The sequence below is a fragment of the Mirounga leonina genome, unplaced genomic scaffold (genome assembly GCF_011800145.1).
Source record: "Mirounga leonina isolate KUSES-001 unplaced genomic scaffold, KU_Mleo_1.0 Mir_126, whole genome shotgun sequence".
In the NCBI taxonomy this organism is placed as follows: Eukaryota; Metazoa; Chordata; class Mammalia; order Carnivora; family Phocidae; genus Mirounga; species Mirounga leonina.
This window is the reverse complement of record NW_023270314.1, coordinates 21,963,660-22,031,824: the sequence shown is the minus strand read 5'-3', so window position 1 is coordinate 22,031,824 and position 68,165 is coordinate 21,963,660. Positions and strand designations below refer to the sequence as shown.

Sequence of the window (68,165 nt, the reverse complement as noted above, 5' to 3'; positions counted from 1 at the left end):
GGCCCCCTTTGGGGGAGGGAGGAGCCACAGCTGAGGCAGTGGGGGTCCCTTTGGGAGACTGAGTAGCTGGGGCTCTTCTGGGGGCTGGGGCTGCTTGCGACTTTTTGGGGGATGAGATTGCTGGGCCTCCTTTGGTGGAGGAAGGAACCACAGCTGGAGTGAAGGGAGTGAAGGCCTCTTTGGGCGATGGGGTATCTGGGGTCTCTTTGGGGGATGGAGTGGGAGAATGCTTCTTGGCCAGTGACCCTTTAGGGACTTGAAAAGAAAGACTGGCCTCTGGAAGAAAGGAAGCTTCAATTGGAGAAATAGGGGATGAGTGATTTCCAGCAGGAATATCAGGGATAGCAGGAACACTTTTTGAAAGAGGAGAAAGAGTTAAAGTCATAGAAGGAGTTGAACCCTTCTTGGTTGGACATCTTTTAGTTTGAGGAGACACACTAGTCCCTAAAGGAGATGGAGAGTCAGCTAAGTAAGCTCCTTCAGAAGATGCATTAACTGAAGTACCAGAGTCCTTGGTTGGGTGCCCTTCAGGAGAGGCAGCTACAGGTGCCAATGCAGAGGTATGAGAAATACCGTGAGCTTTCTTTGCACCTTGAGGAGGAAGAGAGGGAAACGGCTCAGACTTGGGAATATCAGGGGCTAGTGCCATGGCAACTGGAAAAGCGGAAGCATTCTCGGGGGATAAAGTCACAGTTGGAGCCACAGGGCAACTTTCAGAGGCTGGAGGAACCAAAGGTAAAATAGCAAGAGTGGAACTACTCTTCTTATCTGGGTGGCTTTTATGAGCTAGAGAGACATCTCCTAGGAAAGGGCTGGCTGTAGTGGCAGGAGAGGAGGTACCCGTGGTAGTTGTAGGAGCCACGCCTGCAGTAGCAGCATGTTCCAGAGGAAATGCAGCTATGTTTGGTGTAGTGAGAGAACTTTTGAGAAGCTGACTAGTGGGGTATGGACTTGCACAAGGATCTGTCTTGATTATAGAGGTTGGGGAGTTAACACCCAGAGGAGAGGGAGCAGTACTGGCTGGCGTAACTACAGAGAGAGGCTCTACAAGGCTTTTCTTTGCTAAAGTGGCTTCAGGAGAAAGAGCTATCTCCAGAGATGATGATATACTTTGGGGAGAGGGGGGATTTTTAGGGGTTGCCAGGGCCAGTGGTATTAGAGTAGAGTCTTTCTTGGTAGGGAGTCCTGCCTGTGCTGGGGAAACAGGGGCTCCAGTAGGAGAGGGAGGTTCAATTTGGGTATCTTTTTGTGTTGGTAACTTTACCAATGCTGATGCAGGGAGACTTTTGGGGTTCTCAGAGGCTGACAGAGGAGGAGGGACTGGTATTCCCAGAGGGGTTACTTGAGGAGTAGAAAGCACTCTGGGAGCCACAGGAGCCATAACCAAGGCAGTATGGGAAGCTGAGTCCTTACTACTTACGGGGCCTGAAGAAACCGGAGGTGACCTACAAGTAGCTACCTCAAAGGTAGTAGGTGCCGCAGAAACTGTAGAGGGGTTAGTCATAACAAATGGGATGGTTCCAACAGAACAAACAGGAGCTTCTTTCAAGCTTGGACTCCCTGGAGGAGAAGGAATTTGGGCCACCAAAGGCTGATGATGAGTGGCATTAGGAGAGCCTTTCGGAATGAGAGAGGCTGTGGGAGATAATGGAGAAGAGGTAGCTACATTTGATGAGCCAGAAGGGCTGAAGGAAGGTACGCCAGTGATGGCAGAGGGGTCTTTCTCAACAGAAAGAGCCAGAGGGGTAGCTGGAGCCCCCACTGGAAAAGCAGCCACAGCAGCAGGAGCCACCTCATTTCTGGAAGGAAGGGGAGGAATCTGAGAGGGGTAAGAGGCCCCTACGGGAGAATGATCTGCAGAAACGGCATCTACTTTAGGATTTGACAGAACATTAGGGCCTGTCTGACCTAAGGGCCGAATAGGAGAACCAAGAGAACTCTGATGTAAAGGTGCAAGATGAGAGCCTAGAGAAGTGAGGAAAACTGGAGGGACGCTGGGAGCCATAGATACAGACTGGGTGGAAAGAGATAACGCAGCAGGTGAACTAAGGGGTCCCTTTAGGCTGAGACCTTCAGGGTTTTGTGAGCAAACAGGGATGTCTTTGAACTGAGGGGGAGTGATGGGTGGCATTTGAGGACATGAGGCTACTCCACACTGAACAGAGGCCAAGGGAGTTCCAAGATGGGAAGGAACAGCACTGACTATACCTGGAGGGATGGGGATGCCTTTTGAGTTAGGGCCTACTTGCACAGGAGCTTGGATAGGAGAGGTCTTTGGTTCTGAGGAAACAATGGGAGCAGACAGAGATGTCACTGACCCTGACTCAGTCATAGCAATCAAAGGAGGTGAACTAAGAGGGTTAAGTGGATAAGCAGAGCTCTTCTGAACTGAGTGGGGAGCCAAAGCCACTAGAGCCAAGGGAGCTGAAGAGGAATGGGCACCTTTCACAGTTGGAGTTATCATGGGAGAGGCCAGAGCTAAGGCAGCTGGGGAGATGGGAGGCCCTATCAGGTTTGGTAGGAAAGTTGGGGTATCACTGGGGGAAGGGGAAACTCCCAAAGGCAGGGCTGTTCCAGAGGATGACTGGGGAAAAGGAGCTTCAAAAGGGGTTGAGACAACACTAGAGGGAGAAAGGAATGGGGAAGGCTGGTTAGGGGTTGCCAGAGGGCATTGTTGGGGGGCCAGGGAGCAAGGAGGGGGAAGGGTAGATTCAGGCTGCCCTAAGGCAGCAGTGACACTCAAGGCTGAAGACACAGGAAGCACAGCTGGAGGAGGAAAGCAAAAAAGGGGATAAAGAAGGAAAGGGAAGGAAAAAAACAAAGGTGAGTTATGAAGCCCAACTTGGTACAACATGCCTCACAGGAAACAAGGAATTTTTAATCCGAGAATGAAAGTCACCACACAGGATTAGACAAAGGTGACAGGCAACAGCAACCTTCCCCAAACATACTTCGGTGGTCGAGTAAGAATACATCCCTCTCCCCATCTCCCACATTTCCCATGTTCTACCCCCCGCAAAAAGCAAACTATTTTAAAGTGGAGATAACAGTCTAAGCAGCCTATTAGTCTCTAAATGGGGAGCACAGGCCTAGGAGTGGGTTGGGAACAGCATGCTTTGATGTGCCCTCCCTTCCCTCCTTGAATGAACCCAAAGGCTTTCTTACAGGCCATAGAATACCAATAGAATAGCTGTTCTACTGTCAACGATCATGAACTAACTGAAACAGATACTGAAAACTGGAACAAGGAAGGCAGTGAGTGGTGATAATTATGGGGAGTCGGAACTGAATGAAAAAAAGAACTCCCCCCCCACCAAAACAAACCAAGTCTTTATATGCTCAGGCTTTCACTAGGTCAAGAAAAATCTGACTCTTAGAATAAAGTTTTAGGAAGGTGGTGTCGACATACAATTTTATGTGAAGTATTAAATACTAAGTCACTTTGCCTCCCTATGCCTCAGTTTACCTACTCACCCAAAACAAACAAGCAAAAAACCAACCACAAATGAGTTGTACTTCATAATGTCTACACACCTTCCTAGGTATTGTTAGCTCTTCAGACATCAATTTAAGATGAATTAGACTGCCAGGGCGAGAGCTTAGTCACAGGGTAGGGGTTGTATTATGAAACTGTAGCCCAACTTGTTAAACCAGACTGTGGTTCTATTTTGGAAGTAGGGAACTGGAGTGGAGAATACACTGGCTCTCCACCCCTTAATCTGGATAAGTATGTCATTCTGCCAAAATAGACCAATGTTCAGCACTAGAGTAAAGCTCAGTAAAAGATTTTCTGAATGATACAAATTCGCAATTTATTCAACCAGTAATTCTAAAATTGTTACAGTATCCTACTACAGAAAGGACAGGTGGCTCAACCAGTTTTTCCTGGAGAGTTGGTAGGTCAAAGTCTTACGACTACAGTGCAAATGCCTCCAAACATATGAATCAGAATTTGAAATTTAGAATGTTTTCCTCTGACTGGACTTCAAGATGGAATAAGGCCCAATTTACTTGCTTTAGACACCATAACCAATTCCTTGGGCTAGTTTCTGCATTCGTTATAATAATTACTTACATACAGTTATAGAAAAAATTCAGAGTTTTACCACTGGCACTCCCTTAGTATTACTAAACCTATGTGCAAGCTCAAACTATTCAGAAATAAGCTTAACAGCACTCCAGGATGACTTCAGAAGCAAATGGCATGAGGCTCGAAACCAGATTATTCTAAATTCATCTTTATTTCAGTCTCCACATTTGTAAAATCAAATTGTTCAATAAGGTTTTGGTTAGCACTGGATCTTTAGAGACCAGTCCTTTATTTTTGCTTCCATTAAGTCCCTTGTACTTCAAGGATTTCATATAGCTTGTTCACTAGCTTAGAGGCCCCCTCCTTTTTCTTTTCTAGCAGCTGTATTAATCCCTTCAGCTGCTAAAATCAGACAGGTGGGGAGAGAGAACCTCAATGCTTTCAACTATAAACAACTCTATTTTAATTCCAGAAGGGGAAAAGAATTGCCCTTAAGTGACAGGTGGAGTTAAAAAAAATAATTTATAATAAGAAAAAGTGATGATGGAAGTTAGTCTGAAGATTCCCTTCATTTATTTCAGCACGACTAATGCAGCAAGAAGCACATCATTAAATATTTTTTTTCACTACCCCCTCTCAAGTTTTCTAGAGATATTTTAACCAGAATTCAAAACTTGCCTTTACACTATGTTTATATCCATCAATTTCAAAGCTGAAGAACAGTCAAAGGAAAGCTTTATTTCAATCTTGGGTTCCAGGCAAGCTGTTGATGCAGGCACTATTCCAGCACACTAGAAACATCTTAGCACCAACCCATAAAATAAGTTAACCAACCTAGGAGGGCCCTGGGGCCCAGCAGGACACATTTACCACCAGCACACATCTCATCCAGACATGTGATGAAGGCACAATGCCAAGCTCTGCCATCTAAAACCTTGATGCAACTTGCTGGCTGGAACTTCACAAAAGCTCAGGTCTCCTTGGCCTGCAAGTGTGTCATCCAGTTCCAAGAGGTAAGAATCACCAAGCCCCTTCCCTGCTCAGTTTTTGTGTGTGAGGTGAGGGCTCCACAGAATGCCCTGTGAGGCAGTTGCCATAGCCTACAAAGCAGGCCGGGAGCTTTTTATGCTCCTGGATCTTAAATAGACTGTTTATATTCCATCCTCCAATGAAGTCCCTCCAGGACGGCAGTTAATATCATGGATTCTCCTCCCTGGTAAAGCTACAGCCATCTTTATAATGAGTTAACTCTGAAAAACCGGAGTGTATCCCCTTTGCCATTTTAACCCACCAAATGGTCTTAGGGTCAGTCTTACAATCTTAATGAACAGTAAGGGCGCTAGGGGAACCTACCTGTCTCAGCCTGGGGCTGTGGCAACTCCTGCTCTGTAGCAGGGACGGTTTCTGTGGCTTCACCAGGCATTTCTGAAGGGAATAAAAAGGAGGCCTGAATTGACTGGGATCCGTTCTGCTGCCCAACCCAGAGTCAAATATTCTTAAAAACTCTGCTGGTAAGAAAAAAAAAAAAAAAATCGTGAGGGTGTCTCGGGACAATCCTCCCCAAAGCAGCTGGGAATAGGTAAGAAATAAGACGTGACCCTCAGATCTCTGATCAAGCGAATCACCTTCTACCTCTTTACTCCGCAGAGGAACAGACTTCTAGTGCCCAGGGGTTCCTTTTACTCTACACTCCAAATCCCACAAAGGCAACAATCACCACTGCGTTCTCAACCCGGGGGAGAGGATTCCGGTCTGGCTCCCGACCACGGGCGACTTCGGACGCTACCTTGCACCACCTCCCCACCACCTCCTCTCCTACACAGACGCCGCCTGGGCCGGGACCACCAGGTCTCCCGTTTGCCGACTTTCGGGAACCAGGAGAGGGGAGACGGTGCCTTAAGTCCCAACGCTCGCTTGTCACAATTAAGAACAGCGTGTGTGTGTGTGGGGGGGGCTGTTCCAAGGCTGTGACCCTCTTAACCTCCTTTGGGTTCTCGTGAAGCCGTTCCCAACAGTAGACGCACTCCGCTTCCGCCCCCCGCGCCGCAACGGCTCTATCTCCCCAGCCCTGGCCTCCAGGCCCCGCACGCGGCCCTTCTGCCCCGCTTTTGCCAGGACATCCACCGCAGACCCCATTTTGTCCGGAGGCCCCAAGGCCACCCTTCTCAGGGCCGAGTGGGAACCCGGTAGCCCCATAAAGCCTCCAACTTCCCTTAGCTCTCAGTCTCCGGGGCGGCTTAGTCCGCAAGAAAGGCGGATGGCTGCGGATAGAGAGTGGCGGCGAAGACAAGACTTACTGTGAGGGGAACGCGGAACCAAGATGGCGGCAGAAGGAGAGCGAGCGAGAGCGTGACCCACGCCTGTTGCAGAAAGAAGCCTGGCGGAGGGGGCGGGACCAGGATCCGATTCCGGGTCAGGAGCTGCCGGCAGTCACTTCCTTTAACAAGTGACCCGTCCTACTGTTCCCAGATGGGGTTGGTGAGGAGGTCTAAATAAGGGTAAGAATTCAGAACAGGACGCGCTGGCCTGGCAGGAACCTCAGCTCGCTCCCTAGATAGCCGACCCTTTCCCGTCCCCTAAGTCGAGGCATTTCTTTTTTTAAAGATTTTATTTATTTGACAGAGAGAGACAAAGCGAGAGAAGGAACACAAGCAGGGGGAGTGGGAGAGGGAGAAGCAGGCTTCCAGCTGAGCAGGGAGCCCGATTCGGGACTCGATCCCAGAACCCAGAGATCCTGACCTGAGCCGAAGGCAGACGCTTAACGACTGAGCCACCCAGGCCCCTAAGCCAAGGCATTTTTGATACCCGAAGGGAAATTGTAATGAGAGAAGCAACCTCTGCCCTCTTGGTCAGTAAAGTAGCCACAGCGGTATTAGGGTGACTTTTAGATTTCCCCTTTTCAACTAATGCAGGGAAATAGAAACGAAATAATATCGAACGCCACAGATTGTAGTCACATCATTGTAAGGTAGCAGTGGCTTAGGTTAACTCTCAATTATTTTATTTTTGGAATACACATTTTTGACATGTTGAAACTATTAGATTACACTCCTCAGAAAAAAGAACATAGGCACATATACAATTCTTTTTGCCTGCTGTTTTGGGCAAATAGATATCCTGAAACTCATACATTCTAGTAGTCCCAGCCCCCACGTTAAGAACTCATGCTTTACACAGTTAAGATTCCTGAAAGTAGAATGTAAATTCACTGTTTTGTTAATGAAAAGCCATGGGTCCTGATCCCCATGCCCTCTCTCAGCCCTATAAAAGGACTCAACAAATACATTACCTAAGTCAGCTAGCACTACTTGAGCTAAAGGATTTACGACAATTGTGGCTGCCTTTTAAGGGAAGCAGTGACGTTATGCTCTGAAAACTACTTGTGAAGTGAGGATTAATAAATTAGGATTCAATGAAATAGTGGAGTTTACCAGCAATGAGAAATTCTGAAAATTTTTTCAGATAGGGGTGGCAATATTGTCGAATGAACTCTGTAGCGGCGCCTGGCTGGCTCAGTTGGAAGACCATACACCTCTTGATCTCAGGTTCATGAGTTCAAGCCCCATGCTGGGTATAGAGATTACTGAAATAAATAAACTTAAATATATGTGTATATATATATATATATATGAAGAATATGGACTCTGTAGCTGTACTCCGTCTGAATTACAGCTTAGTCACCTCATAGTGACCTTGGGCAATTTAATTAACCTGTTTGTGCCTCAGTTTCCTCATCTAAAAACTGGAGATATAGTAGCTACTTCATAGGATTGTTAGGAAAATTAGGTACTATATGTACATTACTTAAAAAGTGCTTACTATTTTTTCTAAGTAAATATGTGATCTGGAAGATTTGTCAGCACAGTCCATTTACCTTCAGAAGAAAGGGCCAGCAATAGCCAATCATCTTCTTAGACAAGTAAAGCTATTTTGACCATTTCACTTTCTTTTCCATCAAGCCACTGACTCTTCTCTCTGTTGTTAATGACTAAGGAAGGATGTATTTTCTTTCTTTGGATTTCTTTATAAATTGGGCAAATTTAGAGATGGAAGTCAGTTCTGTGCCCTTTGTTTCTACAATTCTCATATATGGATGACTTGGTAAAATCAGAGAATAGGGAAGTCAATAGTTTTTTAGCATGTTTTTGCTATCTTCAAGAACCAAACATTTATTTTGGGAAAAAAAAAAAAAAAACCTTAAATTTTTTTTTTTTTAAAGGTTTTATTTATTTATTTGACAGAGAGAGACACAGTGAGAGAGGGAACACAAGCAGGGGGAGTGGGAAAGGGAGAAGCAGGCTTCCCACAGAGCAGGGAGCCCGATGTGGGGCTCGATCCCAGGATGCTGGGATCATGACCTGAGCCGAAGGCAGACGCTTAATGACTGAGCACCCAGGCGCCCCTTAAATATTTTTTTAATTCTTTAAATTTTTATTTAAACTCCAGTTAGCACACAGTGCAAAAACATTTCTTTTACATGAGTACAATATGTTCAGCTTTATCCAAGAGCTTTAATAATAAAGCATTAAGATACTTTAATGGTAGACATTATTGGAATCTTGAAACATCTCTTGTTGAAAGCATAATACCAGTCTTTATACTCTCGTTCTGAGTTCTTAAGATGGACTGAGTCTTTAGTAATTTTGTATTCAGGAATTTTAACTGGCCCACTGTTTTCCTGACCTAAAAACTGAACAATACACAGTAAATAGAAGCTCAAATGAGGAGTTTTGCACAATGGTCTTTAATGTTTTTTCTTAAAAAATTAGAAAAGAGAAGGAAATGCAAGGCATTGCAGTGTGTTGACTGCATTGTGAAGTGTTTTATATATATATAAACCAAAAGATTAAAAAAGCAAACTCTGTGGCTATAGAGAAAGCAATGTTAAAGGAAATGCAAAGGAAGGAAAATTTTCATAAATCATAGAAAGCACCAGCCTGATAGCTTGACTTCTCAGTGTTTCTCTGAAGATGGACTGTAATCCAGAATGACTATTTTGTTTAGACTGGTGGTAAAACTAGGCAAAAGAAATCTGACACTTTCAGAAAAAACAAAACAAAACAAACAACTATGGAAGAAACAAAACCTTTAAAATTAAGTATCTGGATATGTAGAAAGGGAAGTGTTTTGACAACTAAAATAGATTTTATGTTGGTGAAATTTGTTATTCTAAGTTGTTTCTTTATGGTGCAGACTAATCCAATTTTTTTCCGAGGAAAGAAGCCAGGAGCTACAAATGCAACAGTTGCAAAAAACACTTTACCAATCCCTATTGTAATCTAGTAACTCATATCTTTTGAACTGAAGCTTTGGTATGTTTAGATGCCCAGTTTAAAATGATTTTTAAGAGATAGGCAGTGGGGTGTGGCCTGACCAATAAAAATATCAGTAAGCAAAATTAGAAGTGACAGAATACATATTCCAGGTATAATTGTCTAAGACTTAAGGATAAAGCTCTCATGCACTTAAAATATTCAGTCCAGAAATAAGGAGGCTATATCTAGTGAGCTGAGATGAAAGTCTTGGGCATATTACTGCTCACTTGCCTCTACATATGGCAACTGGTAGAAGTATATAAAAATACATATGGCAACTGGTAAAAGGTATATCAAAAATCTTAGTATAATATTAACTTTTACAATATGTATCTACAATTCACTTGTTCCTCCCATTATTGCTCCTTCCAGAAACCTGGACACTATCTTTTGGTGGCCTCAGGAATCTTTTCAACATAATTTTTCAAGAAAAGGAAATTTTGCTTTGAGCATTAAGACACATTATGGTTCTATAATATTTATTAAATGGCTCTTGAGGTATTTGATTTTTTCTTTTTTAAGATGTTATTTATTTATTTGAGACAGAGAGAATGAGAGACAGAGAGCATGAGAGGGAGGAGGGTCAGAGGGAGAAGCAGACTCCCTGCCGAGCAGGGAGCCCGATGTGGGACTCGATCCCGGGACTCCAGGATCATGACCTGAGCCGAAGGCAGTCGCTTAACCAACTGAGCCACCCAGGCGCCCGGTATTTGATTTTTTTAAAGAATTTTTATTTATTTATTTATTGAGAGAGAGAGAGAGCATGAGCAGGGGGGAGGGGCAGAGGGAGAGGGAGAAGCCGACTCCCTGCTGAGCAGGGAGCCTGCTATGGGACTTGATCTCAGGACCCTGGGATCATGACCCAAGTGGAAGGCAGACACCCAACCGATTGAGCCACCCAGGCACCTGAAGTATTTGATTCTTGAAGCTAGAAGACATCTACATTGGTTTGAGGAGAGTTGTTATCTTCAAAAGTCTTTCTGTAAATCTGGAATAGAACAGATTCTTATCAAAGGGATAGTAAAGGAAAACAAGACAAATCCCATTTATTTTCACATTCTGATTTGCTTAATGCTTCTATTAAATTCACATCATGCATAAAGATTTGCTTTCACATTTGCTGAAGCCCGCATTATAGGCTGAGCTACTACAGAACAAGAATACAAAGGACTTAATATAGCCAGTTGGAATGGCAGGTTCATTGAGGCTTTCCAAGTTCAGAGTCATCATTGTTCATTCAATAAGCACATATCTGAATGTCTACTATGAGTTCAGCATTATCCTGGGCACTACTCTTTAACCATCATGCATATTATTAAAAAATAAAGTGGAAAGGAAGTTTGTATTTCTGTAACACTACTACAGTTTTCTATGGTATCCATCAATCTCCTGAATAATATTAACTGCTGATTTCTTTCATTTTGGTTTACACATAGGTTCGGGTCTCTCCTATTCAAAGAACTTTTCCTTTGACACTGTTGTCCTCTTAGTATCTCCCTTTAGTTCCAATATCCAACAGGATTTTATCAGTTCTCTACTGCATTTGACACTTGATAATCTCCTTGAAAGTTTCCTTTCCCTTGGCTTCTGTGACACTTTTAATTTTCCTCTTTCATCTCTCCACTTCCAAATCATTATGAACTCTCAAGGATGGTTCTAGTATTTGCACCTTTTGGAGATATCCAGTACTAATGTCCTAATGGTAATAGCCCAACTGGCCTCTTGGGCTCTATTTTATCTCCTACCTCTCCCCAGATACATTGTTGCTAGTTTTATTTTGCTAGATAAAACTATAAATCATGGTACTCTCTTCCTCAAAAACCTTTAATAGATTCCCTGTCCCTACTGAATTAAGCCCAACTCTCAAGACTAGAATTCAAGGCCATTTATACTCTGGCTTCAGTCTGCTTCTTCAGATTTCTATCCCATCACTTCCTGACACATCTTTTTCCAGATAAACTGTATTACTTGATGACCTCCAGAGTGACCTGATGCTTTCCTGTCTAATGCCTTTGCCGTTCCTTCAAGAATGAACAATCTGTCCCCTTTTTCCATTCCTGTACCCTATCAAATCTCTGCTTGTGGAAATCCTACGCATACCTCAAGATATGGTATATTGGCACTGGGAATTAGAATCTGTATAGAGCTCACTGTAAAGAGTTCAAATACCACTCTTTTCATAAGAAATCTTCTTAGGTTCTCTCAATCAGATGAACTCTCTTTCTTAGCATTTTATACTTCTTTGTTTTGTATCAGTTAGTACTTCCTAAGGGCAGGGGGGCATGGTGTCGAATTCATCTTTGTATAATTAATCTTTGTTTCCTCACGGTACCTGATACACAGAAGGTGTTTAATGAGTATCTGTTGAATTGAATTAAGGGAGCTCAATTTTTAAAATACTAAGGATAGTAAGCTAAATCAATAGTTGTTTTGGTAGGGCAAAGGCTAGAGTTCTAAAATTACTCACTTGCTAGATGCTTTAAACTTCCCACACTAAGATCTAAATAGCTAAAAGGGAAAGGTATAGAGTCTTACCACTCTTCTTGAGAAGTTCTCCTTTTCGGGATTTATCCAGGTTTTCAAGAAACTGTTCAAAAACTTTTACATAAGGAGCTAGACTGGTCTTCTTATAATCTAAATTATGAAGGCCATGCATTAGAATTAGCATTTTGGAAGCAAAAATAACATGACAGTATAATTTTAAGTTTCTTTAAAGAATTCTCTAGAACAACACCAACAAGAAAAAGAATTATCTAGAACAGTGCTGTCCAATATAATGAGAAATGTGTGGTTTAAATACTCTAGTAGCAGGGCACCTGCGTGGCTCAGTCGGTTAAACATCTGCCTTCCACTCAGGTCGTGATCCCAGCGTCCTGGGATTGAGCCCCACATCGGGTTTCCTGTTCAGCAGGAAGCCTGCTTCTCCCTCTGCCTCTGCCTGCCGCTCCCCCTGCTTGTGCTCTCTCTCTTTCTCTCCGTCAAATAAATAAATAAAATCTTAAAATAAATAAATAATAGCCACATTAAAAAGGTAAAATTAATTTTAGTATTTAATCCAGTACATCTAAAATATTATCATTAACACATAATAAAAATTGAAATATTTTACATTCTCTTTCATACTAAGTCTTTAAAATCTAACATTTTGTACTTAAAATACATTTCCAACTCTCAAGGATGGCTCCTAGTATTTGCACCTTTTGGAGATAGCCAGTACTAGTGTCCTGATGGTGATTTAGATGATACATTATCATGAAAAATACTTGATCTATATTTAGATTTGAATTATAAAATAGACAGTGTAAAGGTAGGCTCATATACCCAAATTTCCCAAACATATTTAAAGTTCTCCAATAATTGAATCAAATATCAGTTTTAAAATTAAAAAAATTTTTTTTAAAAAACCAATCTTTTTTTTTCTTTAAAGATTTTATTTATTTATTTGACAGAGAGAGACACAGCGAGAGGGAACACAAGCAGGGGGAGTGGGAGAGGGAGAAGCAGGCTTCCCGCTGAGCAGGGAGCCTGATGCGGGGCTTGATCCCAGGACCCTGGGATCATGACTTGAGCCGAAGGCAGACGCTTAATGACTGGGTCACCCAGGTGCCCCTATTTAAAAAAATTTTTTTAATATTTTAAAAGAGATTTATTTATTTATTTTAGAGAGACACCCCTTAAGATTTTATTTTTAAGTAATCTCTATACCCAACATGGGACTTGAACTCACAACCCTGAGGTCAAGAGTTGCATGTTCCACCGACTGAGCCAGCCAGGCACCCGTATCAGTTTTAAAATTTAAATTAATTAAAATTAAATAAAAAAAAATCAGTTCCTTGTTTATACTAGCCACATTTCAAGTGCTTAATAGCCATATGTGGCTAGTGTATTAAGGCAGTGCTGCTTGAAAATATCCAAACCACATGTACATATCTACTTTAGTAGTCAGCCTTTCTAGTATTAGACCAACAAAATCTATTGCTCTTTGTTAAGTCCCATACAATATTCTTTTCTTTAGAAATTGTGGCTTCAGTAACAAATAGTTTTACCAACACAGCAAACATTAAAAATGTGAAGTTAGGGCCATTCTACCTGGAGACAATCAGAAGTTTATAGTCATAGCGCCTTAAGTATAGGTATTCTTTGCCTTATATAAAAATTTTAAAATGTACACAACAAAATTTTAAATACAGAATCTTAATCATCTATTTAATTATACAATCTATAATACCCAATAGGGGAGAAAACCTGAGAACAAGATGAGATTTGGATTTCGGTAGTGTGCTATATCTGCATGGAATAGTCCTCGTAATAGTTCGTTCAAAAGAATAAAAAAAGAAATTATACTTAAAAAATTTTTTAAGGGGTGCCTGGGTATCTAAGTCGGTTAAGTGTCTGCCTTCGGCTCAGGTCACGATCCTGAGGTCCTGGGATGGAGCCCCGCATCAGGCTCCCTGCTCAGCGGGGAGCCTGCTTCTCCTTCTCCCTCTGCCACTTCCCCTGCTTATGCTCTCTCTCTCAATAAATACATAAAACCTTTAAAAAAATTTTTTTAATAAACATTATCTGATGATCTTGGGACTAGAAAAGGAATTTTGATGAGGATATTAAGGATGAATATCTGAACTGTGGCAATTATGAAAGTACATTATATTTTGCCCTAAACTTTTATATATGAATTTTCTTACAATAATATAAAATGTATACCAAGGAAATAGTTTAGTTTGGGATCAGCCACATAATACTTTGAACCTTTAATTCAAGATTCTAAGCTCCTTGCATAAAGGTCTATATGTTTACTTCACCATTGTGGAATATGTAATAGGCATTCAATAATTACTTAAATATTTACTAACTACCTATTATATATTAAGTACTCTGCTAAATTCTAAAAAAGTATAAGCCAAACTCTTTGGTTTTAAGAAGTTGTTAAATGAACTGGAAAAACAAGTCCTAAATGCAGTAATAGAAAACAATATATAATTAAAAGACCAAAGAGGCATATGGATAATTATAAGGCCAAAGAATCCACCAGTCAATGTTGACCGAGGTGGCTGTGAAGTCAGTCTTAGAAAAAAGATATAATTAGGGGAGCCTGGGTGGCTCAGTTGGTTAAGCATCCAACTCTTGGTTTCCACTCAGGTCATGATCTCAGGGTCATGAGATCGAGCCCCGCGTCGGGCTCCACACTCTGTGCGGAGTCTGCTTCAGATTCTCTGCCTCTCCCTCTGCCCACACTCCCCCTGCTCGTGCTCACACTCTCTCAAATAAGTAAATAAATAAAATCTTTAAAAAAGAAAAAGAAAAAAGATACAATTAGACAGGAGAGAACATTCCAGGATTTGTGAAGAAGGGCAGGAATAAATGGTACTAGTGTGAAAAAGGACAAAGGCTTAAAATCAAGAAGCTAACGCGATAGTAAGGAACTTACACATCACTTATTCCAATCCCCCACCATCTCTAAAGCACCCCTGACTGATGGCTATTAGGCTATTTATGAATACTTGAAATGATAGGCAGTTTAGTTTATTTTTGAATAGTTATATTATAAAATTTCTCTATTTTTAAATTTTATTTTTTTAAAAGATTTTATTTATTTATTTGTCAGACAGTGAGCAAGAGCAAGAGAGAGCGAGCAGCAGGCAGAGGGAGAAGCAGGCTTCCCGCTGAGCAAGGAGCCCGATGTGGGACTCGATCCCAGGACCCTGGGATCATGACCTCAGCTGAAGGCAGATGCTTAACCAACTGAGCCACCCAGTCATCCCAGAAAATTTCTCTTTAAAATCTTTGAACAGGGGCACCTGAGTCCTGGGATCCAGCCCTGTGTCAGGCTCCCTGCTCTGCAGGGAGCCTGCTTCTCCCTCTCCCGCTCCCCCAGCTTGTGCTCTCTCTGTCAAATAAATAAATAAAATCTTTAAAAAATAAAATCTCTGAACAAAAGAAAAAGATGTCCATCAAGAGACAATATTGTTAAAAAAATTGTGTTGAAGTAATTATGCATGTTGTTAAAAAAATAAAATAGTACTAACAGGTTGGAAAAAATAGCAGCTTCCTGCTCTAATTCTGACCTCTCCATCCTCTTGAATGGCAACCACTCTTTCTTTTCTAGCACCTACTTCTAACAGATGAACACTTCCCATGATTAAAAATCCAAGGCCATTCTTCCTAGGTCTGTGGCTTTTGGGGGGAGGAGAAGTAGGCAGGGGTCAGAAAGCTAAGATCTTTTCTTAATTCTCAGTGTTTTGAAATTTCAAAATGATGTGCCTTGGTGCCAGTCTGTTTTCTTATTATGCTGACCCTTTTCTTTCTTTCTTTTTTTTTAAGATTTTATTTATTTATTTGACAGAGAGAGAGACACAGCGAGAGAGGGAACACAAGCAGGGGGAGTGGGAGAGGGAGAAGCAGGCTTCCCGCCAAGCAGGGTGCCTGATGCGGGGCTTGATCCCAGGACCCTGGGATCATGACCTGAGCTGAAGGCAGCCGCTTAACACTGAGCCACCCAGGTGCCCCAATGCTGACCCTTTTCAATAAAGGGCTCATTTCTGCAATGGTTTCCTATATAATTTGGATTTTTTTTCCCTCCCTGTTTGTTGTTTTTCTAAAACTCCCATAGTCACTTTTTAGACCTCCTGAACCATTCTTTTTTTTTTTTTTTTTTAAGATTTTATTTATTTGTCAGAGAGAAATAGAAAGAGAGCACAAGTAGGGGGAGTGGCAGGCAGAGGGAGAAGCAGGCTCCCTGCTGAGCAAAGAGCCGATGCAGGACTTGATCCCAGGACCCTGGGATCATGACCTGAGCTGAAGGCAGACGCTTAACCGACTGAGTCACCGAGGCTCCCCTGAACCATTCTTCTAATTTTATCTTTTTCCTCCTTAAAATAACAACAACAAATTTATCTTTTTTTGTAGTACTTTCTGGAAAATCTTAACTTTCCTTTTCTAACCCTTCCCCTGAATTTTGTTTTCTAATGATTATGTTTCTGATTTCTAAGACCTCTTTCTTGTTCTCTGAATGTTTCTTTTCATAGCATTCTGATCTTGCTTCATGGATGCACTATCTTCTCTTATTCTCTGAGGATATTACTTTTTTAAAAAAAGGTTTTCAGGGTGCCTGGCTCGCCCAATTAGTAGAACATGTGACTCTTGATCTCTGGGTTGTGAGTTTGAGCCCCATGTTGGGCATAGGGATTACTTAAAAAAAAAAAGGGGTTTTCTTTGTTCCTTGCATTATCTGTTTTCTCTGAGTTCCTTTTTCCAGTTTATTCTGATTTTTCATGTTGGAGATGTTTTTCAAATACTTTATTTTTTTAAAAGATTTCATTTACTCATTTATTTGAGAGACGGGGGAGGGGCAGAGGGAGAGAGACAAGCAGACTCCACGATGAGCACAGAGCCAGACGTGGGGCTCGATCCCATGACCCTGAGATCATGACCCGAGCCAAGACCAAGAATCAGATGCCCAACTGACTGAGCGACCCAGGTGCCCCTCGAATACTTTAGACAGAATGCTTGTAATCATTCTACAAACATTAAAAGTGGAATGTACTATGTTTAGGTATTATGTTAGAGCTGGAATAGATGAAGTGATATTTGTTTGTTTGTTTTGTTTTTGTTTTATGTAGTGATATCTGAGCTTGGGTTTTGAAAGAAGGTAGCAACATTTGACCAAGAAAAGTCAATCAGAGATCACAGATCTGCACTGTGTTACAACAGTCACTAGCCACATGTGGCTATTTAAAATTAAATGAAATTGAAAATCAGGTTTCTCACAATTCAAGTGGAATGTGCCACACGTGGCTAATGAGTACCACACTGGGCAGTGCATTACATTTCTATCATCATAGGAAGTTCTATTGGCTCTGTAGCTATAGAGTGTCTCTTGGGTATTGGCCTATGAAGATTTGGCTTCTTCTTTTTTTTTTTTTGGAAGATTTGGCTTCTATTAGCAGGAAGATTTATAAATTCCCCAGCTCCTTCAAATTCTTGAATATACAATTCAACCACAGTTTAGATATATATTTACCCTAACACTCATCTGGATACATCAAGAACAAAGAACAAAAGTACTGCATACATAGTAGTTGTTAAATAAGTTACTGTTGAACCTAAGATTGTGAGAGTCAACTATCAACACAAATTGACTATTTAATCTTATAGTATAGATCCTGGCATTTAAACGTTGCTTAGTAATTATCTGTTGACTCAAATTGGATTCAACAACACCATTTGGGCAATTGATGAAGAAAGGACAGAAACATTGCTATGATATTATTTGTAACTGAGCTGGTTTCAGGATAGACATTGTATCCATTCTGGGCTGAATCCAAGGAGAATTAATTACCAGACTGACAGAAGGATGTCTTTATAAGAAAATTATGTTAAAGTGAGACTTCAATATATTAACATACCTCTGGTTCTATGTTTGATATCAGATTCGGCTTCGTTTCCCTCCTTTCCCTCATCATTAATGGAAATGGCATCCAATTCATGGCAGATGGAGCTACAAATAATAGAATAAGAGAATTTTTTTTTTTTTTTTTTTTTACTTTTTCACTCCATACTCAATGTGAGGCTCGAACTCATGACCCCAAGATCAAGAATCATATATCCTACCAACTAAGCCAGCTAGGTGCCCCAGAATAAGAGAATTTTAATTTTTTTTTTTTTTTTTTAAGTAAGCTCCATGCCCAGTGTGGAGCCCAACTCAGGGCCTAAACTCATGACCCAGTGATCAAGACCTGAGCTGAGATTAAGAGTTGTACGCTTAACCAATTGAGCCACACAGCACCCTAGAATAAGAATTGTAAAGTTGGTTCTTGGTCAATATTACTCAGTGTATGATAGCACAAGAATCCCACAAGATTTTCTGTGAAAAAATTGTGTGACCACCTATATTTGGGATATTCTAAAAATCACAATCTCTTCTTGGAGTTTTCCATGCATAACAGCATAATAAAAACTGGGAAATTTTGCAGTAAAGAACATTTTGTCTGTTTAAGTCGTTATTTCCCAAACTTACTTGAACTTACAATCTTTTTATTAGAGAACAGCAGCCTGTGTTATGTAGAACTCACTAGGAAATGTTGCTCTACTACGGCATCATCATATAGCCTCAGAGTAGCTGCATCTCTGAAAGGGATCTAATTCAATCTACTTCAAATTCCGAGTAATAATCACAAACAAAAACGGAATGATCAATGATCTGGAACATACCTTATGGTTGGAACAGTAAATGGATCAAACTGGTCCACTTTCTGTAAATCAATAGGCACAGAAATACGACCTGTAAGAACCAAAAGTTATAAACTGATGATTGTAAAATATAATCCTATGTGTTATTTTGGCTAAATTTTAATCTAAGCCTTAGAAAAAAGGGTTAGACTGGGGTGCCTGGGTGGCTCAGTCGTTAAGCATCTGCCTTCGGCTCAGGTCATGGTCCCAGGGTCCTGGGATCGAGCCCCACATCGGGCTCCCTGCTTGGCGGGAAGCCTGCTTCTTCCTCTCCCACTCCCCCTGCTTGTGTTCCCTTGCTCGCTGTGTCTCTCTGTCAAATAAATAAATAAAATCTTTAAAAAAAAAAAAAGAAAAAGGGTTAGACTTATCTGTTAAAAACAATAGCTAGAAATTACTTCCACATTAGCTGTGCTTTTAATTTCTCTTAAAAATCCAAAAAAATAAGGGTGCCTGGGTGGCTCAGTTGGCTAAGGGTCTGCCTTCGGCTCAGCCCATGATCCCAGGGTCCTGGGATGGAGCCCCACATCGGGCTCCCTGCTCAGCAGGGAGTCTGCTTCTCCCCCTCCCTCTGCTTGCTGCTCCCCCTGCTTGTACTCTCATTCTCTCTGACAAATAAATAAGTAAAATCTTGAAAAGAAGACAAGTTAAAAAAACAAACAACCAAAAAAATAGGTATGAAAGAATGTTGGGCTATTATCTAGTGCTCTTATCTCTACTTTTATTTCTATTTTCTTCTTCCTAATATCCTTTTATATGTAAGTACAGAATGATATCAAATTTAGTGAGTCCTGAAAATGAAATAACATAGATATAGTTCATTTCATTAACTTGGTTTATTTGCTGAGATCAGAACAGACACCTATATGTTGGGCATCTTTTTAAAAGATTTTATTTATTTATTTGACAGAGAGAGAGCACAAGCATGGGGGAGCAGCAGGCAGAGGGAGAGGGAGAAGGAGGTTTCCCGCTGAGCAGGGAGCCTGATGCGGGGCTTGATCCCAGGATCCTGGGATCATGACCTGAGCCGAAGGCAGACCCTTAACGACTAAGCCACCCAGGCGTGTTGGGCATCTTTAGAAAGCATTTTGGAAATAAAATAGATAGCATTATACTACCCTTTCACAATATCCACACCTGGGATACCTCATAACATTCATTACATCTCAGAAATGAGATAATGAATCTAAAGAATGCCAGGTAAATAACAAGTAGAATAATTAAGAGAACTGGGAGTTGCTGTTTGAAGAGTAAAAAGACTGCAGCTACTTAATGGGGAAAAGGATATAATCAAAATGCATATACTTATGAATATATTTATTTACCCAAACCCTGAATTTTAGAATAAGGGCATACCCACTATAGCTTTAGAGTCAGGTTTAAAAAAATATTAAGAAATATATAATAAGCATTGGGTGCTATATGGAACTGATAAATCACTGAACTCTACCTCTGAAACTAATACACTATATGTTAATTAATTGAATTTAAATAAATTAAAAAAAAAAGAAATATTAAGCTTATTACCCAAAGAAGCTGAAAACATATAGTTGATAGGTTCGGAAAGAGGCGATTCAAATATATGGACTAGAGAATCACTACAGATTATTAAAGGAAACTAGGCAACTTAGGAGAACTGAATGTGTGACAGACACTTTTCTAAGCACTTTACATTTTATTATCATTATTTTTTTATTAATTTTTTAAGGATTTATTCATTTGAGAGAGAGAGCACAAGCAGGGGGAGAGGCAGAAGGAGAGGGAGAAGAAGACACCCTGCTGAGCTGGGAGCTCGACATGGGGCTCGATTCCAGGATCCGGAGAACACGACTCAAGCCGAAGGCAGATGCCCAACCATCTGGGCCACCCAGGCGCCCCAGCACTTTACATTTTAGATTTTCACAATAACCCACTGAGGTAGGTACTATATTATCTCCATTTATAGATGAGAAAACCAAGGCACAGAGAGTAATTAGCTTAACATCCGACAGCGAGTGGCAGAGTTAGATTATAAATGCTAAAAAGGACAACTATATACAACTGTATAGGTCTCCTGGTTGGATGAAGCAAAGTTTATGTCAATATAGCAGCTGTTATATTTATTTTAAAGTCAGTTTCAGTCCATCAAAACATATCTAAGAGAAATGTGAAGGAGGAAAGCTAAAACTATGGAAAAAGAACTGAGGGAGGAGACATAGTGGGAAAAGCACAGAACTTTGAGGGGTTTTTTTTTGTTTGTTCATTTCATTTTTTAGATTTTATTTATTTATTTATTTGTCAGAGAGAGAGAGGGAAAGCACAAGCAGGGGGAGCAGCAGACAGAGGGAGAAGCAGGATCCCCGCTAAGCAAGGAGCCCAATGTGGGACTCGATCCCAGGACCCTGGGATCATGACCTGAGCCAAAGGCAGACGCTTAACCAACTGAGCCACCCAGGCGTCCCAGAACTTTTAAGAACTGAATTCTGTTCTTAGCTCTGACACAATTTGTTTTAAGACTGTGAACAAGTCACGTTAACCTCTTGGACCACTGTTTTCTCATCTGTACGAGGAGAGCTGTTGTCCTGTGATTTCTAAGTTCCTCTATAGTTCCAACACTAAACCTCAGAAACCCAGAGGAAAATTATTTATGTAGTGGAAACTCATTTGGTAGCTACTAATTGACAATTAAAAAATAACTTAGGTATTAGCTGATAGTCTTTCAACCTTTAATATCTCAGACATCATACGTATTCACACCCAGTGACATGTTTACTAAGATAAAAAATAACTCATTTTTCTTCTAGTTTTCTTTACTTTCTATATATTGTACCTGTTTTAGGATGAACACTAAAAGGGCTCTTCAGTAAATGATTGATTCCTTTGCTAACATTGATATCCAGCCGTGGAAAACAGTACTGGAGCATGATCTCCCATTCAAGCAAGGGTCCACATTTGTCATTTTTAGTATTATCCTAAAAGCAGATGCAAGTCTAGCATGAGGATCAGTAGGAACTTTTGAGGATTTCTTTAAGAGGTTAAAAAAATGGCTTTCAATGATCTTTAACTTACTAAGCAAAACAATTAGAATTTAATTAAGAATTACATTATTACATTTATAACAGAGATTTCAATGGAATATACCTGACAGCTGATGGCTTTCTTCAAATATTCCCAACGCTGAAGTGAATTGTGATGCTTCTGGAAGTTTTGCTGAAGATTCTCATGAATTGGTGATGAATCATTAAGGAACACACTCATTTAGAGCACACTGATGAACAACTTATTTTCAGTATGTATTACCACAAGGATATCAAAAGTTTCTAGAAAGTAATTATCGTTTTCTAAAAAGCAAATATTAATTAAACACATATCCTTAAGAAATTCCCCTGTAAAAATATATAGCAATATGACAGAAAGAATGCCAAAATAACTATATGGTTTAATGTAAAACCTTTCCCTGGTCTGTACGTATTTTGACTTAATGATCCAGCATTCTTTAAGTATCCATTAATTCTATGAGGATCAACTTCCAAAATGAGGAAATTTATTTCCAAAAAGGTGTCATTTCTTTTTTAAAGATTTTATTTATTTGACAGAGAGAGAGACAGCCAGAGAGGGAACACAAGCAGGGGGAGTAGGAGAGGGAGAAGCAGGCTTCCCGCAGAGCAGGGAGGCCGACACGGGGCTCGATCCCAGGGCCCCGGGATCATGACCTGAGCCAAAGGCAGACGCTCAACAACTGAGCCACCCAGGCACCCCCAAAAAGGTCTCATTTCTTACTGTATTCCAGATAAGACATAATAAAATGCAGAAAAACAGGAGATGTTTTGTGTAAAAAGATTAAACTTATAAAAGTATATGAGAATATGTAGGCAGAACACATTTATAATACCATAGATCAATACATGTAGCTCATATAGAAATGGCCTTGGGAAAGGATATTTTCAGGAACAAGGGCTAAAATCTTATCCCAGCTTTCTTTATTTTCAAGAATATCTTGATCAACTAAGGCATATTCTTCAAAGTATTTTTTTATTATGTTTATAGATTTGCTGTAGGAATAACAATAGCACAGTCCTAATACTATTAGTAACACATACACCACATAGTTTTTCTTGCCATTTGGGAGGCTAGTGCTTGCTTCTATTAATTTTTTTTTTAATGAGCATATATTAGTCTAATAAGAAGACAAACAGAATTAGCTAACAAACAGAAATCAGCTATGTAAAATGGGAATAATGTGCCTTCAAAGAGTTATGAGAGTTAATTAAGGCATTCTAAGGGGGAAGAACTTAGCAGGTTAATACCATCATAAATATGTAACAAGGGTAGAAAGCAATGAGGCTAGGACAACATAATAATACATCAGTAGAAGTGTGGGGGATAGAGTCTACAGTTCCTACTCTGAATTACTTGCTTTAACATCTCAACAATTATGTAGTGCTTAGCAGTTTGCAAACAGATTTCACATCTATTGTTTCATTTATCTTTGCCACAACTCTGAGAGAGATGGAGCAGATGTTGTTTTCCCCATGATACATTTAAGGAAATAGAGGCTCTAATATTTTGTCAGGGTCTTAGGAAGCCACAGAATAGAGATTCTTACTCATTGCAATGCTCTTTTCACCTAGAGAAGTAGTGAATTTAGTGGAAAGAGTATGGGTTTTGAATTTAGGCAGATTAGGACAAGAATCTTAAAAATTTAACAATTGTGTGGTACCAAAGAAATTATACAATCTTTCTAAATCCTACTTCAACTATAAATGGAGGTACCATCATGTCCCTCATGAAGTTGTTAAGACCAATGAGAGCATTTGTAAAGCACCTATCATGAATACTGCAGCATGAAAGAGCCATTCAATTAACTTTAGCTATTATTATCTGTAAAATGTTACCCCAAGAGAGAAAATTGGTAACAATGTAATTCTAAAAGCACAAGTAGGTAAATCAGACACAACTTAAACTGCATGGAGTCTTTTCCAACAGACCTGATAAAAGGGTGAATTTTTTCACTTAGGTGGACTTTCTTTTTAACATCTTGACCACCCTGAAAAAGAAACCATCAAAAAAGAACTTCATATGACACAAATGAAATAAATTTTTTTATGTTCTAAAGATATTGATTAAATTCTGTCAAAATATAGAAATTTAGATGGTATTTTATATAGTCTCAATACCTGTAACTTTCTGGGTTAACTTTGCTTGACATAATTGAACCAGAAAAGTAATTTTCCTTTTGCTACAAAGGAGGATACTTACAGCAAAATATGAAAGATTTTTAAAAAATGTAGCTACTATGATTATTTGATCTGCTAAGATCATCTACTCTGGAATGTGGATGCTATAAAAGATAGTTTCATTTTTTTCACTGAACATTTCAGGCTTGATAACATCTAGCAAACAAAGAAATGTAAAGTATTATTGAGATCTTACCTTTACAAGACTCAAATACTCAACTATCCCAGAACGTACTGCAGAGGACAATTTTCTAACTGATTCATCACAGACCCAACAATGAACACCTCTCCTTCCAGAATAGACCCAGAGACGATGCTTAAATCCAAAGTCCTCTGAGGAGAGGAGAAATAATAGGTTTTAAAATCTATAAATAAATTTACAAACTCCTGGTTCTTGCTTACTTCCTTGGCTTCATTTTTACCTCTTATCCACATGTACTCACCTTAACTATACTAAATTATGTGTAGTTTCCTGTGTCTCCCATGGTCTTGCCTTCATGTCTATACCTATCCTATTCTCTCTGCCAAGAATTTCTTCACGCCCCAGCATTTCCATTTCTATTCCTGACCAATTGCCGTTTATCATTTAAGACCCCATCTAGGGATATTAAAAAAGTTAATAAATTTAAAGTGTTTAGAACAGTGCCTGGTACATAATAAGTACCCTGTCTAAGAGTTAGCTTTTTTTTTTTTTTTCTTTTCTTAAGAGTTAGCTCTCGGGGCACCTGCATGGCTCATTTGGTTAAGTGTCTGCCTTGGGCTCCAGTCATGATCCCAGGGTCCTGGGATTGAGCCCCACGTCAGGCTCTCTGCTCAGCGGGAAGCCCACTTCTCTGTCTCCCTCTGTTTGCCGCTCCCCCTGCTTGTGCTCTCTCTGCCAAATAAATAAATAAAATCTTTATTTATTTATTTTTAAAAAATTTTTAAAAGATTTTATTTATTTATTTGGCAGAGAGAGACACAGCGAGAGAGGGAACACAAGCGAGGGAGTGGGAGAGGGAGAAGCAGGCTTCCCGCTGAGCAGGGAGCCCGATGCAAAGCTGAGCAGGGAGCCCAATGTGGGGCTCAATCCCATGACTCTGGGATCATGACCTGAGCCGAAGGCAGACGCTTAACAACTGAGCCACCTAGGTGCCCCAGTAAATAAAATCTTAAAAAAAAAGTTAGCTCTTTTTAGTGTATGTGCTGCTGAAGCAAGGACAAAAGTTAGCTTTTTTTTTTTTTTTTGAGAAAGAGAGAGAGAGCGAGTGAGTGTGCATGCACAGGGGCGGGGAGGGGCAGAGGGAGAGAGAGAGAATCCGAAGCAGGCTCCTTGCCCAGCCTGGAGCCCAGTGTGGGGCTATATCCCAGGACTCTGAGATCATGACCTGAGCTGAAATCAAGAGTTGGAGGCTTAACCAACTGAGCTACCCAGGCGCCCCAAGAGTTAGCTATTTTTAATATCATTATCATCCTTATCATCACCTTTTCTGATCCAATCTCTTTCCATTCCTGTATGCACTCCTGCTGTTCTAAATGTAATCCTCGATTTTATTTGTCTCCTTCTTAGACTGTATAACCTACTTGAGGCGATCATTATCTTTCATATTTCCCTCACCTAGGACAGTTTGTAGCACACAGAGCTGCTGACTGATTTGAGAAAAAATTCACTGGTTTGATCAACAGCTTTATTAGAGTTTCAACTACAACTTTATTCTAATCATCTTTTATTTTCCAGCCATATGTTTCAAGGAAACATGTTAGAAATCTATGAGATTTGATTATACAATAGTATAGATAGACAAATACTCAAACAGATTCTTGCATCTGACCCCACTCAGACACTGCCAATACTTGCCCTTCAATGCTCGGTCGATTATGCGTATGGCCATCGTCATGAGGGTCCAGCACTTAGAACATATGTCTGCAGAACTGGAGCAGAGGCATCATTATTCACTGTCAGTGATATCACCCACCCTACCAGCAGGGCATGTAGTGCTTACCTACAACATCTCCTCACATCATCATAGTCTGTCATGTCAATGTCAAACACCAGTTCTTTTTCCTGAGCCTGGAAAGCTCCTAGCTTCACTGTATTGTGTTGATTGGGCTGTAAGGAGAAAATATCATTCAGTTTTGATAAGAGCTATCATGCTGCCAATTATGCTATTTTCTATCCACACAAAGAAAGTGGCCAAAGAGGAATGAAAAAACCATAATATAATGCCAACTCTACTCAGTTAAAGTTCATTAATTTGGATTCTATACGTCCAGAATTGATGACAATGTAAATTTCATCTACCTAAAACAGGTTTTGATAAATATATATTACCACAGATATTTGTTTTTTTACCAGTTCTACTGAGATATAGTTGATATGTAACATTGAATAATATTTGTTAATCAATAGAAATCATAATAAAGCTTTTTTAGGTTTCTGATAAGGAAAAGTATATGCAAATAATTAATGCCCTATTGTTTTAAAGACCTTTAATTATTACTGGACATATAAGTAACAAAAATGTATTTAAAATTTTTCAATAATTCAGAAGATCTCAGTTAGTTTGAACTGAGCCTTTGGCTCAACCTGTATACAGGCAGCCTCCTTTGAGGCTAGGGGCTACCTGGTATATATAAAGCAGACTGAATACAGATACTTATCTTGCTCTTTCCAGACCTGCACAAAAATGATAGTAAAGGTTTTCTTAAGAAATGCATTAAGTCTTTTAAAAAAGGACCACAGGGAAAATTTTTTTTTAAAAATAAAAAAAAATTAAAAAGTACGAGAGAGGAGAAAATACCACCACAATTTTTATAAGAATACCCATAAGAGCTGAATCTTAAGCTCTCAGTAAGGAAAGATAAGAAGCAATCCAATTTACACCTCAGCATCCCCCAAAAACTCAGGTGACAATGGGTATCCCGGGGGGGGGGGGGGGGAGAGGTAGCGGTGAAGCTAAGATTAAAAATAGGAGTTATCAGTTAAAAATCTGCTTATGAAGCAGTTAGTTCCCCAGATTCCTCCATTTACTAGCAGAGCCAGGTGACTATGCTTTCATTTCCCTGGTAAAGACACCTGAATTATTATCTGGAGAACCTCAAACAGTGGGTCTCTCTGGACTGGGATGGGGGTTAGGAACAAAAGCACAATTGAAGAAAGTGTATTGTACTGACATACAGGGGATTAAGTGGACATCTATGTGTGGAAAGTTAAGATCCCTCTCCCCCACTTCTATATCCTATCACTGCCACCCCAGGCAGGAGACCAGAAGATTCCTCTCTGAAAAATCTGATCAGGAATGTCAGGCACTATTATAGGCTCTGGAATAGAAGATCAGTGATCAAAACAAAGATCTCTGTGCTAGTGGAGTTTTCATTCAAGCAAAGATCTAGAGAAACTGACGTTGGAGCTTCTTCCCCCCAAAATGGCCCAGCCAGATCACCCTGTAATAAAGAAATCTCAGCCATGTATACACAACTTCCAATCAGCTTTTTTAGTACTCTATTTTTAAATATAAACAGCATGCAAGAAATTACCAGACTTATGAGGAAAGCCTCTAATATGAAAGAGAAAAAACAGGAAAATAAAAGCAACTTTGAGAAAACAGAGTGTACAACAGAAAACAAACTATCATTGATATCCTCAGAAAGATAAGACATATCAATAAAAAAAGTACAAGATGCTCTAAAAAAATTCTTGGAAATTAAAATATAATAGAAGTGAAAACCTCTGAGGAAATTCCTCAGCAAGTAGAGTAAAAGAACAAAAAAATAGAAAATAGGAGGAAAAAAAAATAATTAGTGGACCAGTCCAAGACACATAACATCGGACTTTTGGATTTCTAGAGAGACCAAAGAAAAATTATAGATAGAAAAAATTGTATTTAAGAAAGAAAAGATAGGTGTGGGTGCCTGGCTGTTTCAGTCGGTAGAGCATGACTCTTGATCTCTGGGTTGTAAGTTCGAGCCCCATGTTGGGTACAGGGATTACTTAAAATCTTTTTTTTTTTAAACTTCAAAATAAAATCTTAAAAGGAAATTTCCCAGCATTGAAGGACATGAGTTCATGATCATAAGAGCCCATCAAGTATCTAGCACAATAGGTGAAAAAGATGCACGCCAAGGCACATCATTGTGAAATTTTAGTACATTAGAACAGAGGGGATAGGTAGAAAATCCTAAGAGCTTTCAGGTCCAACACAGTGGAGCAAGAATCAGAATGGCATTAGTCTTCTTAACAGGAACACTGGAAACTAGCATACCATGCAAAATTCTAAGGGAAACTGATTTACAAACTCAACCATTAGTTAAGCATAAAGGTAGAATGAAGTCATTTTCCAGATACAGAAAGTGTCCAATATTTTCTTTTCCATGCACCTTTTCTCTGGAAGCTCCTGGAAGATGTACTCTACCTTAAAGAGGAAGTAAACCAAAAAGAGAACAAAGGATTTGGGCAACACAGGATCCAAAATGGGAGAGAGATGAAAGGAAACCGGGGTGATTACAAGACCATATTTATCCATGAGGCTTAGAGAGAGCCATCAGTCCAGGTTGGAGGTCAGAAAGCTGCCAGTGAAATTTCTTCAGGATGAAACTGACAAACTACCTGATGGATCTGAATACATGGGGAGATTTAGACAATTGGTAAGAAGTCTGGGGTTGAGTTAGTGATCTAATCCTGATTTTTAATCTGACAAACATATTAGGACATGTGGAAATGGGAAGGTAAGCGGTGAGGTTAAAAAAAAAAAAAAAGCTAAATCCTTATCTGCCAGAGTAGAAGGTCAGTAGATAATGCTTAAAATGGAAAATGAAAGAAATATTAAAATGTTATTTACACACAAGGGGCAAATACCTTAAGTATCAGCTAAAAAGAAAGTAGTTGCCTCTGGGGAGCAGAAAATAATGGGAGTAGGAGACCCTTAAAAAAAAAAGCCTGGGGCACCTGGGTGGTTCATTCAGTTAAGTGTCTGATTTTTTTTTTTTTTTAAAGATTTTATTTATTTATTTGAGACAGAGAGAATGAGAGACAGAGAGCATGAGAGGGAGAAGCAGACTCCCTGCCGAGCAGGGAGCCCGATGCGGGACTCGATCCAGGGACTCCAGGATCATGACCTGAGCCGAAGGCAGTCGCTTAACCAACTGAGCCACCCAGGTGCCCAAGTGTCTGATTTTTGATTTTGGATCAGGTCATGATCTCAGGGTCACTAGGTCAAGCCTGGCGTTGAGCTCCATGCTCTGCGCAGACTGCTTGAGATTCTTTCCCTCTGCCTCTCTCCCTGCTGGGCGTGTGCACTCTCTCTCTCTCTCTCTAAAATAAATAAATAAATCCAAATCTTAGGGGAAAAAAAAAGAAAAAGCTCCATACAAAAGCTATTATCCCATGAGTGTGTTTCTCCCCCATGTGTGTATTTTTTTTTTTTTTAGATTTTTTATTAAATTTATTTACTTGAGAGAGAGAGATAGAGGGCAAGCAAAAGCAAGAGAGAAAGCACGAGCAGGGGAGAGGGGCAGAGGGAGAGAGAGAAGCAAACTCCCCACTGAGCAGGGAGCCTGATCCCAGGACCCTGGGACCATGACCGTTGTTGAAGGCAAAAAGCAGATGCTTAACCAACTGAGCCACCCAGGTGCCTCTCCCCCACCCCTTGTGTGTATTTTTAAGGAGAGAAAGAAGGGCAATTTTGGTATGTTCATTCATTCATCAAATACTTATGGTGTACTCTCTCTGCCAGGCACTATTCTAGACATTTAGACTATATCAGTGGCAATGGGTAAGAGGAGTGGCAGGTTGCAGTAGGCCTCACTGAATGAAGACTTGAGGAGGTGAGGGAAGGAACCAAGGAGATATCTGGGGAAATGGGTTCTGGGCACTGGAAACTGCCTGAGCAAGGGTCAGTGTGGCAGGAGCAGAGTGAGTGAGGGGGGAGAGAGGGGCTTTTACTCTGAGTGAAATGGGAGCCACCAGAGAATGGTTTTGAGCAGAGGAATCACAGAATCTAACTTGTTTTAAAAGGAGTGCTCTGGCAACTGTGTTGAGAATAGATTCTGGAGTCTATAAGAGCAAATTGTTAGGAAGTTTTTACAGTAATTCAGATGAAAGATGATGAGGATGGTAGTAGCACTGGTACCAGTGGTTGGATTTCAGATACTATTTTGGTAGAGCTAAAGAGATTTCCTAATGGAATAGATATAGGAGTATGAGAGAAATAGAGGAATCAAGAATAACTCCATGGGGTGCTGGCCTGGCTCAGTTGGTAGAGCATGTGACTCTAGATCTCCGGGTCACATTGGATATAGAGATTACTTAAAAACCAAAAATAATAAAATAAAAAAATGCAAAAACAAAAACAAAACAAAATAAAACACCTCCAATGCTGGAAGACAATGTAATTCTTTTAAAATACGCTCCTTTAAACCATGCTGACTTCCTCATTTACTCTTTTGGCCAGATACTCAATATTTTTGTCCTAGTGAGAATACAACCAACTTACTTCCAAATGGTTTCCAGTCAGTAATGTAGAATATCAAAGAACAAAAAATACTGCAATCTACTTGCAAAAAGTTAAAGTGGGACTCAACTAGAATAAACTCTAAAAATTTAACCTCAAAACAATGGGAGCACCAATCCATTCTTGGTTTAAACAACAAAACTAGAATACATAAAAAACCGATTTCTTACTCTGTGGGAATATACCGCGCCTATATCAATCTTGTATGGATTCATTTTCTGCATCTCCTTTTCCAGATCACTCTGGTTGTTGAAGGATTGGTAGCGAATGTAAATATCATCTTTCAATGTGAATGAAAATTCACGGTGTTGAAAGTAATTCTTTATTACTGCAAAATAAATATACAATTTTAAAGTTAATTTGGTAATTTATTCAGCTCGGGGCATTAAAACATTAACCAATGATAAGATATTTTTAATGAGCCCTCTGTGCCCAACACTGTGTTACACGTTAAAAAGAAAAAAAAAAGACCTAGTCCCCAATCTAAAGGGGCTTACCATCCTGCATCTGATAGGAAAGTAAAAATGAGGAAAACTATGCAGAAATATTTTAAAGATGTAATGTCCCCTGTCTCTCCTCGGTGGACACTACTAAGTTCAGCTGCGAAGAGTTCAGTACCTCTCGTCTTCCGGGAGATGCCCCGCTGTCCCTGATACAGAACACGCCTCTGCAGCTTCAGGCTACGACCCAGTAATCTCCCTGACTCAGGCACCGCGGTAGGTAAACGGGGCACTGAATGTGAGTCCCACCACGTAGTGGTAGGAGCAGCGGCTCTTTCTTTTACTGCGTGGCCGGAGGCTGGTTACCGTAACCTCTCTCGGCCCATTTATACCTCTGAGGTGGTGGGGAGGGCTCGAGATAAGGCGCGAAGGCGCCCGGCACAATGCCTAGCGCACAGGAGGCACTTCATATTGTCGTTCCAGGGGCCCTCCCAGAACCTCCTCGCCCTCCCCGCCGAACTACCCACTCCGCTCCCGGCTTCCATCACCTCCGCCATAGTTGAGCCAACGATAGTACTGGGCGTAGGGAAAAAGCCTCCGGTAGTAAAGCTTAAGCAGCTCAGGCAGCTCGGCTGGGTCAAACGTCGCCATGGAGCGCGGGACTCAACGTCCGCAGTGTTACGGCAAGAATTGGCGGGAACCACACAGCCGGAGCCTCTAACACTGCGCAGGCGCACTGTGCCCGCGGTCTGGCGTCTGCACGGGCCGCTGGGAATTGTAGTTCCCACTTGGGGGTTGGCCTGAGCGCGGCGTGGTCTCGGCCTTTCGGCGTCCTCACTAGGTCAGCTGCTCTGGTGGGTAGAAGAAAGCCGCTCCCATTTCAAGAAGAAAAGTCTCCTACAGAAAGGTGAGCCCTTGAGCATATTGGCTTAGGTTATTAAGATGAAGTAAAAAATGTTTCCCGCTAACTTTATGAATGTTTTAGAAATAACGCATTTAAACAATGCAAAGCAATATCTTTTTTTTTTTTTTTTTTAAGATTTTATTCATTTCAGAGAGAAAGCAGGCAGAGCTGCAGGCAGAGGCAGAGGGAGAAGCAGGCTCCACTCTGAGCAAGGAGCCCAATGCAGGGCTCGATCTTAGGACTCTGGGATAATGACCCAAGCCCAAGGCCGACAAACGACTGAGCCACCCAGGCCCCCCTAAGCCAATGTCTTTTTGAGAGGGTTTGGAAATTAATTCTTCATAGAATTACTAGGTCCAATATGTGGAAATAAACGAAGACCAACCAAATAAGAAAATCAAAGGCTATTTATTCAGAGCTTGCTGTATAGCAAGGGGGGTCAGCTGCAGACACTTGAGTTTTGGCAGAGACTCAAAGGGAGGCAGGAAGCTTTATAGTGGGGGCGAAGGGACGTTTCAGGTATGCGTTAATTCAAGGCTCTTTGCAACGGGAAAGCTGTAGTTGGGATAACTAGGAGTAGGGGCATTCTGTGTGATTGGTTAGGAGCGCATATTTGGCTTTCTCTGGTTGGTCCTAAATTGGAAGTGGCCACAAAATCTGGGGAAGCTGATATTTATTAATCAAGTCCTGGCCATTTGGGGCCAATTGTTACAGGGGTTACTAGAGACAATGGTCTGACTTCTGCAGGTCTGACTTCTGCAAATCTGACTTATAGCAGGCTGCCTTCCTGAGCTGTTTATTACAGATAAGGGGATTGGTTACCTGGGTTGGCTTCTTCAGGTTGTAGGTCACAGTTCTGTTTTGTTTTTGTTTTTACATAAACTCTACCCCCAACTTGGGGCTTGAACTCACAACCCTGAGTTGCATGTTCTACGAGCTGAGCCACCCAGCAGCCCTCAGAGTTCTGTTTTTATATATGGTCTGGCCACTGTTTGTATATTCAGTCTCTCAAATAGAACACCCGGGAATGCTAAAATCTGAATTAGAGGAATCTTGCAGAATCATGGAGAGCTTTACAAGTATAAAAGGAGCCTGTCTGATACTAATGTGCAGATCTGCCAATCAATCTTACCTGGTAAAGATACACCTCATTGCAAATGTGGACTGGGTGGGCAGTCTATAATCACAAAGATATCATGTCACTTAAAAACCATCATTTTCATGAATTTTATGTTTGCAGTAACAGTAGGAGAGCAGGGAGAGAATAGAGTCTCTAGTAAGTTATTATTAGCCTAATTAGAAAATGATCATGGTCTTTCAGCTTCTGTGGGCAAAGTGGTCAAAATGGGCTCTGGACAGATCATACTTATTTGAATATTCCTTGAAATCTGGTTTCCTGCACAGATCTTAGTTGATTTTCATAATCCTTATGCATCTTGTTTTGGGTAGGGTGAGTTTTGTTACTGGGAAGGTCTTTAATAATAATGACAAGAGTGCTCTGGGGAGTGCTCTTTTCCAGAACCATATCCGTCTGGACTGTTTAATGGAGGTTTCTCAGTTTTCTCATTGCTACCTTTAGGAACTGACTTCTTTGGGATATTTGGGAGTCCCCTGTTTGAATTTCAGGACCACTAAGGAGGGCAACACCAGAAGGAGCTAAGATGTAAGGGGAGAAAGCAAAGGAAGTTATGTTTTTTGAGTTCTTACTATCTGCTCGATTTATTTAACATTAGTTTTCTCATCAGGAAAAAGGGAATAATAATAGCTAGTGTTTATATAGCATTTGCTATGCTGTTAGGTACCCTTTTGAGAATTTATTCTTCCACCTTCCACCTGTCAGAATGGCTAAAATGAAAAAGACAAGAAATAATAGGTGTTGGTGAGGATGTAGAGAAAAAAGAACCCTTGTGGACTGTTGGTGGAAATGTAAATTGGTGCAGCCACTGTGGAAAACAGTAAGGAGTTTCCTCAAAAAATTAAAATAGAAATACCATATGATTCAGTAATTCCACTACTGGGTATTTACCCAAAGAAAACGAAAGCACTGGGGCGCCTGGGTGGCTCAGTTGGTTAGGCGTCTGCCTTCAGCTTGGGTCATGATCTTGGGGTCCTGGGATTGAGCCCCATGTCAGGCTCCCTGCTCAGTGGGGATTCTGCTTCTCCCTCTCCTTCTGTGTTCTCTCTCTCGCTCTTTCTCAAACAAATAAAATCTTTTTAAAAAATTAAAAAAGAAAAGAAAAGCACTAATTAGAAAAGATATGTGCACCCCTATGTTTATTGTAGCATTATTTACAGTAGCAAAGATATCTAAGCAACCCAAATATCCACCAATAGATGAATGGGCAAAGATGTATATATATATATATATATATATACACACACACACACACACACACAATGGAATATTGCTTAGTCATAAAAGAGAATGGGATCGGGCGCCTGGGTGGCTCAGTTGGTTAAGCGACTGCCTTCGGCTCAGGTCATGATCCTGGAGTCCCAGGATCAAGTCCTGCATCGGGCTCCCTGCTCGGCAGGGAGCCTGCTTCTCCCTCTGACCCTCCCCCCTCTCATGTGCTCTCTGTCTCTCTCATTCTCTCTGTCTCAAATAAATAAATGAAATCTTAAAAAAAAAAAAAGAATGGGATCTTGCCATTTGCAACAACATGAATGGACCTAGAGAGTATTATGCTAAGTGAAATAAGTGAGACAGAGACAGATACCTTATGATTTCACTCATGTAGAATCTAAGAAACAAAACAAAGAGACAAACAAAAAACCAGACTCTTAAATACAGAAAACAAAATGGTGGTTGCTGGAGGTGAGGTGGGTGGGGGGATGGGTAAAATAGATAAAGGGGATTAAGAAGGATTAACTTCCAGTTATAAAATAAATAAGTCATGGAGATGAAAAGTACAGCATAGGGAATATATTCAATAAGATGGTAATAATACTGTTTGGTGACAGATGGTGGCTATACTTACCGTGGTAAGCACTGAGTAATGTATAGAATTGTTTAAAAAAAGAATTTATCAGGGGCGCCTGGGTGGCTCAGTCGTTAAGTGTCTGCCTTCGGCTCAGGTCATGATCCCAGGGTCCTGGGATCGAGCCCCGCATCAGGCTCCCTGCTCAGCGGGAAGCCTGCTTCTCTCTCTCCCACTTATCCTGCTTGTGTTCTCTCTCTGGCTATCTCTCTCTGTCAAATAAATAAATAAAATCTTAAAAAAAAAAAAAAATAATTTATCCAGAAACTTGGGTGGCTCAGTCCATTGAGTGTCTGACTCTTGATCTCAGCTTGGGTTTTGATCTCAGGGTTGTGAGTAAAAAAAATTTACCCCTCATAACCCTATATGAGTCCTATTTTGTAGATGGGGAAATATTCAGAGAATTTAAATACTTTGTCCAAGGTCACACCAGCCAGATAGCTCTCTGCATTTAACCCCTAAGCTGCATGCTGTGTCTCTACAAGGGGTTGTCATGAGAATTAAATGAGATAAAGTGAGAGGTCCCTAGCACAGTTAACTCATAGGCCACTACTACAAAGTGTGAGAAAGCTGTCTAATTCTGTACAAATGCTCTGGTATAGAAGCTGTTATCCTAGGTGCCACTGGGAGGCAGTGTTGCCATTCAGTTGGTGTCCCCTTGAGCTTTCATCCACTTAGGTGCAAAACCCCTTTGTCCTTCAAGCCTTATACTATCTGCCATCCTCTTTACATTTACTGTATACATCTGCTATCATCCTTTTTGGGTAATCCATCAGTTCTAGGTCTTCCTAAGTTATTTGCAGACTTGGACACTTACGTCGTGGACTTCCCTTCCAGTTCAACTCCTGTTGTTATTCTGGATGTTTTTAGCACGTAAAAAATGATCTATGTGGCAGATAGATCCACAGATAGTTAATGAACATTTGTGTTGGACACTTAAGCTCTGGGGAGAAAAAAATTAATGACATGGTTTCTGTTTCCGAGAAAGTTATAACCTAGTAGGGGCAATAGACACAAATCAGAAAGTGAAAGGAAGTGTTATAGATGCATTTATTTTTTTATTTTTAATTTTTAAAGATTTTATTTATTTATTAAAGATTTTATTTATTTATTTGACACAGAGAGACACAGCAAGAGAAGGAACAGAAGCAAGGGGAGTGAGAGAGGGAGAAGCAGGTTTCTTGCTGAGCAGGGAGCCCAATGCAGGGCTAGATGTGGGGCTCAATGCGGGGCTCGATCCCAGGACCCTGGGATCATGACCTGAGCTGAAGGCAGACACTTAACGACTGAGCCACCCAGGGGCCCCTATAGATGCATTTATAACCAGCTGTCTATTGGCATCAACGTTTTCCGTAAGACTTGGGTAAGATTGGTAAAGGAGCACAGACACAAAATTGTAAATGGCATGGCACTTTCTGGAAGGTGCCAGTAGTTTGTATGGACAGAGCTCAGACTTGAAGGGAAGGCCTGGTGAGAGATGGGGCTAAGAGGCAAGCCATGGCCAAAGCATTGGATGCCAAGCTAAGACATGTGGAAATAAAAATTATTTGTCTTCCATTTTTATTCCTCTTTGATTAAAATTAAGATAAAATATTGATCATATCATTATTTGGTGAGACATCTTGGGAGTAAATAATCTTGTTGAAACAAGTAATTTGAAAATTTGATAGACTTCTGTGCTAGTTGTTTTCCTCTTTAATAAAGTAAGGAAGAGAAGATTAGAGAATATGTTCTGATGAATCAAGAGCATAATAAAGAGAGACTATCTATGTGGGGCCAAGGTCATATTTAAGTTTAATTATGATAGGTTCTGTCTCTTGTTATCATGAACTACTGAAAAGTAATAAAGAGCACCTTCATAATTGTTTAAGGGCAAAGTTTTAGTTTAATCTCACAGGGATGGCAGATTCAAATGGGAACACATCAAACCTTGTTCTTCCACAGGAATTTGGATTGGTCGGAAGACAGTGGAGAGCCTTGGAAGGCTTTTAAGCGGGGGAGAGGCATAATCAGAGTTGTGTTTTATTTATTTATTTATTTTTAAAGATTTCATTTATTTATTTATTTGGGAGAGACAAAGAGTGTGAGGGGGAGCATGAATGGGGAGGATGGGCAGAGGGAGAGGGAGAAACAGGTTTCCCACTGAGCAGGGAGTCCGATGCAGGGCCCGATCTCAGGACCCCAGGACCGTGACCCGAGCCAAAGCAGACACTTAACCAACTGAACCATTCAGGTGCCCCAAAATTGTGTTTTAGAAATAAATTCTGGAGCCCTGAGGAGGGCAGATAGGAGGGGAGAGAGCAACCAGAAGCAGAGCAATCCCCAGAAACTATTGCTGGAATCCAGGTGACAAATACTTGTGGCCTGAACTAAGACAGTAAAGTGGAGATGGAGGGGATTGGGTGGACGTAACTGACATAAGAAGGTAGAGTTGGGGGCGCCTGGGTGGCTCAGTTGTTTAGCGTCTGCCTTTGGCTCAGGTCATGATCCTAGGGTCCTGGGATCGAGCCCCGCATCGGGCTCCCTGCTCTGTGGGAAGCCTGCTTCTCCCTCTACCAGTCCCCCTGCTTGTGTTCCCTCTCTTGCTATGTCTCTCTCTGTCAAATAAATAAATAAAATCTTTAAAAAAAAAAAAAAGGTAGAGTTAATACCGATTGGATATGGGGAATGAGGAAGTGGTCTAGGATGATTGCTCAGGTTTCAGGCTTGGGCAACTGGAGAGAAGGGGGTTGTCCGGCACCCAGTGGGCACTCATTACATTTATTGAATGTTGAATAGATTTAGGGATAGGAAATAACATGAAAATGAGGAGGATCAGATTGCAATGAAGCGTCCTTATACAGTTTTGGAAAGTTTAGTTTGCGTGATACCCCCTAAGCACCCTATGCTTTTCTTTCATAGACCCCATCAGTATGTAATGATATATTTATTTGTGGGACTATATATTTAATGTCTGTTTTTCCTGCTAAGACCATAAGTTCTAAGATTTCAAATATCATGTCTACTTTACTCACCTCTACTGTCTCCAGTAACTTGATAGGACCTAGCACGTGGTTGGGGGAATACATTATGGAATGGATGGGTGAATCCAGGTGGGAGATGTCCAGCAGGCACTTGGATCTGAGGAGCTAGATCTCAGGAGTGAACTGGACTGAAGACAGAGATTTGCAGGTCATTAGCACTCAGATCAGTGTTGAAGCCAGTGATGACTGAGGATATGTACAGTGAGAAGAGAAAAAAGGCCAGGAGGGAACTCTTTTAAAGATACTGACTTTAAAAACTGGGTAGAGGAAGGGGAGCCAGCAAAAGACAATGTGAATGAATAGGAATAGAAACAGGAAAAGAGCTGGGAAGGGTGGTTTCATAAGAGCCAAGGGGGGAGAGTTGTGAAAGGGTGCTGATACCAATTCCAATGTGGGTGGAGGGTGCACATATCCAAACCAATTCTTCAGACACTAGCTGGGTATCCTATAATTCAACACTATCTACCTGGAGCTAGCATCAGATTCCACAGGTTAAGGGTTCAATCATGCAAGACTGCCCCACTTCAGATGCCGATCGCAAGCCCCAGCTTGTCACCTGTGCTTCTGACCCAACTGGCTACAAATCAGAGGGTCCCACAAATCGCTCCTCAGGTTTGATTAATTTTCTTTTCTTTTTTAGATTTTGTTTATTTATTTGACAGAGAGAGACACACAGTGAGAGAAGGAACACAAGCAGGGGGAGTAGGAGAGGGAGAAGCAGGCTTCCCTCTGAGAAGGGAGCCCGATGCGGGACTCGATCCCAGGACCCTGGGATCATGACCCGAGCCGAAGGCAGCTGCTTAATGACTGAGCCAGCCAGGCGCCCCGGGTTTGATTAATTTTCTAGAGCTGCTCACAGACCTCAGGAAACCCCTTTACTCACTAGATTACCAATTTATTACAAAGGATATGACTCAACAGCCAGATGAAGAGATATATAGGCAAGGTATGTGGGAATGGGCTTGGAGCTTCCATGCCCTCTTCAGATTCTACCTGAATTTAATCTACATGTGTTCACCAACCTGGAAGCTCTCTGTACCTTGCCCTTTTGGGTTTTATGGCAGCTTTATTACATAGGCACAATAGATTAAATCATTGACCATTGGTGATTAAGCTATCTCTAGCCCCACTCTCTCCCGGAGGTCCGGGGGTGGGACTGAAAATTCCAACTTCTGTTCCTGGTTGGTTCCCCTGGCAGCCAATGAGGTGCTTTCCAAAAGTCACCTCATTAACATAAGCCCAGTTGTGGTAGAAAGGTGCTTGTTAGAAATAGCAATACATCATTTTACCTTCATGGCTCTGGAGTGATTTCAGGGACTGAGGACAAAAGGCCAAACATTATAAGGAAAGATGCTCCCATTGCTCTTTTTTTTTTTTTTTTTGAAAGATTTTATTTATTTGTCAGAGAGAGAGGGAACACAAGCAGGGGGAGTGGGAGAGGGAGAAGCAGGCTCCCCGCTGAGCAAGGAGCCCGATGTGGGACTCGATCCCAGGACCCTGGGATCATGACCTGAGCTGAAGGCAGACGCTTAACTGACTGAGCCACCCAGGCATCCTTTCCATTGCTCTTTATCCCTTAGGAAATTCCAAGGGCTTTGGGAGCTGTGAGCCAGAAACATGGACAAAGACCAAACATATATGAAAAATAAATAATTGGTCATCTGAACGACCAAATATATATTTCTTACAAATCACAATATTGCATACTGGTATATACTACATTATGGATGAACCTTGAAAACATTCTGCTGAACAAAAGGAGCCAGTCATAAAAGGCCACATATTGTGTGATTCCATTTATGTGAAATGTCCAGAATAGGCAAATCCGTAGATGTGGAAAGTAGATTAGTAGTTGCCTAGGGCTAGAGAAGGGAAAAATGGTGACTGCTAAGGAGTACAGGGTTTCTTTTTGGGGTGAAGAAAGTGTTCTGAAACGAGATACCCTGTGAATATACTAAAACGCAATGAACTGTATACTTTGAAAGGGTTAATTATATGGTATGTGAACTGTGTCAATAAAGCTGTTATTAACACACACACACACACACACACATACGTACACATCCTGGCTGCAGGGCCCAAGACTAAGCAGCTGCAGCTCTTTGGCAAGGTGTCTGACTCCATGAAGGCTGAGATCCCAGGGTTGTGCAGCTGATCTCAGATTGGCAGTCTGTGTGGGCTTTGCTTAAATTAGCCGACCTCCTTACTCCTTACTCCAGCAGGGGTTTTAATGTTTTAGTATTCCAACTTAAATCAGAGAATGGGGGCTGAAGGGCGTGGGAAATGCTCTGGTTGGCCAGGGCAGCTCTTTTCTTTCTGCTTTTTATTTCGGTTATAGCCGATCTGGTTCTCCAGTTGAGCAAGGATGGATGACACTGGTGAGAACTGTGAGCTTGGCCCGAGGGTGTGGAGTGGCCCCTGCTCTTACCACAAGGCTCTTACCACAAGACGGAGATGTTGTGCAGAAGGTGGAGGGGATGCGGCTATGGGGAGAGGCTGGGACTGCCGACCTGTGCGGATTCTCGAAGTCCTCCCAAGTCTCCGGGACTGGACTCTTCTTCCCTGAGCCGGTGGTGGTGGTGGTGGTGGTGGTGGTGGTGGTGGTGGTGGTGGTGGTGTGTGTGTGTGTGTTGGGTTGAGGACTGGGAGGAGATAAGGTCTGTGTGGAGAGAGGTCTTAATAATGATTTTTTAGTTTCTCAAAAGATCTTTCAACTTTGATTCCTGAAAGAAATTTTATCACCATTGTTTTTTCTGCTTTTTAAATCTGCACTCCTTTGGTTTAAAAGTTGGGGGTGATTTTATCCTTGCAAATAAGATCCCCTGGGTATGCCCTATAAATTGAGATTCTTGACAGTGGGGAAAATCAGCTCTCATAGTTCATGCTGGTAGCTGTGGGGTAAGTTTGTGAAACTGTGGGTAAGCAAAAGGAGGCTTCTCTAATTAAGTCATGAGAATTGTGTTGCTGAATCTTGGTAGTCTAGTTTGGGTCCTGCCCTAACCAGACCCCCGCTAATACCATCCCCTCTCCCATGGCCAGCAAGCTCTTTGCAGTGGGAGTGGTGAAAAAATTTTTTCTTTCTTTCTTCTTTTTTTTTTTTTTAACTCGGCCACTAAACACAGTTTAATAGTCCCATTATTCCTTCCCACTTGTTAAATTTCTAATTCTATGGAGAACAGAGAAGTAAAATTCCAAAAGCAGTTAAACAAGAAGTGTTTGAAATCTGACATATATTCCCAAACAAGAATTCCTCAGGTAACATTTTTCCTTTCTCTTTGTGGAATCCTATATACCAATATGAAGTGTGTTATAACAAAAAAAATGCCTGGTGGTGCCTGGGTGGCTCAGATGTTGGGCATCTGCCTTCGGCTTAGGTCATGATCCCAGGGTCCTGGGATTGAGCCCCACATCGGGCTCCCTGCTCGGCGGGAAGACTGCTTCTCCCTCTCCCACTCCCCCTGCTTGTGTTCTGTCTCTCGCTGTCTCTTTCTCTGTCAAATAAATAAATAAAATCTTTAAAAAAATGCCTGTACAATGCATCAGTTGCTAGAGTATTTGCTTATTTCTTCCCACTTGGCAGAGGTGAAGTCAGTTGTTGGAATGAGGCTGAGATTGGAGAATCTGTTAAGTTTTATTCTTGGACAGATGCAGCATCTTCAAAAAGAGTTTGAGGTAACCGAAAGTAAAAGACACATGTACATTAAGGATAATAGAATGCAATTTGAGGGCTTGCTTTGGCAGCACATATACTAAAATTGGAATGATAGAGAAGATTAGCATGGCCCCTGCTCAAGGATGACATGTAAATTCATGAAGCGTTCCATATTTTAAAAAAATAAGTAAATAAAATGCAAATGGAGTACAAAAAGAAATAGAAAATCAAAGTGATAGAAGAGCGAAGAAGAAAAAAGTGCTGTCTACAAAGGCTAAGAGAATTATTCTGATTGAACATTAAATTTGGCTTTGAACTTCTAAGATAATATGAAGAACTAGGTAATTTAAAAATAATCAGTAGCAGTCGCCTGGGTGGCTCACTCGGTTTAGTGTCTGCCTTCAGCTCAGGTCATGATCCCAGGGTCCTGGGATAGAGCCCCACATCGGGCTCCCTGCTCATCGGGGAGCCTGCTTCTCCCTCTCCCTCTGCACCCCTGCTCCTGTTCTCTTGCTTGCTCAATCTCAAATAAATAAATAAAATCTTAAAAAAAAATAACCAGTAGCATACTCTTTACTTAGAAAAGACAAAATCTCAAAGAAAAGAAAAAGAAAGGACAAGTACTCTTCTGGTACCAAATGCATGGCAGTATGTATTTATGTATTTATTTATTTATTTATTGAAAAAGAGTTTATTTATTCATTTGAGACAGATACAGAGAAAGCGAGCATGAGCCGGGGGAGAGGCAGAGGAGAGGGAGAAGCAGACTTGCCGTTGAGCTGGGAGCCCTACGTGGGGCTTGATCCCAGGACCTGGAGATCATGACCTGAGCCAAAGGCAAATGCTTAACCATCTGAGCCACCCACGCACCCCAATGACAGGATTTATTGTATGGGGTCTTGCACAGTGTACAGATACATGTTGTTCTTGATTAGAATTTCATAAGCAAATGCAGAGGTGATTTTCTTCAGACTTTTTTCTTTTTTTATCAAAGAAGTATTTTTATTTTTCTAATTTGAGTCAAAAACATGCAGATCATAAGTGGATGGTTCAATGAATTTTCACAAAATTAATACTTACATTACAGCCACACAGGTCAAGAAAAGAACTTTACCAGCACCCCAGACAACCCCCTAAATACCTCCCTCCATCTTTGACCCCACCCACCTCCCCAAGGGTAACCATGAATCTGATTTGTAGCAACGTAGATTAGTTTTGCCTATTTGTAATTGTGTGTAGGTGGAATCTACACAAAGTTCTTTTGTGTCACAATATTATGTTTGTAAGATTCATACACCTAATTGTACGTAGCTATAGTTCATTTTTGTCACTGTATAGCATTACATTGTGTGAACATATTTCAACTTATTTATTCTACTGTTGTTGCATATTTGGGCTGTTTTCAGCTTTTGGCTATTACAGATGATAATGCTGCTATGAACACATCTTATGATGCACATGTGCGCATATTTTGTTTTTGTTATGCACTTAAAAGTGGAATCAATTAGTATAGGGAAGGTGGATCTTTATTTTCGGTAGATAAGGACAAACCATTTTTCAAACTGATTGAATCAATTAACTCTTTCAATGGAAATGCTGGATTGTTCCATATTTTTGCCAGCACTTGACATTGTCAACTTTTTTTCAGTTAAAACATTATAGTGGGTGCATCTGATTATGGTAAGTGACTGTTGACTTGGGTACCACCTAGTCTGTATGTCCAAAATGAGAACAGAGAATGTTGTGGTGGATCAGTCCATGAATCCATGTGCTGATTATGTGTGTGTGTGTGTGTGTATGTATATATATATATTTTTTAATTATTTGAGAGAGCGTGTGAGCCTGAGAAGGGGGAGGGGCAGAGGGAGAGGGAGAAGCAGGCTCCCACTGAGCAAGGAGCCTGATACAGGGATTGATCCCAGGACCCTGGGATCATGACCCAAGCCGAAGACAGACACTTAACCGACTGATCCACCCAGCTGCTCCCCATGTGCTGATTATAGACTCACTCTTAGGATCAGTGACTAGACTGATAGGAGTCTGTAGACAAACCCAGGTCTGAAGATTTGAAAGGAGGGAATACAGGCCTTATTTTGCCATGCACTATATTGCAGAGAGCTAGGTCCTCTGCTTGAGACTGAAGAAAGGCGGGGTGAATTGGCATTGTCCAGTATGGTGATAAAGAGCTGGTAGAAATGATGAAGGATGTTGCAACACATGGAGTTTGACATCTGAATGCACCAAATAGTTTGAGTTCTCATGGTGTAATTTCCTTCTGTTAAAGCCTGGAGGAAGAGGTAGGGCTCATAGAGAAAGACCTAGAATGGCACTGATAAAACAACAACAACCAAAATAATGCTAATAATATCTAATAATTTTATAGTGTTTTATGTGTGTTAACTCATTTAACTTTCTCAACAAATCACGGAGATGTCCTTTTCCCATTTTGAAGATGAGCATCCAGGTACGGAGAGGTTAATTCACTTACCCAAGGCCATACAACAAGTAAATGGCAAATAAAGCCTGAATTTGAACCCAGGTAATCTGGCCTCAGAATCCAGGTTCAGGACTTTATGCTAGCCACAAAATTAGGGTTGGGGGCATTGGAACTCATGCAGAGAGATTCTTGGAAAGGAAGACAAGGAAAAGTAGGCAGGAATTAGCCAGGTGGTCTCACTGGTATCAACTAACAGGCTCCCAAAAAAGCGTTCTGACAAACGGAATACATTCTGCACTGTTGCTGAAGGGGACAATCGCAGAAGCCTGAAACATCTCCAGGTTTGGATATGAGAGTCTTCAGCGCACAGCACGTACAATGGCTGGGTAGGGAAGCCCAGTTTAGCAGAGAGCCTAACACCGAGGATTGCCAGTCTTCCCTCCTCATACCTGTGTCAGGTTTTTATGATTGCTCTACTGAGGGATAGATGACGAGTATCACGGCTAGTTTCTTTTGGGTTTCCTGGTTGTAGAGAAACCAATTAGGGGCAGCAGTTGATATATTATGATATATCATAATATATATATGATTATATTAAGTCATATTATATATGATTTAAATTTCTAATACCCATGCCAGTGGCTAGGGACCCTGTATTTGCCCCAGATTCCGAGACAACCAACGAGGTCAATTCGTGGGGCTCCAAGGGGGCCCTGTCACTGAAACCTGGGCTGGAGGCTGGGATCTGGAGACTGATAGTGGGGAGGGAGGGACAAAGGAGGGACACCCTAGTGGGTTCTTAGGTGGAGATTAAACCATCTGTACTTCCTCTTGGAGCCCCTGGACACGTCCCACTTCCCTACACCCTCTTATACCTTTGTTTCCTCTTCCCCTAGCTTCTCCCTTTTCCCCTCATGCTTACATTGCCCCATCCACAAATATAAATAATAACCTTCCCTGGGAGAAGAGCTCACTCTAAATGGGGAGAGGAGGGAGGAAATCTCAGGCTGGGAAATGGCCAGATGACCTCTATAGTTCATGTAGACAGTCTCGGGACCGAGTCTCCAAGACAGGATGGGCCAATGACTGCACTGCTGGTAAAGAAAAGGCTCTGTAGGTGTTTCCTACAGAGTCATGTTTGGACTCAAGCATCTCCAGCCCAAGGGGGTATAGCTCAGTGAAGACACTTGCTAAGCAGAACCCAGCCCTCAGTATTGCTCATCTCCCTGAGACTTCTCCAAGGCTTTCCCTTTTCTCCTTCCCAATCTCCTTCAGGTTGTTCCCCATCCTTGCCAACACTTATTTTTTCTTGTCATTTTGGCTCCTATGTATATGTTGACTATGTATGTGGGTTTGTTTCTGGGCTCTTGATTCTGTTCCCTTGGTCTATGTTTATGTGTTTATGCCAGTAACATATCTCTTTGGTTACTATAGCTTTGTAGTATCGTTTGAAATCAGGAAATGTGATGCCTCCAGCTTTGTTCTTCTTTCTCAGTATTAAATTGGCTATTTAGGGTCTCTTGGGCTTCCCGAAGAGTGTTAGGATTGTTTTTTCTGCTTCTGTGAAAAATGCCATTGGAATTTTGATAGGGATTGCATTTGATCTATAGATGGCTTTGGGTAGTGTAGACATTTCAACAAGATGAATTCTTTTTTTAAAACATTTATTTTATTTATTTATTATTATTTTTTTTAATCTTTTTTTTTTTTTAAGATTTTATTTATTTATATGACAGAGAGAGACAGCGAGAACAGGAACACAAGCAGGGGGAGTAGGAGAGGGAGAAGCAGGCTTCCCGCCGAGCAGGGAGCCCGATGTGGGACTTGATCCCAGGACCCTGGGATCATGACCTGAGCCGAAGGCAGACGCCCAACGACTGAGCCACCCAGGCGCCCTAAAACATTTATTGATTTAAGTAATCTCTACTCCCGATGTGGGGCTTGAACTCCTGACCTGGAGACCAAGAGTTGCATGCTGTTCCGACTAAGCCCCAACAATATTAATTCTTCTGATCCACGAACATGGGATCTTTCCATTTATTTGTGTATTCTACTATTTCTTTCATCAAAGTCTTAATAGTTTTCATTGTACAGATCTTTCATCTCTTTGGTTAAATTTATTCCGAAGTATTTTGTTGTTTTTGATGCTATTGTAAATGGGTTTGCTTTCTTTATTTCTTTTTCAGGTAGTTCATTATTAGTGTATTGAAATGCAACTGATTTTTGTAGGTTGCTTTTTTTTTTTATGCTGCAGTTTTACTGAATTTGTTTATCAGTTCCAACGGTTTCTTGGTGGAGTCTAGGACTTACTTTCTTTCTTTTTTTTTTCCCCCCTTAGCCCCAAACCCACCCCTAGGACTTTCTGTATATGTTGAACCATCCTTGCATCTCAGGTATTTGGAACTGGATATCATCCTAGGACTCCCCCATCTGATCACTGGGTCCTAGGGCATCTGCCTCTTATATATTTCTAATTGCTCCCTTCCTCCTCATACCCACTGCATGGTCAACTCTTTCATCTCCTGCATGTCTTTGTTCAGATGTTGCTTTCTTAGTGAGGCCTACTCTGACAACTATATTTAATACTGTAAACTGTCCTCACTCCAGGCCTCTTGATCCCCCTTATTCTGCTCTTTTTCTTTTTTCCAAAGTGCATATCCTCTTCTAACATATTTATTATGTCTATTGTTTATTTTACTTTTTCAAAAGCTTTATTGAGATATAATTCACATATACAATTCACACATTTAAAGTTTACAATTCAATTACTCTTAATATATTCACAGAGTTGTGTGACCATCACCAAAATCAATTTTAGAATATTTTTATTACCCTAAAAAGAATTCTCTTACTCTTTACCAGTCACCTCCCATTTCCCCCCAGCCTCCTTCAGCCCAACCCTAGGTAACTACTCACCTACTCTTTCTCTCTATAGATTTACCTATTCTGGAAATATCTTATAAATCGACTCATACAATATGTGGTCTTTTGCAACTTACTTCTTTCACTGAGCATAATGTTTTCAAGGTGCCAAAGCAACTGCACCATTTTACATTTTCACCAGCAGTGAATGAGGGGTGAGCCCCTAATGCAGTGCCTGACACATAGTGGGTGCTCAATAAATGTTTATTAAATGTATGGATGAGAAAATGTAGGACACAGTCTACGTTGTTTAGCATACCATCCAAGGGCTTTCCTGATCAGGTCCCTACCTATTTTTCCAGCATCATCTTTTGCTACTCCATGGCCTCTAGCCTTACAGACCTCTCTGCCTTCTCACACAGCCTGTTCCTGCTGCCTGAGGTATACTTCTTGTCCTTCTGCTTAGGGTGCTGAGCTTCTGTTCGCCTCCAGCACTACCTCTGCCCTTACACCTTTGATATAACAGATGCTTTCTCTTGCTGTCCTCTCCACATTTTCTTAATAATTTATTTCTATTTCTATATCCCCTACTAGTTCTGTGAGCTTCTTAAGGATTAGCACTGTTCTACTCATTTTTGTATCCTCTGCACTTACCCAGGGCTTGGCACAGAGTTGGTATTTAATAAATGTCTGTTTCAGCGAACAAGTAGAGGAAATAGCAAGGGCAAAACCCCAGAGGGAGAAATACACTGGCAGGTTTGAGAAACAGTGAGTTTTCCAACTTGACTGTGTTAAAAAGCAAAACTCAGCTGAGTACATTTGAGGATCTAATTGACTCTGTTAAATGATTCATGAATTGGGCAGTATCCCATCTAGCAAGGAGAGGGGAGCTGCACTGAGCTCGGAAAAAGAAAGGTTTTTAAAGGCACAGAGAGGGCATTAAAAAAAAAAAATTTATTAGCAAGGAATGCATTCTTTAGGCAAGGTTGCCCTCCTAAGGGAGAAAGGGGTCTATGGGGGATATCTCCTAGTGTTGACCAGGACATTCCATTTTGACTGGTTAAAGGTTACATTCCTGGGGAGGTTGACACTGCAGTTAGCTTAGGTATTAAATCATGGTTTACTGACACGGGGCCTTAACATAAGTGACTCCATTTGGGGCCTGTGGTTTTCTTTTTAACATAATCCCCTTTTTGATCAGACCCGCAGTTTCAGTGAGAGATGTGATAAAAAAATTATTTTTGAGATGTCATAAAAATTTAAGGATCAGTTCCACTCTCAGCTACTATTCTGTAGTTTTTGCAGCTGTTAAAAAGCAAAATTCAGCAAGTAAATTTGAAGATCTAATTGGCTTTATCAAATGATTCATGAATCAGGCATCATCCCATCTAGCAAGTAGAGGGGAGCTCAGAGGAGCTGTACAAAATGGAAAGTTTTTATAGGAAGGAGGGTGGGGCAAGAAAGTTATTAGCAAAAGAAACGGATTATTCTAGGCAAGGTTGCTTTCCCTCAAGGGGAAGTGTAGGGGGTCTTACCATGAAGATCACCCCATCTTCCTTTGGAGGGTGGAGAGGGCCCATGTGGCAGACTTATAGGTGCCGATCAGAAAATTCCTGATTAAGACTGTTTTTCTGGGGGAGGTTGAAACCCCAGTTAAATTAGGTATTAAGCCCTGGTGTGGGGCCTGACCTAAATGACACCATTTGGGGCTGTTGTTTTCTTTTTAACATAACTTTGTTGATCCTTTGTTTGGTATTCACAGGTCATGAATTTTTTTGCTTAATCTCTGAGATATCCACAGGTTACAGCTTCAGGTTCACAATTTTTGAGTTGGTCATCCTCTTTGTTCTTTTTCTGATGTTCCAGTCTTAGGGAGATCGTTTGATTGGTGGTTAGTGACTGTGAACATGCATGTAAAACTCTTGAGAGAATATGACATACCAGGGAGATCATTATGATTATTATAAGGAAGATAATTCCCAATGTTTGAAGTGTACTTCCAAGCCATGGTCACCAAGACCCAAACCAGTCAAAATCAAATAAACAAAGACCTTAAATAAATAAAATGTTTTTTTTTTTTTTTTTAAGATTTTATTTATTTATTTGCGAGAGAGAATGAGAGACAGAGAGCACGAGAGGGAGGAGGGTCAGAGGGAGAGGCAGACTCCCCGCTGAGCAGGGAGCCCGATACGGGACTCGATCCCGGGTCTCCAGGATCATGACCTGAGCCGAAGGCAGTCGCCCAACCGACTGAGCCACCCAGGCGCCCAATAAATAAAATGTTTTAAAAAAAATCTACAGACAGTTAATGTGGATGAGAACTAACCAACTGCTGATTATCAAATAAAGGTATAAAACTGCCACACACCCACACACCACACACACACACACACACACACCACACACATCTGTATGGTTTGGAGAGTAATTGAGTGTGAGTGAAGAGAGAGGAGGATGGAGGAGCCAAAGACTGGGCAAGGCTTTGCAGCCCCATGCAGGGCAGAGTGGTCAGGTTCAGTCTTGGAGTCTTGGCTTATTATACTTGCTTCTATGTGTCTTTGTGGAATTAGATACTTTCTAACTATCTACGGAGAAGGAAAAAGCCTGTGGAAACACTTACTATATATTATAATTACAACCTTCAGGAAAAACAAAAATAATGCAGGGAATATAGCTGTGACACATAATTGTAGTCAGTCAGTTGGGTGCAGTGGCATCGTTTTTCCGATTGTGCTAAAACCAAACAGGCTCTTCTAGAAGTGATTATTGTTTATTCATACTGGACCAAAGCCCTGAAGTAGGTGCTGTTTCACTTATAAAGATGAATCACTCACAGAACTGCACCAGGGGTACCAGTCCAGTTGGAGAGATGAGTTGCGTGGGAGAGGTATGAATAGATGTTATGGGAGAGCAGATCTATTGATGATTCAGAGAAAGCTTTATATGGAGGAGGTGTGAATTGCTGAGGCTTGCAGGACAAGGGAGTATTTGACATGCAGAGATGAGCATCCAGGGCATTTAGGGCAAAGGGCATGGTAAGAGTATAGACCTGGAGCATGGAAAGAGCAGAGCACAACTAAATGGAGAGCAGCAGGCTCTTTGGTTTGGGCATAGGTTGTGTGAGTGGGAAGAAGGGGAGGTAAGTTTGAGGCCTAATCATGGAGGGCCCTGTACACCCAACTAAAGTTTTAGATTATTTGTAGTAGGTTCAGGGCTTTTCAGGTAGTAACATCAGCAGAGCTGTGCTTTGGGAAAATTAAGCAGACAGCACCATGTGGATGAGAGGGGAAGGGACTGACCCTGTGGGTATAGTGAGAAGGGTTCAATGATAGGCCAAGCAAGAGGCACTGAGTGTTGAAGGTGGATGTGGCCATAGGGATGAAGAGAAGGGGACGGGTGCTTCAGACACAACAGAGCCCGACTCTACAGCCTCATCTCCTCAAAGAATGCATGCGGCCAGGAAGAGGAAGTGACAGGAGTGTTAAGACTAAAATGTAATACAAATAGAAATTGGGAATACTAGAGGTGAAGCACCTTTAGGAGAGAAAATGATGAGTTCTGTCTTGGGTATATTGAGTATCTGACTAAACATCTGGCTGGAGAGTACTTCAGGAAATTAGGAATATAGGACAGCCTCAGAAAATGGTCAGGTTGGAGATATAGATCTGGGCCGTAAGAGGGGATGAGATTGCCAAGGAGAGCATGAGGAGCAGGCAGGGAAGGATTCTGGGACAGAACATTGGGGAATCTGCATTTAGGCTGTAGGAAGGAGAGGAGGAGCAGATGAGGAGGAAGGGAAGGGGTGCTGTGATGGAAGCAGGAGAACCAGGAGAGTGGAGTATCTCGGAAGTCAAGGGAGGAATGTGTTCCTAGAGTTGGGTGGTCAAGATGGAGCAGGTGATGGCTTCCGACTGTGAGAGCAGGGAGCTCAGGTGGGAAAAGTAGTCCAGGGCCAGACCATGGGAAGTCTTCTAGGAGAGAGATAGTATGGTGTGGTGATTTGATCCTGTCTCTACTACTCACTCTCTGTTTGACTTTGGACAATTCCCTTCATTTTTGCCTTAATTTGTGTCCCAGGGTCCTCATCTGAAAAGTAGGCATAATGATTGCACGTACCTCATGAGGTTGTATGTGTGTGTGTTGTTTTGAACAGTGCCTGGCACAAGGTAAGTTCTAAATTACTGTTCACTATTTTTTTTTTTAAGATTTTATTTATTTATTTGACGGAGAGAGACACAGCGAGAGAGGGAACACAAGCAGGGGGAGTGGGAGAGGGAGAAGCAGGCTTCCAGCAGAGCAGGGAGCCTGATGCGGGGCTCGATCCCAGGACCCTGGGACCATGACCTGAGCCAAAGGCAGATGCTTAACGACTGAGCCATCCAGGTGCCCTACTGTTCACTATTATAATTATGTGCCAAGCTGAAGAGTTTTGACTTTATCAGTGGGTGACAGGGAGCCATGGACAGACTCCAGCAAGGGCATGGCATGATCTGAAAGCAATCTCCTCCTTCAACCAAGACCCAGTTGGAATTCGAAAACCAGATAAAATTACTAGAAAAAAGAAAGTGCTAACTATTGCAGTGATATCTGAGAAGGAGGAGAGATAAAAGGCCTTGGGGATTGTCTGCTTGGTCCCTGGTGAGCTCTGAGTTTCCGGAGAGGGATGAGAACGGGAGGTGGAGTACAAGGGGTTGGGGAACGCATGGACGGTGAGACACTAGAGGACCTGTGTATATGCTCTTTGAATATTTTGACCACATGGGGTAAGAGAGGATGGTCATTTAAAGGGTGGCAGGGTAGCATGGTTTCAGGGAGGAGGAAAGACAAAAGAGGGAGCCCAGAGGACAGGTAGACAATATAGAGACATTTAGAGCAGGAATGGGGGGATGTGGCAGCCCCTGAAATGAGAGGCAAAACATGGGTATGAATTAAGACTGTGCAGGCCATTGGTTTGGAAGTGAGGAGGATGAGGTTGAGCTGATCTGTATTTTGGCAGGGAGGCTCATCTGTGGAAGGAGAGCCCGATGAACATGAGGTTGGGAAATTGAGAAGGTTGGAGAGGATTTGGAACGGGTGTTATTGGGAACACACACACACACACACACACACACGAGGGAAGGGTCAGATGGAGGCAAAAAGAAAGTCTGCCTTGTATCAGTAAAGTCCAGCCGAGATGGGGTATCACTTGTTGGTGTTGTGGCCTCTCTCCAGTGCCATTTGGCAGCTGGCAATGAGAGAATGTGGATGGGATGCCAATAAAATGCCCCTCAAGTGGCTGGCCGTGGGACCTACACTGAATAAGGAGGTAAACGAAGCCATAAGAGGACTGTAATAAAAGACTGAGCAAAGGCAGGGCATTGGGGGAGGAAAGAGACAGGGAGAGGTGTGGAAAAGAGGGGAAAGAGCCCTAAAGATACGAAGGGCCTGTAGTCAGAGGGCAGTTTCAGCTTTCAAGATCTTCATGGGAGAACAGCTTCAAATGATGGTGAAGACCAAGGGTGGCGAGGCTCAGGCCGGAAGTAAATAGTAGATCTTAATTTATGCATTGCGATTGTGAAGGTGTTTTCTGAGTTCAACTTCAAAACTCCTTAAAGGAAATTAACCAGGCAGCATCCTGTGGATGAGAAGGAAAGAGACTGACAATATAGTGTGAGAAAGCTAAGTTCTCATTACCATGGCAGGAAGTCAGTTGAAAATGTCTAGAACCAATAAATCAAGAAATAGTAGTATAAATAGATAAATCTCTGTTCTGACATGGAGCCAACGGCCAACAAAGAATTCTTGAGACATCTTTGGTGCAAAAAGGTGGTTTTATTAAAGCATGGGGATAGGACCCCGGGGGCAGAAAGAGCTGCATTGGGGTTGTGAGGGGTGGTAGTTTATATGCTTTCAAGTTGGGAGGGGATTAGGGATAGTGTAAGTCTCTAAGGAATTTTGGAAGCAAGGTTTCCAGGAACTTGAGGGGGCTAGTTATTGTTGGGAAAAGGTCATTTATTGCTGTCTAGTCAAACCTTAGTCATGAGACCCTTCAGATGTTTATCAGTGGGTCATAGGCTTGGGGGATGATTGCCAACATGTATCTTGGGGAGTTGAGATAAAGGAAGTTTCCAAAGGAATTTTTTTTTTTTTAAAGATTTTATTTATTTATTTGACAGAGAGAGAGACAGCGAGAGCAGGAACACAAGCAGGGGGAGTGGGAGAGGGGGAAACAGGCTTCCCGCTGAGCAGGGAGCCCGATGTGGGGCTCGATTCCAGGACCCTGGGATCATGACCTGAGCCGAAGGCAGACGCTTAACGACTGAGCCACCCAGGTGCCCTCCAAAGGAATTTTTATATGTTAAAGTAGACTTACAGGGTCCTGGGGGTCAGGCCAAGATTGCCTTTTGCCCTTGGGAAAGTGTCAGCATCGAGGCAGCTGAGTCCCTAGAGGAACGTCAGTTTGTTTCAAGGACTTGTCAATGGCGGTAAGTAGTAAGGAAATTTAGTAATTTTTCTTCTGCCTTTGTTTCCCACATCAACACTCTCTACCAGGAGATAGCATCAGATCCCACAGGTGAAAGGTTCAGTCCTACAAAACTGCCCCCCCCCCCCCCCCCCCCCGGCCCCTACTGCAGATGCCAGCTACCAGCCCAGGTTATCACCTGTACTTCTGACTGACTGGCTACACATTGGAAGTTCCAATGATCCCCTTTTTGGGTTCTATTAATTTGCTAGAGGCCCTCACATGCCCGTGACCGAGCATGGCGGCAGCAATGGAGCCCAGGGGGTGGGTGAAATAGGTGATGGGGATTAAGAGCACATTTATCATGAGGAGCCCTGAGTAATGTATAGAATTGTCGAATCGCTATATTGTACACCTGAAATGAATGTAACACTATGTGTTAACTCTACTGGAATTAAAAAAAAAAACCGCACAGAAATATTTTATGTGCTAGATTACTGTAGGTTTATTATAAAAGGATATAACTCAGGAACAGCTGATGGAAGAGATGGAAGAGATGCGTAGGGCAAGGTGTGGGGAAGGGATGCAGAGCTTGCATGCCCTCTCCAAGCATGTGGCTGTCCCCTAATCTCCATGTGTTCACCAACCCTGAAGCTCTCTGAACCCTGTTCTTTTGTTTTTTTTATGGCAGCTTCATTATATAGGCATGATTGATTTAAATCATTGGCCATTGGTGATTAGACTCAATCTCCAGCCCCTCTCCCCTTCCAGTGGTAGAGGAGTGGGTGGGACTCATTCCAACCCTCCGACCACATTGTTGGTTCCCTCATCCTTAGATGTGGCCCCAAGGTAACCTCATTAACATAATAATACAGCTTTGTTCTCCTCACTTAGGAAATTCTAAGTGTTGTTTTTTTTTAAAGATTTTATTTATTTGACAGAGACACAGCGAGAGAGGGAACACAAGCAGGGGGAGTGGCAGAGGGAGAAGCAGGCTTCATGCTGAGCAGGGAGCCCGATGTGGGGCTAGATCCCAGGACCCTGGGATCATGACCTGAGCCGAAGGCAGCCACTTAACTGACTGAGCCACCCAGGCGCCCCAAGGAAATTCTAAGTGTTTTAAGCATTGTGCCAGAAATGGACAAAGACCATATATATATTTTTTTATTATAAATCACAGCGTCACAACACTTCATTCCCCTGTAGTTACTGCGTTCTTTCTTCTCCTTCCACACACTCCTTTGAAATGAGTCTCTACTTGGCTCTACTTCCTGCCCTCCAGTCCATCCATCAGCCCACTGCAGGCTGGCTTCTTTACTCTTAACTCCCTTAGAGTCTAGTGTAGATCACTAGTAACCCGCTAGTATTCAGTGGATCTCCGTGTTGCAGAGTTGATCCTCCATTAAGCCCCTCTCCCCTTGGCTTCCTTTGGCTTTATTTCTACTACTTCTCTGGCTCATTCTTACTGTTACTCTTTTCTCCCTTTGTTTCCCCCAGCCCCGCCAGGATATTTTCATTTAATTTTTCTATCTTATCTATCTAACAGCATTTATCTAACCACACAGCACCGGCTGTGTGCCATTCACTGCACCAGGTGCAGATGAATAGATGAATACGTAGCCTGGGCTCGCAAGGGCTTTACAATCTAAAAGTGGAAGGAAGCAGTGTAACAAGTTAGTGGGCGTCATGATACACTCAAGCACAGGCTGCAGTGGGGATGCCAGGGAGGGAGTGGTCTATTTTATTAGACCAGGGGTCGGGTTAAGAGGGGTCAGGAAGGGCGCCTGGGTGGCTCAGTTGGTTAAGCGACTGCCTTCGGCTCAGGTCATGATCCTGGAGTCCCAGGATCGAGTCCCGCGTCGGGTTCCCTGCTCAGAGGGGAGTCTGCTTCTCCCTCTGACCTTCTTCCCTCTCGTGCTCTCTGTCTCTCATTCTCTCTTTCTCAAATAAATAAATAAAATCTTTAAAAAAAAAAAAAGCGGTCAGGAAAGTCTTCTGCCTGGACCACTCATCCCCTGCTTTGCCCTGAGCTATACTTCATCTCTCAGTGCTCATCTATAAAATAATGTGGCAGTCATGGAAATGTGTTGCTCAGATGTTTTTTCAAGACAGTCAGCTTTGAGGAGTGCCGTTGACTCACAGCCTCCATCTGTTGCCTTTGGATCTGCAATGGCCTGTATACTGAGGCATGCTTCTCCTGGGCCCCCCCATGCCCGTGACCGAGCATGGCGGCAGCAATGGAGCCCAGCCAGTTCTGCCCAGGGTGGGATTCTACTGGGGAGTCTCTGCTCAAGGGCCCCCCATTGGCCTGGCTGACACTTTCTCAGGGTCCTGCACTTGAAGGAGCTTGCTCTCAAATCCTCTTTCTCCTTTCAGAGGTGTCAGATCCGCATTACCACCTACTTCTGTACTCTCCCCTTTATCCTCTCATGGTATTGTCCCCACCGAATCACTTGCATGCCTAAATGTTTTGGCATTTGCAGTCAAATGCTCTACCACTGAGCTATACCCCCTAAATGTTTTGGCATTTGAACCTAACACAGGGATATGACAGGACCTGCCGTACAGTGCTGTTGTGAGAATTCAGTGAGTTAATATATGTGAAATGCTTAGAAAAGGGCCTGGTACATAGCAAGTGTTATGCTATTGTTGTTGTTAGCTATTGTTATTACTATTTTGTTATCCTTTAGATCTCAACTTCTATTTTACTCTCTGTAGAAACCTCAGATCTCTCTAGAGCGCTCCCAGCAGCATCTTGTCCTTGATTCTATTCCATCGCTTTGTTTTCTTGTTGGCCTTCACACTTAGATGGTGAATTCAGTGAATAATGGAACCTTGTTGGGCTTACTGTTGTTTATCCGTGCCTAACATTGTGTCTGACTCATAGTAGGTATTGAATTGATGTTTGTTGAATGAAAATGATGATTCAGTGGAGTATTAACAGATGAGCATTATTTGCCAAATGGATGAGGGCTGGGAAAGAAGGAATGTTGAGAGAATTGTGTACTGGGGCATGAAAGGCCTGTGGGATACTGAAAGCTGCTAGTTATGATTGAAGAGTGGGGTGCAAGAGAGATGTGGCAAAAAAGAAGCCTAAGGAGTAAGTCAAGGGCCAGAGCACTGGGATGGCCTGAATGCCAAGCCAAAGAGTTTGAATGGCCTAGATTCACCTCATGCAGGTGTCATGGTGCAGGTCTTATGCTGTCCTAGTGGGCTCACACCCATCTTTGATGGTGTTTTATGTCCTTATGAATCATGTGTTACTTCACCCAGCACTATAGATTGCCCCCAAGTGGTGGCTGTTTCTCTAGAACTGCATGAAGAGATGTAAGCATCTCTGAGCACTCATTTCAACAACGCATCTGATTGGTCTTTATTTACAAACTGCTTTGGCTGCAATATCTCACCCAAACAGTTGGGTCTCTTAACTGATCTCTTTTTTTTTTTTTTCCAAAAAAAATTTTTTTTTAAGATTTTATTTATTTAATTGAGAGAGAGAATGAGAGACAGAGCACGAGAGGGAAGAGGGTCAGAGGGAGAAGCAGACCCCCCGCTGAGCAGGGAGCCCGATGTGGGACCTGATCCCGGGACTCCAGGATCATGACCCGAGCCGAAGGCAGTCGCCCAACCAACTGAGCCACCCAGGTGCCCTCTTAACCGATCTCTTTGCCTTCCTCACAGCCCTGTTAAATATACCTTCCACTCCCACTGTGAGACAGATCTCTCTAAATCTAAATCTGCTTATTTTACTCCTCAATTTAGTACCTCCCAATAATAGCACACTCTGGTTGCCTACAGGATAATGTCCAGATTCCTTAGTGTGGCCCACAAGAACATCCTGGTCTGAGCCTTCACGGCCTCTGGATGCTCTGTCCTGCACCACGTTCAACTGCTTGTAGGCATCAGGAGGGTATGCTCACCACTTCTTTCATATACACACTGTTGCTGCCTGGAATGTTCTTCATCCGGGTCTACTTTTTGGACTCTTAGCTGTCTTACAGGAAGTAGTTCCAAAATCAGTGCTTCTGTGAAGCCGTTTCTAACTTTGTCGGCAGTGGGTCCTACTCCTTTGGAGCCTCACTAGACTCTGTGTATGCTGTTACGGCACCCACCACACTGCATGGCACTTGTCTTGTTACCCCCGATCCCCTCTCTGGACTGTGGCTCTGTGAGTATTGGTGACTATGGAGTCCCCAGCCCTGGGTGCAATGCCTGGCACATAGTATATACGCAGTAGATAACTGGTTAAAGAGAAAAGGACAGAAGGAAATGAAAGCTGTTCTCTTTCTTTTGAAGGGGAAGGAGGTCCCCTCACCATGTGGCTGTCCGTGGTGGCCCTCGTGGGCCTCTACTACCTCCTGCGCTGGTACTGGGAGAGGCAGGTGGTGAGCCACCTCCAGGACAAGTACGTCTTCATCACGGGCTGCGACTCGGGCTTCGGGAACCTGCTGGCCAGGCAGCTGGACCTGCGAGGCTTGAGGGTGCTGGCCGCGTGTCTGACGGAGGAGGGGGCCCAGCAGCTGAGAGGCCAGACGTCAGACAGGCTGGAGACGGTGATCCTGGACGTCACCAAGACAGAGAGCATCTCTGTGGCCGCCCAGTGGGTGAAGGAGCGTGTGGGGGACAGAGGTAAGGAGAAGTAGTTTCTCCTTTCATTCATTCAACTTCATGGGCATGAAGTTGTTAAAGTTTTCTCTCTATATGTAAACTCTCAAAAGCAGGGCCTAAAAGGCTGTCTTTTTCACTTGAAGGATAGTCCTGATCCTTGGTGGTGTTTCATTTCCTTAACAAGGTTTACCTTGAAGAATGAGCCAAATAGATTTGAAGCTATTATCCCACTTTTGCCAGTGGAGTATTTATAACCATAGTTCTTTTATGCTTAAAGAATTTTCAAGGTATTCTTTTTTTTTCTTTTAAAGATTTTGTTTCTTTGACAGGGAGGGACACAGCGAGAGAGGGAACACAAGCAGGGGGAGTGGGAGAGGGAGAAGCAGGCTCCTCGCCGAGCAGAGAGCCCGATGCCGGGTTCCATCCCAGGACCCTGGGATCATGACCTGGAGCTAAAGGCAGACGCTTAACAACTGAGCCACCCAGGCGCCCCGAATTTTCATCGTATTTTTAAGAAACTGATTCTTCTCCCCTTGGCTACCATTTAAAAGTCATTCCTGGGCACCTGTGTGGCTCCGTTGGTTAAGCGTCTACCTTCGGCTCAGGTCATGATCCCAGGGTCCTGGGATCAAGTCCCATGTCTGGTTCCTTGCCTGGCGGGGGAGCCTGCTTCTCCCTCTGCCTGCTGCTCCCCCCTGCTTATGTGCTCTCTCTCTCATTCTCTGACAAATAAATAAATAAAATCTTTAAAAAAAATAAAGTTACATCTAGCATACATATTTCATATTATATGTCTTATAATTCTAGTATCTAATGTCTTTGTGAGTCTTTTTCTGCTATTGATTCTGCTGGTTCTTGAGTTTGGGGTTTTGTTTCCTTCTGTATTCTGATTTATGACAGTGAACTGCCTTGACCACCTTGAACTTAATTCTTGGCTTGAGAGTTTTGGACCATCCAGATAGTGGGAATTTGGCCGCAAACTCTCATGAGGGATGGCTTGTGGTTATGATTCCTCAGGGTTGATAGGGTTGATTCTTGCTGCTTCTCCACAACACCAAAGTTCAAGGTGGACAGTTTTACTGTCAGTCCTTTGGAAGGACTTTCTATCTCACCCTTGTACTGATAGCATAGCCATTAAAGATCCCAGTTTAATGAAAAAAGTATTTTTTTTATTAGAATCCCTACCTTAGGTGGGCCCTGGACTTCATATCTTATTATGAATTTTTTTGAGGCTATAAATACTGAAATTCAAGTTCACACTGGTTGGCAAATTCCCTCAAATCAAAAACTGGCATCAGTGTTCTCTTTACTGTCTCTGGATTCCTGCCTTAGTTTTTGCCCTGACCTTTCTATACTTTCTTGTTAACTGATATATATATAAGAACATTAAAAAAATATATTTTGTCTAACATTTTTAGTTGTCAGCAGAAGATGGATTAAGGTAAATGGTCTGTCTGTGTTGTCTGAAACCAAACTTCTGCTTTGACTTTGTTTTAGGACTCTGGGGCCTGGTCAACAATGCAGGCATTTTTCACCCACATTGCTACAGTGAGTGGCTGAAGATGGAGGACTATATGGATGTCCTCAAAGTGAACCTCGTTGGTTTGATTGAGTTGACCTTGAGCATGCTTCCCTTGGTGAGGAGAGCACGGGGGAGGATTGTTAATGTCTCCAGCATTCTGGGAAGAATTGCTTTCTTTGGAGGAGTCTACTGTAGCTCCAAGTATGGAGTAGAAGCCTTTTCAGATATTCTGAGGTAATGCTCTTAAGTTAAAACAAAAGCAACAAATATGTCTTAGGCACTGTGCTCATTGCTTTCGCCTACATTATCTTATTTCATTACTCCAAAAATCTTGATTTGTAAATATTATTACTAGTCTGTTTTATATAGGAAACTGAGGCTCGGATTTAAGTCTCTTTCCCAAAGTTCACCTGCCACCACCCGGATTTGGCTGAACTGTGTTTTGACCCTAGGTCTTTGTGACCTGCCACCACATCACACTTTTCATTCTCAAGATTTATCCTTGATAAAATTTCATTTCTTGGGGCCTCAGATGGTTAAGCGTCTGCCTTCGGCTCAGGTCGTGATCCCAGAGTCCTGGGCTCCCTGCTCGGCGGGGAGTCTGCTTCTCCCTATCCCTCTGCCCCTCCCTCTGCTTGTGTACTGTCTCTGTCAAATAAATAAAATCTTTAAAAAAAAATTTCGGGGCGCCTGGGTGGCTCAGTTGGTTAAGCGGCTGCCTTTGGCTCAGGTCATGATCCTGGAGTCCCGGGATCGAGTCCCGCATCGGGCTCCCTGCTAGGCAGGGAGTCTGCTTCTCCCTCTGACCCTCCCCCATCTCATGTGCTCTCTCTCTCTCTCTCTCTCTCTCAAATAAATAAATAATAAAATCTTTAAAAAAAAATTTCATTTCTGAAGAGAAGATGACTGTCTTCTTTCCTCCTTACAGTGAGCCTGTCCTTGTCTCTCCATGGTGACACTCTTTCTCTCTGGGCGCTCATCTGCTTTACTCTGTATATCTTTTCTTTCTTTCTTTCTTTCTTTTTTTTTTAAGATTTTATTTATTTGACAGAGAGAGACACAGCGAGAGAGGGAACAGAAGCAGGGGGAGTGGGAGAGGGAGAAGCAGGCTTCCCCCGGAGCAGGGAGCCCAATGCGGGGCTTGATCCCAGGACCCTGGGATCATGACCTGAGCCGAAGACAGACGCTTAACGACTGAGCCACCCAGGCGCCCCACTACCTCCTCGCTTTTTTTCATGCACTGTTTCAGCTTTGTGTAGCTCTATCCGCTGCTTCCTTTTTATATTTACCTTTACCTTTTCCTTCCTAAGAGGGAGGACTCTGTTAGCTGTGTTTATTTTCTGTGTGTGTCAGGAGACCTGTTCTGTGACATTTTCGTGCACTTATTATGTGCCAGGTACTGTTGCGAGTATTTTACATCTCACAATTTTCATAGCAACCCAATGAGGAAGGTATTATTTTTATCCTTATTGTATGTGTGAGGAAACTGGGGTGCAGAGGTTAGTAAGTCACCATGGTCACAACACAAGTAATAACAGGCAGAGCTGCTCTCTAGTCCTAAGCAGGGCTCTCCTCCCACCAGGTACCCTCCCTGGTCCAGTTAGCTGGGGACATGATGGGGTAGTCACATGGCACCAAATATTGCTGCACAGACTCCCTGTTTAGCAGGAACAGACTTTAGGGCAGTTTCGCACTTGGGAATGAGCTGTGAATATTTTAGGCACTGTGTATTAGCTTCCTATGGCTGCTGTAGTTTTTCTTTTTTAAGATTTTATCTTTTTAAGTAATCTCCACACCCAACGTGGGGCTCGAACTCACAATGCCAAGATCAAGAGTCGCATGCTCTGTTGACTGAGCCAGCCAGGCGTCCCATGGCTGCTATAATTTACAGTGTCTGAAAACAACACATATTTATTCCCTCACAGCTCTGGAGGCCAAAGCCTGAAATCTGTGTTATTGGGCCAAAATCAAATTGTTGACAGGGCCAGGTTCCTTCTGAAGGCTCTAGGGGAGAATCTGTTCTGTGCCTCTTCCAGCTTCTGGGGGCTGTCAGCATTCCTTGGCTTGTGGCTACATCACTCCAATCTCTGCCCCCAAGTTCATATTGCTTTCTTTTCCTCTATGGGTCTTCAAATTTGCCTCTGTCTCTCTTATAAAGACAGTTGTGATTGCTGGTGTGGGTGGGTAGCTCAGTCGGTTGAGTGTCTGCCTTTGGCTCAGGTCATGATCCCAGGGTCCTGGGATCAAGCCCTGCATTGGGCTCCCTGCTCGGCAGGGAGTCTGCTTCTCCCTCTCCTCCTTGCTCGTGCTCTCTCTCGCTATCTCTGTCTCTCTCTCTCAAATAAATAAAATCTTAAAAAAAAAAGATAGCTGTGATTGCATACCCAAATTATCTAGCATAATCTCCCTGTCTCAAGATCCTTAATTTAATCACAACTGCAAAGTGTCACATAGGGTGACATTTATAGGTTCCAGGGATTAGGACCTGGTATCTTTGGGGGCCATTATATAGCCTACCACGTGCCATGACTAGTAGATGTCTCTTATAATATGCATATTGTATTATCTGCCTAGGAAGGGAATAGGGAAATAATTGAGGAAGTCATATGAGTTGTCACCATGTGACAGGCACCTTGCTTGGCTTCCAGCCTAACTGACCTTCTGTCTGCCTCCACGGGGCTGCTGCCTATTGATTTACCACCACTCATGACTGGTGACTCAGACCCCTTGACTCATTCTCAGACCAGGAGCAAAGAATGTCCTTCCAATGTTCAAATCACAGATTCCTTTAGAAAATTTTCATGTGCTTTAATTGTGCTAAGGCTGAACAGGGAAAGGAAGTTCTGTCCCACTTATGAGCTGGAGTTTTAAAGGGAATGCAGGCGTCTTGGTGTGATGGGAATCACCGTGAGGAAGCTACAAGGGGAAGTGGAATTTTAGGGCAGAGGCACCACTGGCTTGCACAGCCCTCTCTCTTCTCCAGCACATACGGGCACCTGGAGAGTCTCTGAGGCTCTACCATGGAAGGTTTTAGATTTTGCTTTGATAAGGGGGCTTTTCCTTTAGAAAAGCGGTTTTTAACCTCTAGGATGCGTCAGAGCCAGCTGGATGGATTATTCACGCAGATTGTCGGGTCTCACCCCCCAGTTTGACTTAATAAATCTGGACTACAGTCCAATAATTTGTATTTCTAACAGGCTCCCAGATGCTGATGTTGCCATTTATCTGGGGACCACACTTTGAGAACCACTTGCCGCTTTAGAGGGTCATGATGCTTTGTGTTTTACCTTCTTCTGGACCGTTATTTCAAACATTTGTCCTTGACATCAGCTTGGGCTTCACCTTCTCCAGTGAGGCCACTTCAACCTCTAGATTAGGGAACACCCCTCATCACTGTCCCCTAAACACCTGGAGTATACCTCTCCTGTGGGACACAACGCCATCTTATTTCACTTGGTGAAGGCAGCACTTAGCACAGTGCCTGACATACCCAGCCCCTGAGAAGGATTTTGGAACTGTTTGTTGAACTAACCTGAATGTTCTAGAATGACCAATGACTTGTAATTTTCATGCCCACATCATATTCCATTAATGGTCTCTTGTAGTCTTTGAATACATGGTAATTCTTCAGAGGCCCATGCTCTTGCAGGTCCAGTTCCCTCTACCTGGTATTTTGCTCTTCCCCTTTCTTCACTCAGAAATTTCCTCTTTATCCTTCAAGCCTCAGCTGAAACATTCTCTCCTCATTGAAGCCTTCCCTGACTCCCTCAGAAAATCTATCTGCCTCCTCCTCTCTACATATGTAGCCCCTTGAATATCTCTCCTTTATAATTCTTCTGAGTTGTGTTACAATTATTTGCTTACTTGTCGGATTCATCCACTGAACGTTTTGAGGCTAACAACTGAGCCTTAATTTTCTGAGATGTGCATGTAAGAAGCTTAGCACAGTAGCTGCCATAAAAATGCTAACTTTCTTTATTCTTCCTTGTATTCTGCCTGGCTCCACTGTCTAACACATGGTAGGGACTTAATAACTGTGAAAAGTGTGGATGTAGAATTGAATGGTTATGGTAGTTTGTATAATCCTGTCCCAATTGTTGGACCTAGGGATATTAAAAAATTTTTTTTCTTTTCCTCTCCATTTCTTTATCTTTTAAAATATTCAGTAGAGATGTTTTTATACACTTGTTTTGTTTTCCTTCCTGAGAGCATTGAAATTGTGTCTTCCAAAAAAAAAAAAAAAAAGAAATTGTGTCTTCCAAGCAAAAGAGTTAACTCAAGGGTTTTTATTTTCAGGCGTGAGCTTCAACATTTTGGGGTGAAAATCAGCATAGTTGAACCTGGCTACTTCAGAACCGGAATGACAGAACCACAGCAGTGCTTAGAGAAACTAAAGCAAGCCTGGGAAGAAGTCCCTGTGCATATCAAGGAAGCCTATGGACAGAAGTTTTTTGACACCCGTGAGCTTTTCTTTGGATAGGATAATGGCTAACCTTGCCTGAGAAGGGGAAAAGAGGGTTGGTGAAGAATGATGAGCAGGTCCTCTGAGAGCAAAGCTCCTTAAACAAAGCCTTCCCAGGACAGGAGGGGTTTGGGAAGGGCCCAGTGCCCTCATGGTTGGCTTGGTGATGGCTGTCATGGCTGAGGAAGAGGTTATATGGACAGCCTGGGGCCAAGGCCACATGAGCACTAGGGAGGTATTACATGGTTAGAGGCCCAGAACCTCTGCGTGTGCCCCTCTGTAGTTTGGCGGGGCTGGTGTGGGAGGCCTGCACAACTGAAGTACAGCCTTCAGTATTGTCTACCCTTTTGGTAACAGAGGGCCCAGGCACAAACTCCATGTCTTACTGTGGGAGGAGGGAGGGCGTGTGTGGGCAGGGGGAAGTGGGTGAGGACCAGCTTTGCAGCGCTTTATTGGCTGTCCCCAGAGACTGGACCCCATGTGCAGCCCTCAGAAGCTTCATGGGAGAGAGATGGTTCAATTTCTTTCTTTTTAATTAACGATTTTTATTTACTTATTTGACAGAGAGAGACACAGTGAGAGAGGGAACACAAGCAGGGGGAGTGGGAGAGGGAGAAGCAGGCTTCCCGCGGAGCAGGGAGCCCGATGCGGGGCTCGATCCCAGGACCCTGGGATCATGACCTGAGCCGAAGGCAGATGCCCAATGACTGAGCCACCCAGGCGCCCCTAGATGGTTCAGTTTCTTGTAAGAATGGCATTCTTATGACCTGGAAGAGGAGGCAGTTTGGGGGTGGAGGCAAAGCAGCCTTCTTCATAGAAGTAAGTCATGCACATTGGTGTGGGGTTCCATCTTCCTGGGGGCAGTGATGCTTTTTCTTCACACAAAGGAGTCAGCAGCTTGCCAAGGCCAAAGGGAGCAGCTCTCCTTTCACAAAGGGACCCTGTGATGGGTGGGTGGCAGCGGCTCTGTCACTGGCTTTGAGTGATAACTGTAGTCCCGAGAAAGAAAGGTAGACGGAAGTGCAGACAGAAGACTCCCAACCTACAGCACCGTCTTCTGGGTGCATCAGGCCTAAGAGGGTCACCGATAGCAGAGGGGAGAAAAACTGGATCAAGAAAAAGCTAGCACAAAACGGTGCCTGAGCCTCTCAGAACTCATAGCAAGCCAGGGAACTACAGTTCCCAACATGCCAGAGGGCCAGCCATAGTTGTAAACTCTTTCCCATCTAAGGTTTTAAACTGGGTATTAGGGAATTTTTCCCCCTTCTGGATACATATAGTTTGACAATAGAAATTAAGAGGGAAATAGAATTTATTGTAGTGACTATACATCAAAGTATATATAGATATAAAAGGATATATATAGGGCGCCTGGGTGGCTCAGTTGGGTAAGCGACTGCCTTCGGCTCAGGTCATGATCCTGGAGTCCTGGGATCGAGTCCCGCATCGGGCTCCCTGCTCGGCAGGGAGTCTGCTTCTCCCTCTGACCCTCCCCACTCTCATGCTCTCTCTCTCATTCTCTCTCTCAAATAAATAAAAATATTTTTAAAAAAAGGATATATATATTTAATGATTTAAAAGGAGTTGAGGGGCACCTGGGTGGCTCATTGGTTAAGCGTTTGCCTTTAGCTCAAGTCATGATCCCAGAGGTCTGGGATCAAGTCCCATATTGGGCTCCTTGCTCAGTGGGGAGCCTGCTTCTCCCTCAGCCTGCTCTGCCTGCCCCTCCCCTTGCTTGTGCTCATGCTCTCTTGCTCTCTTTCTGACAAATAAATAAAATCTTAAAAAAAAAAAATTAAGGGAGTTGAAATTGTTCATAGAGTTATTATCAATATAAAGTTGTTAATAAGGTATTTTTTATTATTTTTCTTAGTAGTCTTTGAGAATTGGTGTGTATTTTACACTTACAGCATATCTAAACTTGGATGCTAAATTTTCCTAGGAAATACTTCATCTGTAGATTAAGAAAATTTAGAGTTGCCACTAGCATTACTTATAAGAATAAAAAATACCTTATATTGATAATAAATACTGAAATGATAGTATTTTGGATATGTAGGATTAAATAACTGTATTATTAAAATTAATTAATTTCACCTGTTTCCTTTTTTAAGTGGCAACTAGAAAATTTAAGATTATATATGTAGCTCTCATTATATTTCTGTTGGATAGCACTGTAAATTATTTTCATCCATGGACAACTCCAAAAATACTAAAACGTTTTCCAGTAATGGATTTGAGTTTTAAAACTAAGATTAATTAAAATTTAAAAATTCAGTTTTTAGTCATACTAGCTAAATTTTAAGAGTTCAACAGCTACATTTGGCTGGTGGCTGTCACTGGGAAGCATAGATCTGATCAGCCTAATCCTTGTAGAAATTAAATGTAGTTAGACTTCTGTGACTGGGTATAACAGGATCTTTTTTTTTAAGATTGATTGATTGATTGATTGATTTGACAGACAGAGAGACAGTGAGAGAGGGAACACAAGCAGGAGGAGTGGTAGAGGGAGAAGCAGGCTCTCCACCGAGCAGGGAGCCTGATGTGGGGCTCGATCCCAGGACCCTGGGATCATGACCTGAGCCGAAGGCAGACGCTTAATGACTGAGCCACCCAGGCACCCTGGTATAACAGGATCTTAATATTAAAATACAAGGAATAATATTGGGGCACCTGGGTGGCTCAGTCAGTTAAGCATCTGCCTTGGCTCAGCTCATGATCCCGTGGTCCTGGGATCGAGCCCCACATCGGACTCCCTGCTCAGGGGGATGTCTGCTTTTCGTTCTCCAAGCCCGCTTCTCCCTCTCGCTCTGCCTCTCCCACTGCTCATGCTCGCTCTCTCTCGCTCAAACAAATAAATAAAATCTTTAAAAAAAAATACACGGAATAAGATTGCTGACCACCCTTTCTCTTTTTGTATACAGATTACGATGGTGTCAAACAAGGGCTGTTGAAATGTAGCACAAACCTGAACCTGGTCACTGACTGCATGGAACATGCTTTGACATCTGTGCATCCCCGCACTCGATATTCAGCTGGCTGGGACTCTCTGTTTTTCTTCATTCCTCTATCTTATTTACCCACATCTCTGTCAGACTACATATTGACTAGATCTTGGCCCAAACCAGCCCAGGCAGTCTAAAGAAAACTGGTGTGATGGCTCTTGAAATGAAGAAGACAGAAGCCTGAAACTGATAATTAGTGTCTCAGTAATCCTTATTAGGAACTAACATGTTTATATTCCAGATATCCAAAGCTTATTCCTTGAGGTGTTGAATTTTTACTATTTTAAGCATTTTTGATGAGAATATTTCCAAAATACATCATTCTTTGCCTATGAAACAGAGTAGACTGAAAACAGTTCAGCTTGTTTGGATATTATTTCCTTATGTAAATGAATAGTTCTGTGCTATGATACACTTTTGCTCGAGGACTATTGAGAAATAAAGGGCCTGTGTATCCTTATTTGTACTATGGTACTTTTTTTTTTTGGTACTGTGGTACTTTTAGTAAATATTTCATTTTGCTTTCTTCTCTCTGTCAGCTATTTTTGACAATGTTTCTTCCTTGTTTAAAAATAAATGATTTTTAATTTTGTAAATTAAAATAATATACACACATATAGTTAAATGTTCAGTTAATACTCAAAAGCTTAAAAATAAAAAACAGCAGTTCCCCACCCTTCATTGCTGCTCCTCAGAGGTAAATGCTTTCAACTTTTAGCTATTGCTTCCAATATTAACCTCTGTATTTCTAAATAATATAGTGTTATTTCTTAATTTATTAAGTTTAGACATTCTCAGTTGATTTCCCATTAAGAAAAATCCTGTTGAGGGGCGCCTGGGTGGCTCAGTCGTTAAGTGTCTGCCTTTGGCTCAGGTCATGATCCCAGGGTCCTGGGATTGAGCGCCGCATCGGGCTCCCTGCCCCGTGGGAAGCCTGCTTCCCCCTCTCCCACTCCCCCTGCTTGTGTTCCCTCTCTCACTGTGTCTTTCTCTGTCAAATAAATAAAATCTTAAAAAAAAAAATCCTGTTGATTTTCCTATTAGTTTATTTATACCACTTTCCTGACCATTTCCTATATCCCCATATTTTTAATAAAATCTTATTTTTAGTAATTAATAGTGTTTGCATGGTTAAGTGTGTGAATATTGCTTACTGTTCAGTCAAGTATTTTTCCTTTATAGTACCATTTTTTTTCTTAGTTAATTATTGCTTGCTTTTTTACTTGCACTGTTTTTAATTTAATTTTTTTGGTTCTCTCAGATGGCAGAACACTATCAGTAGTAGTTTTCGATAGTTAAACAGGTTATCCATTCCATTTCAACTGGTCCAATACAAGATCACACTTTGATTTAGTTGTTATGTCCCTGTACTCTCATTTAACCTATAATAGTTTCTTAACTTCAAAAAAAAATCTTTTATGATACATTTTTGAAGAGTACTAGTTATTTTGTAAAGCATCCTCCCATTTGTATAGTCTGTCCTCATGATCAGATCCAGGTTTTGCATTTTGGCAGAAATGCCACAGAAGTAATATTGTCCCTCTCAGTGC

At 42.1% G+C, this 68,165-nt stretch overlaps 3 protein-coding genes and 1 pseudogene across 9 annotated transcripts in view; 2 read left to right on the top strand and 2 right to left on the bottom strand.

Annotated features, from left to right (window-relative positions):
* Positions 1-6,416, bottom strand: part of NACA (nascent polypeptide associated complex subunit alpha) — a 12,432-nt gene extending 6,016 nt beyond the window's left edge. Inside the window, exons 1-2 of one of the 4 annotated variants that reach the window (XM_035002348.1) lie at positions 6,328-6,416; positions 5,384-5,535 (exon numbers count right to left, since the gene is read on the bottom strand). In XM_035002348.1, the coding sequence (XP_034858239.1) occupies positions 5,384-5,453 (70 nt within the window). In that variant the 5' untranslated portion in view covers positions 5,454-5,535; positions 6,328-6,416. Of the gene's footprint in view, positions 1-5,383; positions 5,539-6,242; positions 6,262-6,327 lie in introns of those variants that run through there. The other 3 variants (XM_035002347.1, XM_035002349.1, XM_035002350.1) reach the window with 3 other exon arrangements.
* Positions 6,417-10,173: 3,757 nt separating this feature from the next.
* On the bottom strand, positions 10,174-31,606 carry PRIM1 (DNA primase subunit 1). The gene is made up of 13 exons (XM_035002341.1): positions 31,266-31,606; positions 30,448-30,605; positions 25,772-25,878; positions 25,627-25,700; positions 23,986-24,122; positions 23,541-23,599; positions 22,495-22,604; positions 21,694-21,782; positions 21,383-21,524; positions 18,556-18,625; positions 17,751-17,842; positions 11,881-11,979; positions 10,174-10,333 (listed from the first exon to the last, which is right to left on the bottom strand). Exons 1-13 carry the CDS (start codon positions 31,366-31,368, stop codon positions 10,314-10,316), a joined length of 1,260 nt encoding a protein of 419 aa, XP_034858232.1. The 5' UTR covers positions 31,369-31,606; the 3' UTR covers positions 10,174-10,313.
* Positions 20,382-67,075, top strand: LOC118008692 (17-beta-hydroxysteroid dehydrogenase type 6-like). Of its 4 annotated transcripts, XM_035002344.1 has the most exons (6): positions 20,382-20,490; positions 21,675-21,841; positions 57,315-57,647; positions 59,124-59,382; positions 63,445-63,608; positions 66,535-67,075. In XM_035002344.1, exons 3-6 carry the CDS (start codon positions 57,335-57,337, stop codon positions 66,750-66,752), a joined length of 954 nt encoding a protein of 317 aa, XP_034858235.1. In that variant the 5' UTR covers positions 20,382-20,490; positions 21,675-21,841; positions 57,315-57,334; the 3' UTR covers positions 66,753-67,075. The 4 variants fall into 4 exon arrangements, with proteins under 4 accessions (XP_034858235.1, XP_034858234.1, XP_034858233.1 ...); XM_035002343.1 differs by lacking the exons at positions 20,382-20,490; positions 21,675-21,841 and adding an exon at positions 31,548-31,624; XM_035002342.1 differs by lacking the exons at positions 20,382-20,490; positions 21,675-21,841 and adding an exon at positions 50,566-50,742.
* LOC118009066 lies at positions 41,355-41,455 on the top strand (annotated as a pseudogene).
* Positions 67,076-68,165: the final 1,090 nt, after the last annotated feature.

Excerpts from the sequence above, each read along its gene's own strand:
- PRIM1 (XM_035002341.1), bottom strand. The coding sequence starts at position 31,368 with ATGGCGACGTTTGACCCAGCCGAGCTGCCTGAGCTGCTTAAGCTTTAC. Across the intron at positions 21,783-22,494 it reads TTTAGCCCTTGTTCCTGAAA|CAATTCATGAGAATCTTCAG; the intron begins ATATCCTTTCCC and ends ATGATTCATCAC. Across the intron at positions 17,843-18,555 it reads TTTACTGTTCCAACCATAAG|CTCCATCTGCCATGAATTGG; the intron begins GTATGTTCCAGA and ends TATTATTTGTAG.
- LOC118008692 (XM_035002342.1), top strand. The coding sequence starts at position 50,706 with ATGTGTGTGTGTTGTTTTGAACAGTGCCTGGCACAAG. Across the intron at positions 59,383-63,444 it reads GCCTTTTCAGATATTCTGAG|GCGTGAGCTTCAACATTTTG; the intron begins GTAATGCTCTTA and ends TTTTATTTTCAG. Across the intron at positions 63,609-66,534 it reads ACAGAAGTTTTTTGACACCC|ATTACGATGGTGTCAAACAA; the intron begins GTGAGCTTTTCT and ends TTTTGTATACAG.